Source organism: Lissotriton helveticus, chromosome 8 (genome assembly GCF_964261635.1).
Source record: "Lissotriton helveticus chromosome 8, aLisHel1.1, whole genome shotgun sequence".
Taxonomy (NCBI): Eukaryota; Metazoa; Chordata; class Amphibia; order Caudata; family Salamandridae; genus Lissotriton; species Lissotriton helveticus.
The window spans coordinates 1,518,071,657-1,518,143,745 of record NC_136069.1 but is presented as its reverse complement, the minus strand read 5'-3'; positions in this window follow the sequence as shown (position 1 = coordinate 1,518,143,745).

The window sequence follows — 72,089 nt, the reverse complement described above, 5'->3', positions numbered from 1 at the left end:
CTGTTTGAGGTACTGACTTCCAAAGACCAGAAACCATCAGGCATAACAAAGTGGGGTCTCATCCATGATGGGTAATGAATGGGTCTAAGAGTGGCCTTGACTGCTGTCTATTAAATGTGACATGCACCCTTCATGGTCACCGTTTTCCAGATCCCTGTTTACAAATGGAATTAAAACTAAGGGCTCAATTCACAGAACTAACTGACGACAAAATCCTAAACTTACTACTTTTGGTATTCACAGAAGGCATTTAGTAGTCTTAAGTTAGGATTTTGTCTTAAATTAGGATTTTGTCTTAAATTAGGATTTTGTCCTAAATTAGGATTTTGACTTAAATTAGGATTTTGTCCTAAATTAGGATTGTGTCTGAAGTTAGGATTTTGTCTTAAATTAGGATTTTGCCCTAAATTAGGATTGTGTCCTAAATTATGATTTTGTCTTAAATTAAGATTTTGTCCTAAATTAGGATTTTGTCCTAAGTTAGTATTTGGTCCTAAATTAGGATTGTGTCCTTTTTTCCGAAGTTAGGATTTTGTTGTCAAATAAATGATCGAGAAGCTATAGACAGCATGCTTTACTATGAAAGCCTTTAACATCCCAAAGCATGCTATTTAATAAGTCTGGATTTTAAAGCACAGCAAATCCTCTGTGAGGGTCTCAAGGCCTCGCAGAGAAAGCAGTGAATAATGAGGCAAAAGCAGGAGAAAGCACTCAGAGAAATGGGGAGGAGGATAGAGACAGCAGTATAGAACTAAGCAAAAGCAGGAAAAAGCACTCAGTAAAATGGAGGAGAGGAAAGAGAAAACAGTAAAAAACGAGGCAAAATCAGGAGAGCGGACTTAAAATGGGGGGATAGGAAGGAGAAAGCAGTACAAAAATAAGACAAAAGCAGGAGATGGCACCCAGAAAATACAAGGGGAAAGGAAGAAGAAAGCAGTAAAAAACTAGAGAAAAAACAGGTGAAAGCACTCAAACAACAGGGGGGGAAAGGGAGGAGAAACCAGTAAAGAACGAGGCAGGAGAAGGCACTCAGAAAAACGGGGGTAAGGAAGGAAAAAGCAGTAAAAAACAAGGGAAATCAGGAGAAAGCACTCAGAAAAGTAGGGAGGAAGAATAGCGGTCGAGCAGAATTGGAGAGTTGGGTCTGGGTCCTTGGACATCTGCATCAGCTCGGCCACTTAATGCTGGGGCAGACCTTCATTGGTCAATGCAGCCAGCTGCGTGGGCTAAAAAGCTATAGTAATCTTTCAGTAGCTTCAGAAGGAATATATTTATTGTTGCAGAAGCATACTTAGTTGTCTTTATGTAGAATAGTCGTTGGTAATGGGTAATATAGTGCATTCGATTATTATGAGGACAATGAACCAAGCCCACACAAGCATTTGAAGTCTAATGGCAGGATCTTAAATAGAACTTGTTCTCCTATTAGCAATTGACCTTTTTTTCTATCAAATAGGAATGAAAACATCTGTCTTGTTAAATCTATTTCGTAATGTTCAATCAGTTCTGATTCATATCCCTATCACAACTTTTCATAATAAAGTCAGCTATTCATCCCTACGTGTAGTAAGCATTAATTGCATCATTTTTATTTGAGATTTTGCATCACACATACAATGCCCTTAATGAAATTCCATTAAAAGAAATCAATCTACAGCAGATGGAAACACGACCAAAAGCAGAAAACAGTTCACTTACTTTTCCAGTTTGTGTTAGCTTTAGTTCACCCAATGTAGGATTCAACCAGATTTTAATGTATTTTATTGGAGCTTAATTGTAAAAGCAAGATACCAGCATCAAGGACACCATCTACTGCACAGAAGCATTAACAAGGCAAACAGCTCACAGAAGTTTACTTTATTTTCTGCTTTACATATTCCTGCTTGCTCCGCATTAACAGATGATGGATGGTTTTGTCAGGTTCAGCATCAATCCTGTTTATTGTGGTGTGTTTGCTTTGACAACAGCAATCTGTTATGATAGGTTAGTTCTCAATGCACTGAGAACTAATGCTCATTTGTTCTCTTTGCAACACGCGAGAATTCCCTTCTTCTCGTGCATGTGCACATAACCTATCAAAGCATGGCTCTTTTTTGTCAAACATTTAAGTAATAAATGTGTTTCATTCGTTTGTGTAATATTATTAAATAGTGAACACTCTTCCCACAACACTAAATTTTCTTAGTGATTCTACCTTTCATTTCTGAGGTGCATCTTTCCCTTTAACTCTAATTGAGATGAGAATGTGTTTTTTTCTGCGTGCTCTTCTCTGTCATGTTCGCCTAGATCACACAAACTGGGGTTTTGCTGATCAAAGAGACATTTTCAGCATATAGTTCTTGTTTGCAATGTCAAGAGGGGCACGTGCATCTTACCACAGAAAGCCAGTGAACCTGCACAAGGTAGACTACAATATAATATTGCAACGTATAGACACCAGTATTCTTTTACAGCCAAGAGGTGTAACTTTAAAAAAGTCAATTGACTTCAATGAAATCGTAAGCTAAAAATGTATTTCTCCACTACAGTTGGAGGTTTTGTTAGTGCCCAAAGTTCAGTTTTACTAGGAATAACCCCCATGTAATCTGAACCACCATTACATTCATAACCATAGATATTTTAGAAAGAGAAAGTAATCACTAACACTAAACCATCAACATTTCTCCTCAGAACCCCATTTAACACTCTCTAGCCAAGCAACACACTAATGTCCACTCCTTTCTATGTCTACAGATCATAAACTCAACTTTAAACTAGTATTTTTGGGGGGTAATCCCTGAAATTGATCCATATTCACTATTTACTAATGAGACATAATGTTGACCCGGTAGTACCGTACTAATAAAGGCATATGACAGGTCTCCATTTGCTCTCCAAGACATTTAAAAAGACCAATCCGGTTGAAAAGTACACCAGTAGCAATCAGCTCATAGAAGACTTACAATGGGGTAACTGCCCTGGTAACCTCTCTTTCCTCAGAACTATGGATATAAATTGTATTCATTTGGAGGAAAGAAACTCCTGCCTCCTGATCATCTTTGATTTATCAGGATCCTTTCGAGACACTGACCACAACACCCTCCGCAAAAAATCCAAGCAACACAATGAGTATTCATTGAACAGTACTACAATGATTTCCATCATATCTATCAAACAGGCCACACTTTGGAAATGCATTCTCCAACCCTATTAAAATTAAATATGGAGTCGCTAAAGGCTCCTTCCTTACCCTCTTCCCACCCCCTTCTTTGTAATCTCTATTTGGAGCCACTAGATCATGTCTCAGAAAACCATGAAATCTCATTTCTCCAAGATGCAGATGGTACCCAGTGATATATTAAGACTGTATACTCAAACGTCTCCAAGGCCATAACCTCTTTTGATAAGGTAATTCAAATTCAAAACTGGAGGATAAATATAAACTTAACGCTAAGCCCACAGACAATAGAATTTCTCTTTCTTTCTCTTAACAAATACCCTGGATCTACCCACAGACTGGACAAATCAATTCAGAAACCTAGACTAGTCTACAACATGATCCTCCTGTGAACTCCTATGGCTTTAAACTTGAGAAGGTAGTCAATTCTGATATTTACATCAAAATGATAGCCAGAAATGAAAGATAAGATGTGAACTCAAAGTAATTCTCAACTCCACCCCTCATATGTTGGCATGATGGCCCATCCTGCCAACCCCTAGACACCTGTCTGATAGGAATACAAAAAGGCCAACTACCAACTACACCTAGTCACAGAATGCAGAGGACAAGAAAATGGCAACTTTCTAAATGTGTACTTTTCACAATTGTGACTTAAATACAACTTTACCCTTAAAGAGGTTTTTTTAGATACTCTTCTTTAGAGACCAAACATTACATTCTGACCTGCTCCCAAGCAAATGTTGTCACATATTAAATGTGATAAGGTAACCCAATGTTATCCTATGGAAGAGTGAGGCATTGCAGTAGTGAAATATGAATGTAAGAGAATTTTACTACCAGGACTTGTAAAACTTAAAAGTACATGTTCAACTTTTTGAATAAAATTATTTGTGTCCAATAGGCTGTTTAGGACCTACCCTAGGGGTGACATATATTATTTTAGGTTTTGGGCAGGCAAAAGGTTTATTTTACCAAGAAAATTAGTACTTCAAAACTACACACAGGCTGCAATGGCAGGTGTGAAACCTATTTTATAGAGCTACTTAAGTGGGTGGCACAGTAAGTGCTCCTGGCCCACAAGTAGCATTTAATTTAGAGGCGCTAGTGATTTGTAACTAAATTAAATGTGCTGATTGGATGTCAGACAGTTTTACCATGTTTAAATGAGAGAGCACAAGCACTTTGGTATTGATTAGATGTGGTAAAGTGCACAGAGTCCTAACAGCCAACAAAAATGGCTTTCACCCAAATAGAAGGTAAGGCAAAAACGTTAGGGGGTGACCCTGCAGAGAGGACCAAGTGTAACAATCCATAGATCCAGGTTCAATGAAAAGGAATTATGGATGAGCCTTGAGAACTGGGTAGAGGTACATAGTCTTCAGGTTGACCTAAGGATTGGACTGTGATAAAAAATATACACATATGATGCAAAGAATTCAGAGGGCTAAAATCACTTTCATGGCCAAAGCCTGCACCTGTACTCCACGTTTACTAGATCAGAAGTGCAGCCTCATCTAGAAGCCTTATTATGAAAGAGCTGCAGTGGGAGAAGCTACAAATAGATAAAAGGTTGTTTATTTAATTCTAAAATGTATTAATTTGCACCCTGCACAATACAAAATAACTCAGTTAAGTTTGAGACACTTCCTATCAGTGAGGAAGTACAACAATCTCAAAAAGGTCAAGAAGGATTATTTTGTACGTAGATTAAAGGCAGGTTGACATTAAACCCACAGATAATTGGAGAGCTAAATATTAGGGAAGAGAAAGTGGACCTAGAAGTGGAGGTCAATGCAAAAAGAATCAGGACACAGTCATTTTTAAGTCAGCAGCCAGACTCCGGTAAGTGATAACCCAGGATTATTTAAGCCTAACCCTCCCAGACCCAAACAGTTCCTTTTTTGTGGCAAAAAAGCGACATCATAGTCTGGTAAGCTACTAGTATCATTTGGAGCAAAGAGAAAGCAAATTGATTTTACACTCAAAAAAGAATCTCATTGAAAAGGATTAATGGGGTCCAACTAGGAGCATTTGAGACACTTTGGTAGTGGTACTAACAAGAGTGTTCAGGGGTAGGCGGTGTCTATGGAAGCTACACTGACTTCATGAGGGGCAATTCCTAGATATCCTACTAGATACATATGTAGGGATCTATAATTTGATTGTTACAGAACACATCACGAGTACTTGTTTTGCGGAAGCACACCCTCCTTTTGTTGAATTAAAACTAAAGGATCCGATAAATCATCGAAATGCAGCATATAGGTAAGTCAGCAGCCTTTTTTTTTTCTTTTTTTTTTCTAAGTCAGCAGCCCTTTACAGAAGAATTCATTTTATGGACTCATAGGGCCCGATTCACAGAAAGTAGTAAGTTCACTCTGTGAATACCAAATAGTAGTAAGTTTAGGATTTAGTCTTAAGTTCATTCTGTGAATCGGGCCCATGGTGCCTGAGAAGAATTATGTGCAGGGAAAAGCCTCAAAGCATCAGGTTTTCAAAAGGCTGAACAGCTATAAAAGAGGGGGTTTTGAGGTAACAGTTTGAAGCGTATTTAGAGAACAAGGTGCTGCAAAGAAAAAGTCACTGTGTCCAAGATTTTCAAACTTTCTGTGTCAGGTTTGTGTTACTTTTCTAACTCGAACCTGATGCAAAGTGTTCATTAGGGATTTATTATCTAATGCAGATACTGAATTACATTGAGAAGTAACCCTAAGTAATGTAAAGCTGTGCAATGCTGCGACTTGTATTACTTTGTGTCAAGGAGATGTCCAATGGATATTGGTTAGGTGTTCCAATGTGACCTCCCATGGGTTTTGATGCAAATCCCTATCTACAAACAATTGTAGACAAGGATTTGCACAAAAACTTTACACGCAGCGGGAGAAATTTTTTCATTTCTTCCCATTTTTTTAACTTTGCATGTATGCTGTATTGTACAGCACACATACAAAGTGGGAAAAGTCCTAAAGAATAGGTTTTGTACTGGAAGTCATCCCTTCTAGTACAAAACCAATGTTCCATGCAACAAAACCACCCTTAGTATATGTGGTGCTGTTCTGCTGTCTCCCTTTCACGCAACGCAGTGAAGAGAAGCAACTTTACTTGCTGCACTGCTTGGATTCTTGTTAAATCTGAGCCTGTGCTTCTTTTTAGGAGTATCTTGAACAGGACTGGATTATCCATGTGCCAAGGAGATATAAGGATTTTCTGAGCTTGTGTCAATAATTCTCACAGGAAAAAGCAGGGAGGTCTACTTAGAGAAGCCCTGAGTGTGAACAGTGTGACTGCCAAACCTCTAGATAAACTTCAGGTGGATAGTCAGGAAATTCATGTGTCAGATCTGTGAAATTTTGGTTTGTAGGTATGTGACCAAAGGTTTTGTGAGGTAATTTGGTGATTTAAGTGTGGTGCACCTTTGTTCAGGGTCTACATGTTAATCTTAAAGGAACCAGTGATGCTTTTAAACAAAAAAATCCGTTTTTGAAATCTTCAGGTGGAGTAGGCATTGAACCCCTGGACCACAGCCTACTTCTCCTAAGGCTTTCCCTTACCAAATCAGTTACCACCTCCTTTGAGATGCCAGTAACTGGTCAATGGTTTGTGAAAATGAGGGACATTCACTGATACACAAGCATACCAATCACAATTGCAAAGAACGCCAACAACATTCCCTTTCCAAGTGTGATTCGTAATCCATTTCTAAACCCATTTACAGATTAGAAAATCAGGAAATGGATTAAGTGAATCAAAAATTGGTTCCCTTAAGCAGCAGCTAACCATTGATTTACAAATTAAAGGGTTTGCAACTATTAATTCTATTTAATGTTTACTTGAAACCTTTGGTCACCCTAATTAAATCATACAACATGACCACAGTAAACTACGCGGACGACACGCAGCTTCTTCTCTCCTGGGAGGGCGAAGATTCCATCCCCTTAGAAGCTTTCCACAACTGTCTAAGAGACACCGCGAGCTGGCTGCACAGAAACTCCCTCCAGTTTAACTCCTCGAAAACCGAGGTTCTGTTTTGCCCTGCGAGCCGTATATCGCGCCCTCTGCCTGCTGAGTTTTGGCCCCCGGAAAACTCTAATAACCCGCCACCGGTCACCAGTGTCCGCAACTTGGGCGTCATGCTTAACCACCAACTAAGCATGGAAACGCAGGTTTCAAGAACAGTCGCTACCTGCTCAGGCCTTATACGCTCACTGCGCAAAGTCCTGCCTCTATTACCATCTTCTGCCCGAGCATTGATAGTCAGGTGTACTATTCTTAGTCGCCTAGACTATTGTAATGCGCTGCTGTTTGAATCTCCTGCGACACTATTGGACAGACTCCAACGAGTTCAGTCGGCAGCAGCCAAACTGGCCCTTGGCTGGACCAGGAGATCCTCGGCCACTGCAGCACTGGCCGAGCTGCACTGGCTGCCGCTGAAGCAACGCATTGCCTTTAAAGCCCTCTGCCTGGTCTTTAAGGCACTACACGGTGCCGGACCCAGGCCTCTCCAACGTCTGTTCTCGTGGTATACTCCCACCAGAACACTTAGGTCGACAACTGCCTGCCTTGTGAAAGTGCCCAGATGTAAGAAGGCCAGGACTGGGGGAAGATCGTTCAGAGTAGCTGCTGCCAAGTTGTGGAACAGTCTGCCTGTCGATATTCGCCAAATCCCTCACCTCCTTCCCTTCAGAAAACAAATTAAAACCTGGCTCTTTCCCCCGCCCCTTTAAATTCCTAACCATTGTTCAACTCCCGTCTAAGAACCTTTAGGAGTAGCCAACAGCGCCAGGATACCTGCCAGGTGACAGTCGCGCTCTATAAATATTTTAAATAAATAAATAAAATAATTAAAACATTTAGCACATCTGACCACAAGTTATCTCGATTACCATAGATGTACATTTTTAAGTTAAAAAAGAAATAAAGAAATGAAGAAATGAAGCTGAGTGGACAAGATATGTTGATAGTGTGAATATGGTTATGGAATGTTTCTATATAGCAAACACAAGGAGATGATGGGCAGATCTTTGAAACTTTTCAGACACTCAATCCCAGTAACAGATCTGTGTTTAATTCATCATTGTTCTTTAGCTCACTTCGCCACCTCAGTTCAGACCCAGCTACATGCAAATCAGTCTTGACACTGTGCATCATTGGAACAGTCCAGCCCGAACAGCCAAGCCAGGTCTTCCCTGAAACAAAACAATCATCCTAGGACCGGTTTCGGGTAACACCCCTCAATAGACAGGCTAGCTTGAATCTAGTGGGAAAATGAGCAAGGGACCATCATCTGGGCATACCCTGTCAACTTAGGGCGAACAAAGCAAACACAAGGAGATGATGGATGGAGCGCTGAATCTTTTCAGAGGTGGGATGCAATGTCTTCGCCTAGTTATAATTTGACAAAGTGAATAAGATATATGATAGTTTCCCGGCAAAAGCCAGAGATATTGACTGCATAAGGGCTTGGTTTGATTATTTATAGAAGAATGCAGGGTTGATGAGCTGTGGACCTATTGAGTAGGAGATCTCTGTGTTAGTCTCTTCAGTAACGTCAGGCTCTCCGAAGGACCCAGCTTCCCCGTCCATTGTGGAAAGAGGCAGAGAAGTGGCTAACCCAGTACTGGGTGAACTGTTGAATTGCTCCCTGTTGTCAGGTCAGGTTCCCGTTCGCAGGAAGCACGCAGTGGTTGTTCCACTGTTAAAAAAACATTATTTTTTAGGAAACAACTTAAAATGTGTTAAGGGTGCTCAAGCATTTGAAAGCGATAAGCAGACCTGCTTCCTGTGCTTCCAGGGACACCTCACTTAGGGTAGCCATTCACTTTATAATTATTATTATTATTTTACATGAAACAAAATACCCGTGTAAAGCTTTGACATGTGTGATAGCAATCCACCATCTATTGGCTTTAGCATGTGGCTTTGACAGTAAATCAGTCAGTCCTACTGCCTTTGTCTAAGTTTTCATAATAAACATATCAGATCCATTGCATCTGAAACAACTGTTCTAAACTAATCAAAAAAGCAAACAGACTCAAGATACTTTATTGAGCATAAGCTGTACCACAAGGCTAAACAAGCACTTGTTTTCATTGAAAACTCAACTGTTCTGTCCACTCAAAAGCTTGCAGAGAAGAATATCAACATGCTGATTGAGCCTCCCTCAGTACTTCTTTCAAAGCACACTTTATAGTGATCACACAAGGTGTGCAAACAGCTGCACTGTCAAGCCAGACCTAAAAATTGAAACTACAAATTTCAGAATGAGAAGTGATGTTGCATTCCAATGCAAAGCTTTCCTACTGTGTTACATATGATACAGAGTTGGTACTTAGTTGCAAAATGGTAGCTCATGCCATGGAACATGTGGTTCAGTGGAAATAACAGTTAGCTGATTCCTCCTTGTTAACATGCCAGCCTTACGGTCGTCATCCCCCAAACTTGCTGCCTTCTCCCCTCCTGTTTTGCTGAATTTGTTTTTATTGGCTTTAGGATTTTGTGCACTTTACCACTGCTACCCAGTGCTAAATAATTTGTGCTCACTTCCTAAAAGACGGTAAAATTGGTGTAAGCTTAGGGGGATATTTAATTTACTTTTAAGGCCCTAGTAAAGTGGGATACCATATACCCAGGGCTGGTAAATTAAATGCTCCTAGTGGGCATGCAGCACTTATTGTACTACCCTTTTAAGTAGCTCCTCGAAACATGTCTCAGGGCCGCCATTGCAGCCTGTATGCAGTGTTAATCTTCAATTCGACCTGGCAAAATAAAACCCTTTCCATGCCTAAAAACTGTGTTTCTATTACATATGTCACTCCTAAGGTAGACCGTAAACAGCCCATAGGGCACAATGCATTTTATTTAAAAAGTTGGATATGTACGTTTAAGTTTTACATTTCCTGGTTGTGAAAAACTCTCAAATTCATTTTTCATTACTGTGAGGTCTACCTTTCCCAAAGGATAACATTGGGTTACTCAATTACATTTAATAGGTGATAACCTTTGTTTGGGAGCAGATAGAAATATCATGCTTGGTGTCTAAAGAATTATAATTTAAACCCCTCTTTAATGGTAAAGTTGGATTTTAAGCCACAATTCTGAAAATGCCAGTTTTAGAAAGTTGGTCTTTTCTTGTCCTTACCATTTCGTGCCTGCAGCCTGTTTCCTGGGTCACATGACTGGGTGTAGTTAGCAGCAGGCCTTTGTGTAATCCTTCCAGACAGCCACACAATAGAGGGAGGGAGTACTCGCAGGATGGGCCATCCTAGTAGGATGGGCCATCCTAGTAGAATGGTGGGGGGGGGCAGAACTGTGTCTAGCCCCACTTGCACGTCAAAAATACTCACCCAGATTACACACAAAGAACTTCACACTAGCCTGTTGTGGCTGCAGACAGCCATTGACCAATACAGGGAGGTAAGAAATTGCAGACACTTCTATGGGGTCAAAACTCTAGACGTTTCTTCTGCTTCAAAGATGGCACCAATTATAAAACCAGGATGTACCAGAACATGAGAGTAACCATCAAGAAAATTATGGGTTACTCAAAAACAAGGTCATCCAGTGGCTGAATGTAAATAGACCGATCCCTAACCACCTGAGAAGCAAAATTCTAATGGTGCATAGAGTTCCCTGGATAGGTCCATCACGTAAAACTATCCCTGGTGACTGTATCGTAGTATCATTTGAAGACCCATATACAGCCCAACACATATGCTCGTGGAACACATGTGGCGAGAATTCATCCATTGTAGCTAGACCATTAACATTCTTCTATCCTCCTCGTCCTAATTCATACTACGGGGGGGATTGGACATTGGTGGATATCCGGCTAGTGGAGGGGTGAGAGATGGATGGCAAGGTCCAAATAGAAGGTGGCTTGGGGCTCCAACCTTTAATAGGTTTGGCTGCCTGGAAGAGGTAGATTGACTCCCCATACCCCTGGGATCAACTCTTGATGCTAAGGATATTCTGCCGTCATTGATCATTGATTCTTTGTCTCCCGACAGTAACTTAGTCAGGAGCAGTCCATTTGTAGGAATAGAAACGTATATAGATAGGCCAATGACTAGTAATTTAGATTCTATTCCAGTCGAACTAAACTCTTCTGGCCAATCAATCGTGGATGCTCCGGCTACGCATGGGGTGTAACCCTACCAACAAGGCAGCCCATGCTCCAAGCACCTTGCCACAGACCTACGCAACTATACAGTCACCAGTCTTCCTATTTGGCCATAGGAATAATGTTGCCAGTGATCATGAACCGCAGGAATTTAATTTTGCAAGGGTGGAGGATAAACAAATTCTATTGGGGGAAGATGTTGAGGATCCATTGTCGCTTTCCGTGGCGAGAAGCCCTAGCCCCGCTCCCAATCCCCTTGTGTCTGTTTCCATACCAGGGCCGAGGGACGTGGGTAGGCCAGTGTTGAGGGTTCTCAGCTGGAATATAGCAGGACTTGCACGTAACATCGACATTCCTGACTGGAACTCCTTTGTTGAATCCTTTGGGATTTGCCTTCTGCAGGAAACCTGGTGCTTGGAACCAAGGCACAGGGTGGGTTATACTACCTACTTTGTGCCTGCGTCCCGACCACCTGGCAGCAAAGGCCGCCCGTCGGATGGCCTCTTAATTTGGGTTAGTATTTCGCTGGGGCTAACTACCAGGCACATACCCACAAAATCACCTGATTTACAGAGAGTGTCAATTAAATGCCATGGGGGAAAAAAGCTAGAAGTCTTTAACATCTATCTAAGGGGAGCAAGGGGTGGTGTTTCCATGCTACCACCCACAGGTATTGTGGAGGAGCTCGGATCCTTAAATGCCGACTCCCTTGTTCTTCTGGCTGGGGACTTTAACTGTTGCTTCGAACCACTTGCCAGTGAGGATATTCTAGACATCTGGGAAGAAGATGCTAGGAGAGGCATTCCAGCGCTCTTTCTCCCACCCATCAAAAAATGGACTCAGAGCGCTATAGATCTTAATGCCCTATGTTTGGAATTCGGTCTTAGGGCAACTAACGGTAGATCCAAGTCTGACTCCCAAGGGGCACATACATACAACAGGGTGGGCCATACCTCACGGATCGACTACATATTGTTGAACCATAGCCTTTGGGCACATTTCCAAGATATGGAGGTCCTGCCAAATACTGATAGCGACCACAACCCAATAGCCCTGATCCTGACCCCCCCCTGGAAGGGTAGGACCCCAATTTCACCATCACATACATGGAAATCAACGCATGAAGTACGCCCCTCGAACTGTGGTAGGCGGCTAAAATGGAAAAAAGTTGCTGCGGATGAGGGAAGGATGACACTAGCTAAATCCATTATGTCTACTGTGAAGCTGCGGTTGGACTCCCCGGATCTCAGTAGTTCTGATGCCCCGAAACTTTTTATAGAAACAACCAAAGCACTAGGTGAACTGTTCACTATCCATCCAGTAGGTGCAAGGGATAAGAAAAGAGGCGCACCTAAGTGCGGCGCGAGTTGGTTTTCCCCTGCCTGTCGCTCTGCAAAATGTGAACTCATCAGAGCAGTGAAATCCAAAGTTGTTGGTCACATCAGCCTTGCTAGGAAAGGCTACAAAAAAGCACTAGTCACGGCTAGGGTCGACCACGAAACTAAATTCTGGAATGATCTAATGGCGGCCAGCTCCAAGAAAGACTCGAAGGGCTTCTGGGAATTGATGAGAGTAAGGGATAAACCCGCTGATTCCCTATTGACATGTAATATAACTGAGGAGGCGTGGTTCATCCATTTTTCCCAGCTTTACTCTTTATCTGGGGTCCTCCAGTAAGCTCGCTGGATCTGCCGCACTCTGAATGCCCTGATTATCAAAATGAGGATAATTTATTTTTTGCCAAGGAAGTAGAGGGGGCGATTATGTGCCTGGTCCCGAATAAGGCTGCGGGACCCGACGGTATTCCAGGTGACCTACTTCGGGCTAATCCAGAAGAGTGGAGCAGACTCATTGCCTTACTTCTGAATGCTGCCTTGTTGGGTGGGCGCTTGCCCGACTCATGGAGGGGCGCGGAGGTCGTCCCAATTTTTAAAAAAAGGAGCCGGGATGACCCCGCAAACTACCGCCCAATCAGCTTGCTGGACTTCACGCAGAAGGTAGCTGGCAAGGTAGTCCTAGGAAGCGTTTTGCTGTGGGTCGAGGAAAAACAAATACTCTCGGACTACCAGGCTGGTTTCAGATCCGGAACGGGACCATTGAACAGACATTCCGGCTATTAATGATCTACTGGAAAGTGGTTGTGCTGGGCAAGGGCAGTCTGTATCTTGCATTCATAGATTTATGGACTGCCTTTGACCTGGTCCCGCGTGTCCAATTGTGGAGTGTCCTCGATGCACTGGGAATTCCCCGATATCTACTAAACTTGCTCCTAGAGCTACACGAGAACAACTTTGCACAGATCAGGTGGGGTTACCAGGGTCAAAAAACATCACGTATCCCTGTAAATAGGGGTGTCCGCCAGGGTTGTGTGCTAGCCCCCACTCTGTTTTCATTATATGTTAACGGAGTGGTGGAGCATCTTCTCAAACAATCAGCAGATGCACCTTCCCTGGCTGGTAGGAAAATCCCCACCCTCCTATTTGCGGATGACACCCTCCTGATCTCAAAAACACCAGTAGGCTTGCAATGCCTACTCACCAGCTTTAAGAACTTTTGTGATTCTAGGGGTCTTGCTATTAATGTAGGTAAAACTAAGTTCCCGGTCTTAAACCCTCCAAGGAAAACTGTTATCCCGCCTTCCTTGGACTCTGTCCCACTAGAGAGGGTAAAAGAGTTCGATTACTTAGGTATTCGCTTATGCGATTCCATGAGTTGGAAACCTCACCATCAAAAGATATTGTTATTGTTGACTCACAAGAGGGTGGTAGGGGCACTTTTGAAAGAACAACGTACTTCTTCACTTAAACCCATTGGTCCTGTATTAGACATCTACAGGGCAAGGGGGGTGAGTGCAGCTTTGTATGGGACTGAATTGTGGGGTGTCCAGAAAGTAGACTTTCTGACCCGTTCGGAAAATAAATTCCACAAAGACCTTATGGGCTTACCGCATAGTACACCATCTCTTCCACTCCTTTTAGATGCGGGTACCCGCCCAATAATTGATCAGGCGAGGTTGCGCCCCCTTCTCCTATGGGCACGAATTTGGAGGGTACCAGAACTGTCTAGTTATGCCAAAGGCCTAAGGGAACTACTCTCAACATCTGGCTGGCATAAGGTCCGTTGGCTAAAAGAAGTTAAGCGCCTTCTTTATGACCTAGGCCTTGAGGATGCCTGGGCAAATAGAACTGCCCCGCCTAAACTGATGCTAAAAAAGCTATACTGGTCATGGGTGACGGATGGCAGAAACTGCAACTCTAAATTGTGCAGAACCACTGTAGAATTTCTGATGGTCAAGGAGGTCCCCTTTCGTGAACCTTATCTAGATATGATTTTTAAATCTCGGGATAGGGCACTATATTTTAAGTTCAGGGTGGGCTCACTGCCAGTGGGGAAATTGACTGCTAGCTGGAAAATACCGGCGCAAACAACAATATATTGCCCTTTCTGTGTAAATAGGCACGAGTCAGTCCCTCATTTACTGTTTGAATGCCCAGTCTATGCAGTCCCTCGCCGCGTTTTGCTGAAGCCACTCTGCAGGACCCTTGGCACTACATCTCATCTGGAGGCCATACGAATTTTAAGATCAGATCCCCGCCCTTTGTTTGCCTGTTGCCTGGCCAAATTCCTTGGTTGGGCGTGGCGGGTTAGATCTTCCAGGCTATTGAGTCTCCCATAAATATTTACTGTATTTGTGCCAATGTTTTTGTATGGTTTTAATCAATGGCTAATTATGTATGCTCTTAAACAAGGAACAAGTGTTTTTTTAATGTAATGAGATTTTATTGCTTTTGTTTTGTTTTGTAATGCTTTTTAAGATATGTTAATATATCGAAATAAAGCTTGTTTTGACTACTACTACTGCTTAAACCTACTCTGCACTTCTGGGCCTGTGAAAGGACTCTCAGATGACCAGGTTAAGTGTCTTGATATGGTTTGATCCTATTAGAACTTTGTTTCCATCACACTACTAGCTGCATATTTATTTTTAAATATTTGCTTAGCTCATTTATATGTACTTAAATGTTGCTGTGTTTTGGAATAAAACAACATCCTACAGCCTTTCCTTTCACACCAGTAGGATTGTCAAATAGTGCAAATTACAAAATCCTCAAAATTTGCAGTAAGAAAACGAAAAGTAACCACAAGTCTTCACGTAAAAATCATAATTGGCAACTTTTCAGAGGACTAGACTGACATTTGAACTCTGTTTTGTAACACAGCAAATATGGGGAAATATTTTAATTTCTTTATTAAGTAATCTTTAATATTATTTCAGCTGTGGAAACCTAATATGCACAACATTATCATTTGTGTTCCATGTAGTTTTATTAAAAAAACTGTATGTCTGGGCAAATTTTGTGGTCATTTTAATGGAAAATGCACTATTTGTGAATAAGAGTGTGCTACCACATCACTCTTGCCACTCTCCTGTTGAATGAGAGTGGCTCATTTGCAATACAGTTTATTTGTGTGATGCTTGGATTTTTCAGAATACCTATGAATTCAGTGATGTAACATTGATGGCAGCTTCCACAGTCTGAAAATTACTCCAGCACAACTGTCCTTGTTGCAGTGTCTTACAGTCCTCGTCACAACATGACACACTATGGGGCAGATTTATGATAACTGGCGCATCCACAGGGATGCGCCAGTTAGTTTGCGCCGCTGCTCCGCCACCCATGGTGCGCCGCATTTACAATGCGGCGCACCATGGGGCAAAAACGGCACAGATGCGTGACGAATCTGTGCCGTAAAGGTGGCGCATTGCTGGAGTTGCGTCGCAAGCGCGACGCAGCTCCAGCAAGGCTCGGGGGTGCCCCATCTTTACAATGCTGCGTCAAGACCTACGCCTGCTTCAGGCAGGCGCAGGGTTTTGATGCAGCATTGGCCTGAAAGTGACTGAGTGAAATCTTATAGATTTCACTCAGCCACTTTTGCGAGGCGCACCTGCCCCGGAACGCCCACCCTGCGCCGGAACGCCCACAAGTGGCGCAGGGCTTTACAACGTGACGCATCTGCCTAGATGCGTCACGTTGTAAATGGGTCGGAGGGATGCGCCACATTTACGCCGCAGTTGCGTGACGCAAACGTGGCGCATTCCCAACATAAATCTGCCCCTATATGTTTCCCCAAGTAACATGTGATGGGGTCTTGGTGTCTCAAACCTTTACTATCCTTACTATAGTTTAAAATACCAGCACCCGCATCCTTCCATTCAAATTAGTCTTCCATTCTATTACAATACTTGCTGGGCTGGAAATCTCTTCCCAGGAGATGGGATTTTATTTTAACCTTCTAAGTCCCACCTGATTAACATTTATCTCTGCTTTCTCACACATCTGAAACTTGATTTATAAAGCAAGCTTCAAACTAGTTTTCTGCACTCTTCAGACATCTGCCTAAAAGGGACGATGCTGCTGTGTGATTATTTGTCACTGCCAAGTAGCCCATTTGTCACATGCGACATCTTTAGCTAGGCCTAACGTTTTAACCAAATTCACATTGCATTCAGGGACTAGTCATACTGCTTCTATTGGTGAAGGTATTGGCTGAAAAACCCCAGCAAACAAGGTGCTGATGACGACGAACAAGCCAGGGATATCTGATGTGTCACCTTTGATATCAGGCTACATGACAACAATGAATAGTATGTTGTTGTAGTATTTGTAAAACGTTTGTGTCATCCTTTCACCACTCTAATAGGGACACCACTAGACTTCCCACATGTACTTGCCTGGATTTCAAGACCGTCACCATCTGTGACTTCAAACTTAACCCCTTGCATGCTGGTGACGAACCCCAGCCGTCACGCTCCGCGGTGCTCGTGTGCTGATGACGGCTGGGGTTCGTCACGGCCCCACCCTGTTCGTTTGTTTACCGCACAGCGGCGGAAACGGGCCAGCAGCGAAGGGGTTAAATAGGTCAAGCCATGGTATCCGCTTACATTTACAGAGTTGTCATTTAGTGACTAGATACAAGGGTGGCTCCTCCACATGGGTGTCAGATCATCTTCCCACTGCTAACTCGCAGTGCAAGAAGCAGAAACGTTAAATGGTATAAATACCATTTTACGTTTCTGCTTCTCGGACTGCGAGAAAGCGGAAGAAGTCAGGGAGGAGTTGTTAGCCCAATGTTATGGGTGCTGACTTTTTGATCGGCCCCAGGGCCGACCATAACAGTCATAGCACTCTCTGTTTTCCCCATGCAGGCTGTTGTGCAGCCTGAATGAAGAAAATGGCCTCCCCATAGACGCTTGTAAGGATGGCATCCTAGCCAATCACAATACTGCCATTGCAGAATTGTGATTGGCTTAGGGGAGGAGAGGGAGGCTGGCTGCTTCTGCTTCCTGTGAGCACTGAGCAGGAGACGTGACACGGGATTCCGGGCCCGGAGACGAAGGTACGTTTTTTTTAAATGTCTTTTTAAAAATTAAATTAACCCCCCTTCCCTGCGTGACCTTTTCCCCGCGCGACCCCCCCTGTGTCCCCACCTGGCAGTCATGCCAGCCGCGGCTGACTAGGTGTGTGGTTCAGTGCTATATCATCAAGGAAAGGAGGCAAAACCATAGTTTTGTATTTTTCTAAGTAGTAGGCGATTTTCCTATTTTTTTGGTTTCTACTTATGTAAAGTTTGTAATGGGAACAGGTGCGAAACCCACCGGTGAACCTGGAAGGCTATACCTTTCTGAAAAGTAGATACGATTTAGAATTCAGCAAAGGGTCATCTGTATAGATGGCCCAGAGTTTGCCCAAAGAAATTAATTGTTGAAAGGAAAAAGAATAATGAAAATAAGTAAGATAATACAGGTGAGAAAGTTTCCATCTAATATATGTTGCCCTAATAGCCTTTTTCCAAAAGTAGTATAGCATTACATCCAGCACACTCTTCTGCTTGCAGAGATTTATAGCGTTGTCCAAAAACATGCAATACCCAGAGCCAATAACTGAGCAGCAGCTCAAAATGATTTTTTACTGGGTACAGTGTATGTATTAATTCATATGATAAAATATAATGAATTTTAAAAAAGTATGGGAAACTGTATGCATTTTTTTTAATGAATCCATGATATTGAGATTATAAATAGTAGTTGTTTTCACAATTTTGAATTTGGGGTTAACGTTATTATCGTGATTAAGAGGGCATTTTACAAAATGTGTTCTTTTTTGCAAATTGGTGTAGGTTTGGTTGGAGAGAAATTCAATTGATAATAACAAATGATCTACTTTTCTGTATTTTCACACTTCTACTGAAAAAACAGTTTCCCACTTGTGTGGCTGGGCCTATCACCTAGGACATGAAAAACACCAAAGTGCAAAATGAAGGCATCACATTTTTGGTTTGAAAATTGACCCATTATGATTATACCAGTAGCTTTGGTGTTTGGATCTCAGCCTGCTACCTACTACACCCAGATATTTCTGACAACTAGACACTCAGAGGAGTCCATAGTGGTTTGACCTGCTTAGATCTCACTACATTATCTTCACCAGAATGCCCGGCCAGCCTTCGCTTACATCATGCATTACTCTCACATTTCTGTGAAGGAAAAAATCCTAATCTGGGAGGATCCATAAAATTCATACCACCCGTGTTTGAATATGGACATCTCTGGGGGTCACCACAAACTTTTTGCCTTCCTTCTCGTCTTTTCCTTACCTTGTTTTTGTTGGCTCAGGGACTCTGGGCACTTTACCACTGCTAACCAGTGCTAAGGTGCTTGTGCTCCTTCCCCTAAAACATGGTAACATTGGTGTATACACAATTGAAATATTTAGTTTTCTTGTAAGTCCCTTGTAAAGTGGTATACCACTTACGCAGGGTCTACAACCTAAATGCTACTAGTGGGCCTGCAGCACTGATTGTACTACCCACACAAGTAGCCTTTTATATCTGTCTCAGACCTGCCATTGCAGGGCCTATGTGTGCAGTTTACTGCCACTTTGGCTTGCCATTTAAACCTACTTGCCAAGCCTTAAACTCCCCTTTTGTCACACATAGGGCACCCCTAATGTAGACCCTAGGTAGCCCAGAGGGCAGGATGCTGTGTAAAGAAAAGTAATACATGTACGTTTAGGTTTTGCATGTCCTGGTAGTGACAAACATCCAAATAAACTTTTCACAACTGTGAGGCCGACTCCTCTCCCAGGTGAACATTGGGAATTCCTCAATACACTTTTAAGCTGTAATTCCTCGTTAGAAAGGAGTAGAATGATGTTTTATATTTTTGGAATGGTAATGCAAATTCCTCTAACTGGTAAAGAATGCTGGTCAATGTCAAACGTTCACCCCAGTACAGAGATCTGGGCCTAAATCCATAATTTTTTGCCCCATGCCATTCCATTCCAGTTTAGACCCAGCCATATGCAAATCAGTCTTGACCCTGTTCCCCATGGGAACAGTCCAGCCTGAACTGCCAGGCAGGTCCTCCCTGGACCGGAAACTATCCTGGGACTGGTTTCAGGGCATCACCCCACATCAGCCAGACTAGCTTCACTCCAGTGACATGGAGAGCATGGGACCCACATCTGTCCCACTCAGGGTGACAAATGCAAAAAAATCAATTAATGGACAGAATGCTGATTAATGTCAAACATTCACCCCAGAACGGAGATCTGAGCCTAAATCCATCATTTTGTTTTGCTCCCCATGGCTTTCCAGTTTAGACCCAGCCATATGCAAATCAGTCTTGACCCTGTTCCCCATGGGAACAGTCCAGTCTGAACTGCCAGGCCAGGTGCATACCACTTCCACATATTACGTCTAAGCTCTATAACTCTTTTTATTCTTTAAAAATGCATAACTCCGGTTCTACTTATTGGATTTTTATTGTTTTGATCTTGTGTTACTCTTAAAAATATTATCTTTTTTCTAACCATTTGTGGACTATTTTTGTGCTGTTTCCATTGGTTACTGTGTGTGTGTGTGTGTTGCACAACTACTTTACACATGGCCTCTTTAAATAAACCTGACTACTCTGTGCCAAGCTACCAGAGGGTGAGCTCAGGCTATCTTTTAGTGTGTATCTAGCTTACCCTTACTAGAATGGAGGCCCCTTGGACAGGGTGCATACCTCTGCCAACTACAGACCCCATTACCTGCACCCCATGATACCACACTTCTAAAAATATAAATAGTATCCCACTTGTGTGGTTGGGTCCATTGCCGATGATAGAGAAAGCCTTCGAATGCAAATTGGAAGCATCATTTTTCCATTGAAAATTTACCAAGTTTGGTGGTGTGCAGCTATGGTATTTGGGCCAGGGATCAGTTGCCACCCATAGAAACTTACCGGATGCAATAAGTTCTGAACACACGATACACACCCAGGGGAATCCATGATACTGTGTCTTATGTGAACTGCACAATATCTTCTTATTCAGTAAGCCCTGCAAATTCAGACTTGATAAAATTAAGCTTTTCTCTGCAGGAAAGTTATGGAATCTCAAGCGAGCACAATTCCCCCTTCCAGTGTTCCCACGCTTCTCTGATAAAAACAGTACCTACTTGTGTAGGTACAGTACTTTTGCCTGTGACAGCAAACAGACACAATTTGGAATGTGTGAAGTATTTTTGTTGTCAGTGATGTAATGGTTACAGTTTTGGTCTGTTTCACTGACATGTGTTAGGTCCACCCATACATGGGAGGCAATGTTGTAATCAAAAGAGAAGTGAGGGAACTCAAAGTGGTAAGACTTTGACCATTAGCTAGAAGGCCCTGGTTTTCTGGTCAATACTCTGAAATTTTCAGTCCATTCTGGATAAAAACAATGTGCTGAGATCCACACAATCCATAAAACTCCCCTGGACTCCCTTGGGTCTCTAGATAGCAGAAATGCCAAGGTTTAGTAGGGACCCTGGGTTCCAGCTTACCCGGATCCAGAATGGTGCAGCCATTCACCATGGCAAGTGAGAAGAAATTGGGATATACCTCCCTTTCTGCCAGCCCATACTTCAAAACTGTGACTAAAGGAAAACACCTATCCTCCAGGAGAATGAGGATGCTCAATGGCTTAGGGATGTAGAATACTGTTGGCACAATGGTGGTGTAGGTGTTGCCTGCCACAAGGACTGGCCAGTCACAACGTATTCTTTTATTTTAACGTATCCCCATCATCCAGTGGGCCTTCTACACCCTGCCTCAAGCCAGATTAGGGGTAAACTCTCCAATGTTCCCTCCAAAGCATGTATATATATATATATATATATATATATATATATATATATATATATATATATATATATATATATATACATATATATCTATATATATATATGCAGGTTCACAGCGTGTAGCCACAACAGCTACGCAAATGCACTCTCCTTGACAACGACGAAAAAGTAATCAATCCCAATCCTTTATGTGCATTTCAAAAGTATTTATTCTCTTAATTGCAGCATCGTGAAAATGAACACGGAAAAACCCAACGCGTTTCAGCGATAACTTCGCCTTGGTCACGGGTAGTTACAATGTCAATCTTCCAAACAATAAATAAAGTTTCACGTGAAAATGTGCCCAAAATAAACAAAGGACTCAAGACCCTAATATCGCGGCCATCTTAGAGTGTAGTAATAACACCATTGTACCCATTGCACCTGCTTGTACAATCAAAACACTTGATAACTAAAGACAATCCTGTCATATAAATCAGGCATTATAAGCGGTTTAAACATTTCATGACGGAATACCATTTGTAATTTTATCAAACGGAAAATGTGGCTTGTAACACCATACATCAACTGTCACCACAATAACCATGAGTGTATGTTCCCAAAGGTTCACAGAATTAGCAGGCTCAAGTGAGTTGATCTATTCACATGTATGGTCATATGCATTGTCTGTAAATAGTGACCTCCCATGTGGGAAATTCTGGTCTTAAATCCACACATGTGTGGTTATTTGTGCAGTTCATTATTTGAAAGAATCTCAAGTGAGAAATTATAGTCACAAGTCCACACGATCTTCGATACTCAACACCCCTGTGAGGTTTCTTTTCTTTTCATTCTGCTTCCATACTTGAAATGTAAAAAAGTGGGCCAATCAGAGCTCTTATATCTCATATATCATCATATAAGCCCTATCAGGGTTATGAGTCTTCAAAATTAGTGTATATAAAAGTGAAACAATTAACAATAATTAAAATTAAAATCAGCAGAAAAGCACTTAGTCGATTTCAGGTACCATCAAATGCATAAGATAATCCAGTGTTAATTATACATTTTGTTACATAGGCAAGCCTTACATCATATTCACACCCTCGAGTTATTATTCCCCCAAATGCCATTTCATCTCTTCTTCAGAGTTCAATCCTCTCGGCATCAGGGTGTCTAATTCGAGTATGTACCTATTCTCCATCTGTCTGAGTTTGCGGATTTTGTCCCCCCCTCTTTTCATAGCAGGAAGTTTGTCAATCACAAAAAACCTCAATAGGTTTCTGTTGCTCTTATGGAGCTCCTCGAAGTGACGAGCAACTGGGGAGGTTTGATCTTTGTTATCAATTGATCTCATATGCTCCAGGACACGTTTCTGAGCTGGGAACATTGTACTACCCACATATTTCCTGGAGCAAGGACACATCAGTACATACACACAGTATTCAGACAGACATGTGAGATGTTTGTTGATGGTTTTCTCTACAGCTTCTATTGGGAAAAAGACTTTCTTGGTGTTCTTGCTGTACCTGCACGCCTTGCACTTCATACAGGTATAAAAGCCCTGAATATCCGTGCTTTTCACTGGAATAGTACTCACGTCATTCCTGCTCAGTTTATCTTTCAGAGAATGAGCCTTCCTATAAGTCATGTTGGGATTATCACCCAAAACATCAGTTAGAGTAGGCTCAGTTTTCAGGACATTCCAGTGACGTTTAAGACTCCTTTGTATCTGCCAAGATCTTGTATGGTAAGTAGATATAAATCTAATCACCTCACTTTTCACAATGGATTTCGGGGTTTCTTTGGCAATCAACAAAGAGGAGTGACTGATTGCACTGGCTTTATTCAGTGCTGTCTCTATGACTGAGGATTGGTATCCCCTTTCAAAGAAACGTTCCTTCATACAGTCACTTTCAATCTTGAAATCATCATCTGTACTACAGTTCCTCTGAGCCCGGAGGAACTCACCAAACGGAATACTCTTTATTAGGGCTTTAGGGTGTGCACTCTCCGCGTGCAGAAGAGTATTGCCGGCAGTTTCTTTGCGGTATAGACTGGTTCATAGTCTACCCTCCCGTACCTTCACCAGTAAGTCAAGATACACCATAGTTTCTGCATGGATCTGACCATCCAAAACGATATTCAAATCATTTTTGTTCAAATCCTCAATGAAACTCTCAGCCTGTCTCTGCGAACCTTCCCAAATAATGAACAAATCTTCGATATACCGCAGCCATAATTTGACATGGCCACGATACATCGGATGTGTCCTTTCTACTTGCTGCTCCCAACCTGCCATGAAGAGATTGGCAAAGCTGGGAGCAAAACAAGTTCCCATCGCCGTACCTTGCCTCTGTCGGTAATGTTTCTCATTGAAAACAAAAAAATTGTTTTCCAAACAAAATTTTATCATCTGCATGATCATTTCCGTATGACAGAAATATGAAATTGATCTCGAGCTCAGGAATTTCCGACACGCCTCCATACCATCCTCATGCTTAATCGACGTGTAGAGACTGCATACGTCAAGTGAAATGAGGATGTAATCATCATGCCATGCAAAATTCGTCAGTTTGCTAATGAAATCCCTACTATCTTTAAGATAAGAAGGAACACTCTCAACAAAGGGTCTCAAGAAGAAATCAATGTATCTCGACGTGTTCTCTAAAAGAGAACCAATCGAAGATACTATTGGCCTGCCCGGGGGTTTGACGGAATTCTTGTGCAATTTAGGCAGTAAATATAAAATTGCTATTTTAGGATGACGATTTAACAAAAAAGAGTATTCCTCCCACTCAATAATACCATCTGACCGCCAATTGTTTAACATCTCATGGTAAGTGTTATTGCTCTTTTCAATTAACTGGAGCGAAGATACTTCATAGCAATCTTTCATATTTAGTTGTTTCATACCCTCTTCGATATAGTCTTCCACATTCATTAAAACCACATTGCCCCCCTTGTCCGATTGGCGAATGACAATTGAAGAATCACATTCCAATGATTTAACAGCAAGCCTCTCTTGTTTGCTTAAATTGTCATTGGACCAATGTTTTCTCTTTGCCAAGTTTTTAAAATCATTAATGACAAGGGTTTCAAAAGTGTCAATGCCACATGCAGGCAATGTGGGATTGAATGTGGATTTTGGCTTGAAAGGATTTGGGCAATTCAGATCTATTTTGTAGCCCATAGCTATAGCATCATTTGGTGTATTCGCTGGTGTCCCCATCTCCAAATCTTGCATAGCAATTAGAGTGGCCACCTCATCAATTGTCTCACGTGCAGGTTCAATATTTGACACACTCACGGCAGTGTTCTTAACCTTGAGTTTGTTCCATTTCTGTAACCTAAGCTTTCTAGTAAATTTAAAAAGATCTATCCGTTCCTGGGAGTAATTAAAGTTAGCTGAAGGACAAAAGGAGAGACCATATTGCAAAACATCATTCTCTGTTTCAGATAGTATATGAGAGGATAAGTTTACCACATTGCGTCGATTCGAACCCCGTGTTTCCACTCCCACTGGGGTTGTTGTGTTTCCACTTGTTCCAGCCACCCCTCCTGATTGGCTGTTTGTTTGCGGTGTACTTCCTCCACGATTTCCTCTTCCTTTGCCTCTTCCTCTGTTTCCTCTTACTTGTCCCCGTCCTCTGTCTATTTGCCAACTTTGTGGTTGATTCGTCTGATTCATCATCTTGAATTCCTCCTAAAAATTTGGAACCTTACTCAGATTTTTGGTTGCATTTCTTATTGTCAACGCCTGACCATCCTCAGATGCATCACTTTCTATTGCTTCTTCCTCCGATATTGCTGCCGCCGCACTTACTGTGTCAATACTCGCTTGCACACCTTTTCTTTTTATGTTGTCATATTTGCGGCTGAAAGTGAAAATCCGACCTTCTTGGTAGTCAATTTTGTCTCTAAGAAACTTTCTTTCTTTTTTAGCAACAATGTCATCCTCATGTTTGGTCATTTTTTTATTTATTTCTTCCATTTTCTTTGTGAAGTTCTCATTCGTATCTTCTTTAGTTAGCTCTTCCTTAAGCTCAGAGATCATTTTTAACAGCGCCATTCTATCTCTCCATGCGCGTTTAATTAGAATAGATAACATACGGTTGGAGCAATCCATCAGATTTGCTGCCCACTCTTCCGCCAGCTCTATATCAGGTTCCTCGTGTGAAGGGGCAATTAAAATCCTTAAACCTCTGGGAATCCTCTTTTCTTCTTGATATTTTTCCAGAGTATTTGCCTCCCACCACCGTGAGATTTCTTTGCGTATCAATTTCTCCAATCTCTGATATTTGTTCACGGTTACTTTCACAGGAAAAGCAGAGTCAATATTGGCTGCTCTATTAACGGTTTGCACAAACATCGATTGTGCCCTTAATCTTCTTCGTGCTTCTGCATCATCATCCATTGTTGATAGTCACGTGGGGTTCCCCCCTCCTGCATGCAACGCTCAACCAATTTGGAAATAGCACTGTGTATTTGAATTAAATTTGGGAAAATGTCAAGGACCCACGCCACCACAAATCAGCATGTACCTCTACTGAAAATGGGGCGCGGGAGAGTCGTGTGATTTTTTTTTTTTATAGATGCCAAATCGGATAGTTCAGATTAATATTTTGGTGAGCCACAGCAGCCTTGTAAAAGTTCAACACAGGCGTGTATGCATCGTTTTTTCAAGATATAGTATAGCGCTCTTGCACATCAGTCTCGGACAACAAACAATTAATTCAAGACTCACCCTCCAAGTTGCTTCGACCGCTTCAAGAATGCAAGCATCCATACGCGGTTCCTTAGCTTCCAAAACAGAAGGGCGGTCCCGTTTCCGACACTCGTCCGGCAAAAGCGCTTTTCAGAAATATTGTGTTCGCTCACCAAAATCTGGCTCAATCCAACGCGGTCGACCGGCAACACTTTTATTTATTTTTTTTTATTTATTTTTTTTAAACCTTTTTTATTAGCATTGTGCATCACATAGTCATGACAGTAACAGCAGCAAGAATCCAATACAGTATCAATTACGGTACATTCAGCGGTTAAATATCATCTTCACAAGGTGAGGGACATCATAGATATATTCCTTCAATGTTTCGGAGCCAGATGCCACTGCGTCTATATCATCCCTTCAACCAACACAACTAAGCAAGTAGCAGGGGGGGTTCACCTCCCCTCCGCATTCGGGCATTGCCTCCGGCAAGGAGGAGAGCAGTCCTTAGTACCACCAGCCCATGGTCTCCCCATCCCCAACCAGTGTCCCGGCTATGTCACCTGGTGTATCAGTATGTTATCTGTGTGCCAAGTGTGCGTGGCCCCGCTTAGCACCTCAGGGGGCCGTCCATGGGAGGACAATCAAGAGCGGAGCTCAGCGGGTCAAGGCCCGTTCTATTGTGTGGAATGCAATATGGCGGGTGTGGTGTATAGTGCCTACGAGTGCTCACAGGCCCGGGACCGGCTCGTCATCTCCAGAGGAGTCGCTGTGGGTCGCTTGAGACAACCAGTAGACCTGTAAGGGGGACCAAAAGTCGCTGGGTTTACAGCGGGCAGGTAACAGGTCTGCATAAACGCCGTGTTGGTCCTGGCAATACGTGAGATCGTCCAGCCACTCCTTAAATTTTGGTGCCCTGCCCCTCCCCCACTTGCAAGCAATCCTCCGTTTAGCAAGAAGGAGCGCCAGATCGACAAACTTGCAGTCCGACTTGGGTACGTTTTTGGTATATCCTAGCAGCATCACCACCGGATCGATGGCAAGGGGACCATCAATCATCACCTGGAGCGCAGCATGTACCTGCACCCAATATTCCTGTATTACGCCACATTCCCACGCCGAATGGAGGAAACCCGCGCCCTCTGCGCGGCATCTCGCACATCTGTCGTCTTCCGAGAGTCTAAATCGTAGTTTCCTGACTGGGGTATAATAATACCTCTGTATGAACTTGTAGTGGATAATTTTCAGTCTACAACTAGAGGAAACTCTGGCAGTAACCGAGCAACAGTATCTCCACTGTTCATCTGTAAGTGCAGCGGGTAGGTCAGAGTCCCATGCAGTTCGTGCCTTGGACAGAACAAGGGGGCGTTGCTCCCGAATGGCTGTATACAGTTTTGACACCAAGTGTCTGCCGTCCGACACGAGCATGACGTGTAGTGGCAAGACCGTGCCCGGTTCCTCCGGGTAGCCAGGAATTATCTCCTTCATACCCTGACGGAGTCGGATGTAATAGAACACCTCCATCGGCGTCGGGGGAGTAGCCCGGAAAATCTGTTCTTTTGAGCGGAACCGTTTCTCCTGAAACAACTCACCCCAGGTATGAAGTTGGACGCGGTTGCACATGGAATGAAATCCATTTTCCGTGAGGAGCGATAGCTTCGGATGGCACGAAAGGGGCAGCGCCGGTGAGTAGAGCATGGGGGCTTCCAGTAATTTGGTTATTCTACGCCACGCGTCCATGGTGCAGGTAACAGTGGTGGCAGGCGTCTCTACGTCGCCAACCAAGCCCAACAGCATGCCCCTGAGCGGCAGCGGATGTACGATCCACTCCTCAGCTGCAACCTGAGGCATAAAGGGAGCGGGGTTAATCCAGTAGTAAGCATGTTGAGCCTGCGCACTGAGGTAATACACCTCCAAGTCTGGTACGTCGAATCCGCCCTTGTCATACGGCTGCGTCAACACCTTCCAGCTGAGGCGCGGTTGTTTTCCGCCCCAGAAAAGGCGAAGCAGTTCAGACCGGAGTCTTTTAAAGAAATAGGCTCCCGGGTGATAAGGTATATTTTGAAAGAGGTACAGGAAACGTGGAAGGACGACCATTTTTATCAAGGAAGCTCTACCTGCCATCGACAGTGGGAGGGCTAACCAGCGAGTTACATTGTCGGCCAATTTGGAGATGGCCACTCCATAGTTCAGTCGGATCGTGTCCTCCTTATTGAGTGACACTACTATTCCCAAGTATTTCAAGTCAGCACTACACCACTCCAGCGGGTAATCAAGCGGGAACTGGGCTACTGAGGGCGTGAGGGGGAAGAATTGCGACTTATTCCAATTGATGTGCACACCAGAGATGCCACCAAACAATACAAATTCTCTCAAAAGTGGGTTGAGGTGTTCTTGTGGGTGTCGCACATACAAAGTAACGTCGTCCGCGTAGAGGGATATGCCGATCTGTCTTTGGTTACAATTAAAGGCGCTGGCCTTATGTAATTGCCGGATCCTGCAAGCCAGGGGCTCGATTGCCAGGGCAAAAAGCAGGGGCGACAAGGGGCAGCCCTGCCTAGTCCCCCTCGTGATCGGCATCTGCGCTGACAGTACTCCATTGACGACGACCCTAGCAACTGGAGAGGTATAAAGTAATGTCACCCAGGCAATGAAGATCCGGGGGAAGCCCATTCTACCTAAGATTGCCATTAGGTAGCCCCATTCGACAGAATCAAACGCCTTGGTGGCATCCAGAAACACAGCAGCGACCGGCAGGTCCGGCGATATGGTAGGTATGAGGGAGAACAGGGTGCGGAGGTTATGAGACGTGGCTCTCCCTGGGACAAATCCAGATTGGTCCGGCAGCACCAGGGTAGTCATAAGTAGGGATAGTCTAGTTGCAAGTACCTTCGCTAGTATCTTTGCATCGCAGTTCAGCAGCGATAAGGGCCTGTAGGCGTCGGTATCTTTCGGGTCTTTCCCTGGCTTGAGCAGCGAAATGATCGCCACCTCCCTCATAGAACCCGGCAGTATCCCCTCCTCTAGCGACTCCTCAAACACCTCCTTCAGTACTGGCGCCATTGTGTCGATGTAGCATTTATAAAATTCGGCCGGTAGGCCGTCTAGCCCTGCAGCCTTGCCGTTACTGAGGGACATGATCGCTTCCCGGATTTCATCGATCTCAAAAGGACATCCCAGGAACGCCCTATCGCCCTCGCTCAACCAACACAGTGCAATGTCGTCCAGGAAACTACCGAGGTCCACCTCCCCAGTCTGCTGTGTGGTATACAACCGTTCATAGTGCCGCAGGAAGGCGTCCTGTATCCCCTTAGAGTCCTGGTAGGTCTTGCCTGCACCATCAGAGATTTCTAATACGTGCGTGGCAAACCGTTGATGCCTTGTGAGTGCCGCCAGAACTTTTCCCGGCCTATCCCCCTCGCAATAGCGCCTAGCCGTCCAATATTTGCCGCGGAATTTGGCTTCCCTGGCTGCTTCCTCCTCATAAGTCGACAGCTTGGCCCTGAATGCTATCGCTAGATCAGGGCAAGGATTACTGACCATCTCTGCTTCTAATGCCTTAAGTTCTGCTTCAATGCCCGTAAGTGTGCGCACAATTGCCCTCAACACGCCACAGCTCTTAGATATTGTAACACCTCGCACAGTCACTTTGAAAGCTTCCCAGATCGTTTCAACCTTATCAACAGTCCCCTTGTTCCTAGGGAAGAAGGCCTCAATCTCCTCCCCGAGTTCCTGTTTGAAGACCGGGTCAAGGAGGGCCGAGGGGAAGAGTCGCCACGGCGGGCGTATTCTTGCATAGCCAGGCAGATCCAGGACAGTCAAGACGGGGCAGTGGTCCGAGTATGTACGAGGCAGATGTCTCACCGTAACGACCCCCCCAGCTAGACCCCGTGAAATGAAACAGTAATCGATCCTGGCCCATGAGCGCGCGTGTGTGGTGAAGTGGGTGCCCTCTCGAGCTGCCGGGTGTGAGTGTCTCCAGCTGTCTAATAATCCCGCTTCCGTCAGTATGCCCTGCAGCGCGTCCCTAGCTTTCGTGTTGTACTGTCCGCTACCGTCTGATCTGTCCGCCCCCGGGTGTAAGGAGAGATTGAAGTCCCCCCCCAGACTACGTGTGTGACCTCGACTTCCAGTGCATGACCCCATAGCGTCAAGAAGAACCCCGGTGTGTCGATGTTGGGTGCGTAGCAGTTTATGAGCATTATCACATCAGTGCCCAGTCTCCCCCAAAGGATCACGTATCTCCCCTCGCTATCCATCCGAACACCCAGCTTCTGGAACGCCAGTGTTTTATTAATCAAAATGGCCGTGCCCCTGGAATAGGTGGAATAGGAGGAAAACTCTCTCACAGTCGCCCATCTACTCGCAAACTGGGGGACACATCGCGGATTCAGGTGAGTCTCCTGGAGCAGAGCTATCTGCACCTGGTGCCTATCTAAATATCCTAGTACATTCCTGCATTTCCGTGGGTTATTAAGGCCTCGAACATTCCAGGACAGTATAGATACAGTATTCAAGGCGTGATCACCCGTGCTTATTATCACATCCCTGTAACCAATAAACGCAGAGTGCCTCGGCACTCCGTGGTGCCGCATCATGTACCAATTACCTCATCGTACAGTACTGTCGGTTCTTCCGATCATTCATTCTGATACAACCCGTACATCCAGTCTTAACACACATGTCATGACCACCATCCGCACAATGCCTGTCTCTCACTACAACTCCCACCCCAACAAGTGAACACTCCTCATTCCTCCACACACAGCAACACAAACCCCATCCCACTAGTCCTCCCCCAACCCACTGAAGCAACCCAAACTTGCCAGTACAATGACCCCTCCCCCCACCCCAAACCCCGTACTCAATACCCATAGAAAAACCATGTGGGGAATCCCCTCCTGGGGGCATCAGAGGTACACATCCACGCACCCCATCACTCCCCTCCCATCCCGCATATACCATATGGGGAAGACAGAGAAGAAGGGGTGGTGCCTGGCATGCATCAGTCCTGCAGATTTAAACCTAGAGAAAAAAAAAAAAAACAACAGCGCCGGACCCACAGTCCCTTAATGATAGAAGACAACAATAATTTCAATGGTACCACCCATACGCCAGCTGCCGCTCGCAAAGTCACCTGTGGTGCCACCAGTTCGTGCATCCCAAGCATCAGTCAATTAGCGGAGCAGTTTACACCATCATGATCAGTAGTCTGCTGGAGGTCCACGGTGCAGGAGGGCAGTTACCTATGTCTCCCCGTGAAGGAGAATACCACCACAGAGCTTTCAGGGCAGAAATTCCAATTAAATCGCCGGCAGTGCCCCGGACCTGTACCAACAGTGTGTTAGGGCGCAAGTGGCCAGGTCATCACGAGGGTACCCTTATGAGTCATCTTGTTCAGCAGGATTCCTTCCCGCTACATCTTCTTCCTCGTTCCGCCTGTCTCTTCTATCAGTGCGAAGTCTCTTAACATAATCCTCAGCGTGCTGTGGGTTCGTAAAGAAGTGTTGTTTGCCCTGATGGGTCACCCGTAGCCGTGCCGGGTACAAGAGTGCGTAGTCGACCTGCATGTCCCTCAATTTTTTTTTCACATCCAGGAATTTCCTCCTTTGGTCTTGTACCATGGGCGTGAAATCTGGGTATAGGGAGAACTGTACACCATCACAGGACAAATTCCGGAGTGTTCGAGCAGTGCGCAGTGCCACGTCCCGATCTCGGTAGTTAAGTAACCGGGCAATGATAGGCCGCGGTTGCGCCCCCGGCTTGGGGATCGGGCCTAAAGAGCGGTGTGCCCGTTCCACGATGAATTGGCTCGAGAAGGCCTCCTTGCCTACCGCAGTTAGCAGTATACGTTCAACATAGTCCTCCATGCGGCCAGTGTTGGTGGACTCCGGAACCCCCGTGACGCGGATGTTATTGCGTCTACTCCTCGCCTCCAACTCCTCATTCTTCGCCGCTATCACTCTGAGGACATTATCCATGCGGGTGAGGTGCGATTCGTGCGTCGCTGCAGTATCCTCCGTAGTGGAAATGCGTCGCTCCGCCTCCGTCAGCCGTTCTTCGTGTACCTCCACTTTTTGCGCAACGCCATCCATCCTGGAGGACAGTCGATCCACCTTATCCACTACAGTGGCGAAGCCCTGTCGCATCTCCTCTATGATCAGGCGCAATTCAGGCGACATGAGCGCAGGAGGTGCCTCGGCGCTTGTTGGTCCTGAGGAGCTCCCGGCACCTGTCGTGTCACGTGTCGGTTTCTTTGCAGGCGCGGGTTCGAAGGACAATTTGGGTTGTTTGGCATCGTTTTTGCCCATGGTGCCCCGTCTGCGGGCGCCCAGTGGTCCCAGTGAGTGGAGGACCCACTCGCTCCCAAATCAAAGCACACGCTGCTGTCGCCCCCAATGTGCCCGCCCAGAGACAGGAGCAGCAGCGATGGACCAGCAGTGTTTAATATGTCTCTCGTGTATCCCCTCACACCAGCCCTGTAAAGCAGGGTCACTCGGGAGCACCCACGCTGGCAGTCGGGTCGCCACCTCCCGGGGCTCAGCACAGCAGTCCACGGCAGCGGGAGCACCCTGGATTATGAAGGGCAGTGGGGCGAGGCGAGTGTGGATGCGCCCACGCCGCAGTCGCAACAGGGACACCGCCGATATGAGCCTGCGATCTCCGATGTCGCCCCAGGCCTCAGTGTGTGGGTGCAGCGTCGGCTCTGACGCGTCCCGGGGGGGTCCGCCGGGTGACGAGCAGTGCGATCAAATAAGTCTGCAGCAGCCCTCGTAGGGTCTAGGGAAACACTCACCCCTCAGTCCGCCGCCGCAGTAAGGGCGCTGGTGTGACGAGGATCCCCTCCCCTCCGTGCAGTGTCCTTAGGGGGGGGTGAGACTCACCTCCGCTAGCCTCCGGTGATCGCCCAACAGGCCGCCCGCCTCACCGGCCGAGTTACGCGACTTCGAGGCCTAGCCGCCTCGTGGGAAGCCGCGGTCTCAAGTGGCACAGCACCCAGTTCTGGTCAGCAGCTCTCCGCAGCAGCGCACCCCAGGGCCCTTTCACAGCGCCATAGCTCGGGTTCCGGACCTCGGATCTCCTCCGGATTTGGACAGGTCCTGTAGCTCGGGTATATCTGGCCTCGGTGCAAGTTTCAGGTGTCAATCTGCAGGGAAAGCGGATCAATGGAGGATGATTCTGGCCAGGCAGCCAGAGCCTCACAGAAGTGCGGCCATTAGCTTGTGCGCCCTCTAGCGCCCCCTTCCACCGGCAACACTTCATATACAGTTCCACCTCCTTCACAAAAGTGCCGGGACACCAGGACAACGGTGCAAAACCAGGGGCAAAGGTTACCCTGTATTAAATGCAGGTTCACAGCGTGTAGCCACAACAGCTATGCAAATGCACTCTCCTTGACAACGACGAAAAAGTAATCAATCCCAATCCTTTATGTGCATTTCAAAAGTATTTATTCTCTTAATTGCAGCATCGTGAAAATGAACACGGAAAAACCCAACGCGTTTCAGCGATAACTTCGCCTTGGTCACGGGTAGTTACAATGTCAATCTTCCAAACAATAAATAAAGTTTCACGTGAAAATGTGCCCAAAATAAACAAAGGACTCAAGACCCTAATATCGCGGCCATCTTAGAGTGTAGTAATAACACCATTGTACCCATTGCACCCGCTTGTACAATCAAAACACTTGATAACTAAAGACAATCCTGTCATACAAATCAGGCATTATAAGCGGTTTAAACATTTCATGACGGAATACCATTTGTAATTTTATCAAACGGAAAATGTGGCTTGTAACATCATACATCAACTGTCACCACAATAACCATGAGTGTATGTTCCCAAAGGTTCACAGAATTAGCAGGCTCAAGTGAGTTGATCTATTCACATGTATGGTCATATGCATTGTCTGTAAATAGTGACCTCCCATGTGGGAAATTCTGGTCTTAAATCCACACATGTGTGGTTATTTGTGCAGTTCACAGCACTGAATAAAGTCAGTGCAATCAGTCACTCCTCTTTGTTGATTGCCAAAGAAACCCCGAAATCCATTGTGAAAAGTGAGGTGATTAGATTTATATCTACTTACCATACAAGATCTTGGCAGATACAAAGGAGTCTTAAACGTCACTGGAATGTCCTGAAAACTGAGCCTACTCTAACTGATGTTTTGGGTGATAATCCCAACATGGCTTATAGGAAGGCTCATTCTCTGAAAGATAAACTGAGCAGGAATGACGTGAGTACTATTCCAGTGAAAAGCACGGATATTCAGGGCTTTTATACCTGTATGAAGTGCAAGGCGTGCAGGTACAGCAAGAACACCAAGAAAGTCTTTTTCCCAATAGAAGCTGGAGAGAAAACCATCAACAAACATCTCACATGTCTGTCTGAATACTGTGTGTATGTACTGATGTGTCCTTGCTCCAGGAAATATGTGGGTAGTACAATGTTCCCAGCTAAGAAACGTGTCCTGGAGCATATGAGATCAATTGATAACAAAGATCAAACCTCCCCAGTTGCTCGTCACTTCGAGGAGCTCCATAAGAGCAACAGAAACCTATTGAGGTTTTTTGTGATTGACAAACTTCCTGCTATGAAAAGAGGGGGGGACAAAATCCGCAAACTCAGACAGATGGAGAATAGGTACATACTCAAATTAGACACCCTGATGCCGAGAGGATTGAACTCTGAAGAAGAGATGAAATGGCATTTGGGGGAATAATAACTCGAGGGTGTGAATATGATGTAAGGCTTGCCTATGTAACGAAATGTAGAATTAACACTGGATTATCTTATGCATTTGATGGTACCTGAAGTCGACTAAGTGCTTTTCTGCTGATTTTAATTTTAATTATTGTTCATTGTTTCACTTTTATATGCACTAGTTTTGAAGACTCATAACCCTGATAGGGCTTATATGATGATATATGAGATATAAGAGCTCTGATTGGCCTACTTTTTTACATTTCAGGTATGGAAGCAGAATGAAAAGAAAAGAAACCTCACAGGGGTGTTGAGTATCGAAGATCGTGTGGACTTGTGACTATAATTTCTCACTTGAGATTCTTTCAAATAATGAACTGCACAAATAACCACACATGTGTGGATTTAAGACCAGAATTTCCCACATGGGAGGTCACTATTTACAGACAATGCATATGACCATACATGTGAATAGATCAACTCACTTGAGCCTGCTAATTCTGTGAACCTTTGGGAACATGCACTCATGGTTATTGTGGTGACAGTTGATGTATGGTGTTACAAGCCACATTTTCCGTTTGATAAAATTACAAATGGTATTCCGTCATGAAATGTTTAAACCGCTTATAATGCCTGATTTATATGACAGGATTGTCTTTAGTTATCAAGTGTTTTGATTGTACAAGCGGGTGCAATGGGTACAATGGTGTTATTACTACACTCTAAGATGGCCGCGATATTAGGGTCTTGAGTCCTTTATTTATTTTGGGCACATTTTCACGTGAAACTTTATTTATTGTTTGGAAGATTGACATTGTAACTACCCGTGACCAAGGCGAAGTTATCGCTGAAACGCGTTGGGTTTTTCCGTGTTCATTTTCACGATGCTGCAATTAAGAGAATAAATACTTTTGAAATGCACATAAAGGATTGGGATTGATTACTTTTTCGTCGTTGTCAAGGAGAGTGCATTTGCGTAGCTGTGGTGGCTACACGCTGTGAACCTGCATTTAATACAGGGTAACCTTTGCCCCTGGTTTTGCACCGTTGTCCTGGTGTCCCGGCACTTTTGTGAAGGAGGTGGAACTGTCTATATATATATATATATACAATGTACAAATATGGTGGATATATTTTTCTTAAAATCCATAATGGGATTTAACCCGGAACTATTTAAGAATATTAAGGGATTTATCCCAAATATCAAAAAAACGTGGACATCCAACAATTGTAAATATGCACTGTATATACGTGTACATACCGTAATAATGTTATGTGTAAGTCCATCAACTGTGTTTACCCTAAGGTGGTGATAATTTAAATGAACCAATCACTAATGAGCACTGTGCACTTTAAATAAGCCAAAAAAACAAGGTTACGCTGTCATGTGATCAAGGCTTTTCAGCCGAAACGTTATGGCGACAGCTGAATAAACTAAACTAACCAGCATCCAAGTGTGGTCCGTGTCTGTTTCCAGCGCGATCAGATCTGAGGTGATTGTGGCAGGAGAACGGAGGTTTTTACATATATATATATATATATATATATATACACACACTACCAGCCCGTCCAGACGTTGTCCGGGTATGAAATAAAATGTGTGCAATGTGTGTATTTGGCAAGGGCAATTTATTTTAAAATCTCACGGTAGACAACATTTTTTGTTTCATTTGAATCTGGACGGAGAATAAGGAGAGGCTGCAGTAATTGTCCCCGCAGACACGCTCAGTCGCGTGTGCCCCCGCTTGAGGCCCAGCGGCGAACGTATAATAATTAGAATTGTGTGAGCCTTGAAAGTTTTTCCCCGCTCTTATTATTTGTTTAGGACCCACACCGACGGTCTTCGGCCCAAGTGTTTTTGATACGCACCCAGGGCAAGGCCCACACTGCATTCGGCCCTTTCAGACACACCCAGTCCAAGGCACACACTACATTCGGCCCTTTCAGACGCACCCAGGCCAAGGCACACACTGCATTCGTCCCCAGTATGTATGAGACAACGAGCAGTCCCCAAGGGAGTCGAGCGAACGGTTACTTACCACGCCTCCAGGTGAACGCAGACGCCCGTTGAAGGCATGCGCCCAGGTGCGCGATTGGTATCCTATTTTTAGAATGTGTGGCGATTGGTGGCTGCCGATTGCCGCGCACATTGTGTACGACCCTTGCTCCCATGCAATCCGCAATTGCCTTGGCCACTGTCGTTTGTGACGCCCATTGATGCATCACATCAGTTCTTGATATTTGCCAATTGAAAGGGAGAGACATTTTCACCTTTCCACTAGGAAAATAATTTAATAGGCGGAAAATGGGACAGAAAGCCTCCCTCACAAGAGGAACAATTATTAAAAGCACTACAACGACCAGAGAGCTTTGCACAGAAGCCACACCCACTGAGGTAACAAGTTAAAAGTGCAAATTACAAGAGTGCATTCATTTCCCTTGCCTGAGCCACTGAAGAAAGGATTTTGGTATCCTGAAACGCGTCTGGCAAATATCAAGAACTGATGTGATCTGTATCTTCAAGTTCGTCTGCTGGCAAGTGATGGAAAGAATAAAAGCGAGTGAAGTAATTTCTTGTGGCTTGTCTTCATGGGGCTAATCTGCACTTGAATTATGTTTATGGCTTTTGCCCAGCCACGAGGACAAGCCCATCGCCTGAAGGCGGGTCCATGCAGGCTCCAGAATACAGCCTGCAGCTTGGAAAGAGGGTGAGCAGCGCGCTGCAGAACGACGCTGCTTGGAACTTGTTTTTCATCATTGTAAAGCAGGGCAGATGAAAGGGAGAGACATTTTCACCTTTCCACTAGGAAAATAATTTAATAGGCGAAAAATGGGACAGAAAGCCTCCCTCACAAGAGGAACAATTATTAAAAGCACTACAACGACCAGAGAGCTTTGCACAGAAGCAACACCCACTGAGGTAACAAGTTAAAAGTGCAAATTACAAGAGTGCATTCATTTCCCTTGCCTGTGCCACTGAAGAAAGGATTTTGGTATCCTGAAACGCGTCTGGCAAATATCAAGAACTGATGTGATCTGTACCTTCAAGTTCGTCTGCTGGCAAGTGATGGAAAGAATAAAAGCGAGTGAAGTAATTTCTTGTGGCTTGTCTTCATGGGGATAATCTGCACTTGAATTATATATATATATATATATATATACTTACTTTACTTTGATAACTTTATTTCGGTCAACGACCATAAAAGTGCAATAAAATATGTACAAGCATGATAATAAAACATAAATACTTCAGAATTAAAAAGTTATTAAACTTTGGTTATCAAAGGAATAACAAAACAGTAGTCCATTAGTCCATTATTGCTTGTGGATAAATACAGTTCTTCTCCGCCACATGCCAAATAAAAACCGAGAGACAGCAAAAACAATGGGAGGGGCAGTGTCATAAGTTAAGACTCTACAAGCATGTACGCAGTGTCTAAAACCCAAGTTTTTGCACAATGGGACAATCCAGCACTTCCGAATTTCACTCTAAGCTGGGCAAAAAAAGAGGATATGTATGATGTCTTCCCTGGCGTGATTACAGGCAGGGCAGTTAGCCTTCATCATTTTTGCCCATCTGGATGTGAATGCCCCGACCGGTAAGGAGCCGTGCCTCATTTGAATGTATAGTTTTCTTGCCAGTGGAGGCTGCACCAAGTCCAAAAACGCCTCCATCCTGTATTCAACTTTTGTTATGAGGAACTCAGAGGACAATCTGCCCAGGGAAGTAGAACAGTGTAGCAGTTTGAGGTTGCGCGATTTTACAGCTGCCACCAATACAGTCCTTTGCATCCTCGTACAACTGTCCTCCGGTGTATCCCAAAGTTGGGGGAGACCGATTTGATAGAGAAGAGTCTTAACATGTACCAACCAAGGTATATTCTTGTTTTTAAGCTGCCCCCAAATAGTATTGAATTCTTCTCTAAACGTTTCAAGCTCCGGCACAGACCAGAGCCTTCTCCAATAGAGCAGAGGTCGAGCTGCCACCAGGTCAGTAATAGGTTCCAGTCCCAGGTCCAAGCGTAATGGTAACAGAGGGGTACTTTGCGGAAGACCAAACAAATGTCGCATGAAAGACTGCTCAACTTTCATTAAATTAAATGCGTTAGTATGTCCCCAGAGCTCAGCAGCATATAGGGCTGCAGACCTAACTTGTGTTTTGTATATCTCTAGGGCAGGGGTAACTGGTTTATAGGTTGTGGCACTATGGAATCTACCTACGCCACCCATAATCTGTGCAAGTCTCAAGGAAGATCTAGAGACTTGATGATCCCATGTAAAGTGTCCAGTCAAAGTCACCCCCAGATATATAAAGGTCTTAACTCGCTCGAGAGGGGTTCCGTTCAATGTAGGGTTTGGGCGAGTGCGCCTCGGGGGGTTGAAGATCATAAACTTGGTTTTCTCCAAGTTGATCTCCAAACCCCGCAAAGCGCAGAACGAAACAAACCCGTCCTGAACCCGCTGGATGCCCGATGATGTCCGCCAAAACAACAAGGTGTCGTCCGCGAACATTAGAGCGGGCACCATACCAGTAGCCAGGCGTGAAGCATCATTGTCCCTGACACAATTAAGTCTGTCTATCAGGCCATTGACATACAAGCTAAAGAGAGTGGGGGCCAGTACGCAACCCATGCGCACTCCCCGGGTAACAGGGAAGCGATCGGATAATTCCCCGTTTTTCCCACACCTCACCTGGGCGTAATTCCCAGTATGAAGTCCGATTAGGGCATCTAATAAGTAAGGAGGGAGACCAAGTTCCTCCAACACCGTCCAGAGCCTCTCCCTAGGGACCAGATCGAATGCGGCCCGCAGGTCCACAAAGACAAGATAGAGGCTGCCACCCTCTACTCTTGCAGTTTTCCAGTATAGGACCTGGAGTCGAAAGATCTGGTCCAGAGTAGAGACCCCTGATCTAAAACCGGCTTGGAGGGTGGTCAAAGTTTTGTTATCCTCCATCCAGCCCAATAGTCTCTCCAGCAGGATTCGGCCCATCAGCTTCTGAGTCGTGTCAAGTAGACTAATTGGTCTGTAATTTGATGGGGCGAGCGGACAGCCCTTTTTAAAAATTGGAACAATCTCTGCACCCAGCCTGGTCTCAGGTACTGGGGAGCCCTGTAAAACAGCATTGAACAGGACCATCAGATATGGGGCCCAGATTTTTGGCTGAGAGCGAAAGAGATCTCCAGGGAGCTTATCCAGGCCCGGGGCCTTATTCGGGAGCAGTTTCTCAATTGCCAATTAAACTTCCCTGAGTGTAATATTGTCTGAACCATGGGTGGGAGCTGCAGCAGGGGCATCCTGTCTTAGTACTATGAAATGGGATCCGGGTCCAGGACCCAAGACCTCCGGCAGTCTACACTCGTGCAGTAAATATATATATATATATATACACTGAAAAAAACATAGGTTTCAGGCATATTATAGTTAGTTGGACATTTCACTCCTACAAAACATCTCAAATTATGTCACTGACCATGTCATGAATGATGTAATATGTGACGTTATCAGCAGTGCATTGCGGGGGCGCGAGTTATTGTTAGCTGAACTAACTATAACGGGGAATTTCTATGGTTTTGTATGAGTGAAATGTCCAACTAACTATAACATCCCTGAAACCCATGGTTTTTTCAGTGAATTTCTAAGGTTTTTTAAATGCTAATTTCTAACTATAACATGCCTGAAACCTATGGTTTTTGTCCGTGAATTTCATTGGTTTTTTAACTGCTAATTTCTAACTATAACGTGCCTGAAACCAATGTTTTTTTCAGTAAATTTCAATGGTTTTTTAAATTCTAATTTCTAACTATGCCTACAAAGTTAGGACATGTGAAGAAAGAGGAAGAAAAGCGCAGCAAGAAGCAAGACAAATGCAGAAAGAGGCAACAGAAGTCCAGAAAGACGAGGAAAAGTACAGGAAGAAGCAAGAGAGGTGCAGAAAGAACCAACAGAGGAGCAGAAAGTCCTCCTTTGCCCCCAACCTTTTAGTGACGGATACTGGTGGTAACTGACTCTGACTAACCGGGACCGGAGCCAGTGCTATGCTAAAAGACACTTAGAATACAGTGAAAACACCTACATACACTAGGGAACACTATGTGTTGGGGAGTTTGACTTGACACCGGGATTTTGGGTGCAAACCTCTGTACACTATCAGACCAGCGAAAGGCACTATGGGAGAGGTAGTCCTGTGGGGTTTCAAGCATGTGCTTGAAGACTGACATTTAAGTCGTAATTCCACAGTTTGAGTGTATTGAACCCATTGTGAGGCTGCTTTTACCCTGTCTCCGTGCCTTTTAACTTTGGTGTTCGGGATCGTGACATCTGCAGCATGGTAGGTGTTAAAACTAATCACTCAGCACAAGGTTAAAGGTCTTCAACCGGAGGTTGTATTATGAACTCGTGATGAGCACTCCGTGAATATTTGAACATTTAAGTGCGGCAGCATGTTCTTTTAACGTATTCAACATATTTTATGTTTCACAATTTTGTAACACAGGATGAGAAATTTGGTGGCGCACTTTATATGCTAGCAATGTACCAATTACAGCAGGTGAAATTCATTTTGAGCATATTTAACCACTCCCCTATTTAACTTAGAATAATGGGGCTCTGTGCCAACTATTTAAATGCACTGTGTAATTTAGACAACTGAATATGTTTCAACTTTAACATTGCTGATACTCAGCCCTAGGATGCATGTATTTAGTTGCTGCATAAGGCTTATATCATGAATGCATTTTTTAGAGTATGTCTTTTATGTTTACCTATGACGTAATTGGGAATGGCTTTATATTATGCTTTTGTTAATGGTGCCAAACAGATTGATAAAGACTTCCAGTAAGCCGAAAAACGTCTCTCTTACCTCTGGGATCGATGGTGACCCAAGAAAATAAATAGATGCCGAATCCTGACTACCTCGAGTCCGTGCCTTCTTCTGTGGGAGATTCTTGTGATGATTCTGTGGAGGCTGGATGGTGTACAAATATATATATATATTCACTGAAAAAAAACATAAGTTTCATGCACATTATATTTAGTTGGACATTTCACTCGTACAAAACATCTCAAATGGTGACATCATCAGTGATGTCATTGACCATGTCATGAATGATGTAATATGTGACGTCATCAGCAGTGCATTGCGGGGGCGCGAGTTATAGTTAGCTGAACTAACTATAACGGGGGAATTTCTATGGTTTTGTATGAGTGAAATTTCCAACTAACTATAACGTCCCTGAAACCTATGGTTTTTTCAATGAATTTCTAAGGTTTTTTAAATGCTAATTTCTAACTATAACGTGCCTGAAACCTATGGCTTTTGTCAGTGAATTTCAATGGTTTTTTAACTGCTAATTTCTAACTATAACGTGCCTAAAAACAATGTTTTTTTCGGTGAATTTCAATGTTTTTTTAAATGCTAATTTCTAACTATGCCTACATAGTTAGGACATGTGAAGAAAGAGGAAGAAAAGCGCAGCAAGAAGCAAGACAAATGCAAAAAGAGGCAACAGAAGTCCAGAAAGACGAGGAAAAGTACAGGAAGAAGCAAGAGAGGTGCAGAAAGAACCAACAGAGGAGCAGAAAGTCCTCCTGTGCCCCCAACATTTTCGTGACGTATACTGGTGGTAACTGACTCTTTCTAACCGGGACCGGAGCCAGTGCTATGCTAAAAGACACTTAGAATACAGTAAAAACACCTACATACACTAGGAAACACTATGTGTTGGGGTACCCCTGTAATGAGCATGAACTCCTCTGTATTTGCCATGAGTTAGTGTCTGGGTCATTGCATGAGTACATGGGTAGTGACTGGATGATTAGAGTGCTAAAAGGACAGTGCATAGTGATTTTATAACTGCTTGGGTTTTGGCGGAGTGATTGGATAAGTACCTGATGCTGGATGGGTGATTGGAGGAGTGCATGGGTAGTGACAGAGGGATTTCTGGAGTGCATTGGTACAACCTGGGTAATTGTAGGAGTGAATCAGTACTGTGTATGTTGTTAGGGGTCTGCATGGGTAGTGCACAGGGGATTGTAGCAGTGCATGTGTTAGTGCCCAGGTCACTCCATGAGTACATGGGTACTGACTGGAAGATTAGAGTACTGCAAGGAAAGTGCATGGTGAATTTAGAAGTACCTGGGTTTTGGCAGAGTGATTGGATAAGTGTATGGCGCTCGCTGGGTGTTTGGAGGAGTGCATGGGTAGTGACAGGGCAATGGCTGGACTGCATGGGTACTGCTCAGGGTATTGTAGCAGTGTATGAGTTAGTGCATGGGTCATTGCATGAGGGCATGGGTAGTGACTGGATGATTAGCATGCTGCAAGGAGAGTACATGGTAAATATATAAGTGCTTGGGTTTTGGTGGAGTGATTGCATAAATACATACATGGCACACCAGGCCCGCCCCCTCCCTTTACCACTGTGCAAACACGCCCATTGGCGGGTTTTAATTTGGGGAATTAATTCCCCTTGAATCCTGAGGGTCCCTGGGGGCCAACTAGACCACCATGTACCTCCAGTAAGCATCACAAAGCTGTGTTGCAGAGAGGTGGTCCGAGGTCACGCCTCTTTTTACACCTCTCTGCAACGCAACTCTATGGTGCCTACTGGACGTACCTGGTGGGCTAGTTGGCCCCCAGGGACCCTAAGGATTCAAGGGGACTTAATCCCCCAACTTAAAATGCACCACAGGGCGCGTTCGCACACTTGATACATCAGGCCCCGCCCCCTCCCTGCACCATTGTGCAAAAGGGCCCACCTGGTGCGGTATAAATTGCGGGATTAAGTCCCCTTGAGTCTTTACGGTTCCCTAGGTGCAACTAGCCCGCCAGCTACCTCCAGTAAGCACCACAGAGCTGCGGTGCAGAGTGGTGTAAAAATGGGGCGTGGCCTCTGCAACGCAGCTCCCTGGCACATACTGGAGGTACCCGGTGGGCTAGTTGGCTCCCAGGGACCCTCAGTATTCAAGAAAGGGGGGGCCCCTTCTGTGGCCAATTTCTGCCCCAGGGGCCCATGCCCCCACATTCCCGCCAGCTCCCCGCCTCCTGCGGGAGCCGACATTGCTTTAGGGGTGGGCAGAACTAATGGAGATTCATGGAGGGTATTCTACCTTTACTACGCGGTCATTACTTCATATTACCATTACTACGCATATTTTAGTTTGCAGAAGCCATTACTTAGCATCAAGTTACTACGCATAATGGAGTTACTGTTCACAGGGGTATTTTTAGGGGTCAAGGTGGATTAGGGTTTTGGGGTTTAGGGTGTATTTTTAGGGTTCATGGTGATTTTAAGGTTTTGGGTTGCTGGGGTATTTTTGGGGTTCAGGGTGTGTTTAGGTTTTGAGGTGCTGGGGTAATTTTAGGGGTCAGGGTTGGTTAGGGTTTTGGGGTGTAGAGGGTAATTTTAGGGTTCAGGGTGCATTTAGGTTTAGGGGTACTGGGGTATTTTTAGGGGTCATGGTGGGTTAGCGTTTTGAGATGCATGGGGTATTTTTAGGGTTCAGGGTGAGTTATCGTTTTGAGATGCATGGGGTATTTTTAGGGGTCAGGGTGGAATAGGGTTTTGGGGTGTAAGGGGTATATTTAGGGTTCACGGTGCGCTTAATGTTTTGGGGTGCTGGAGTATTTTAGGGGTTCAGGGTGTGTTTAGGTTTTGGGGTGCATGGGGTATTTTGAGTGTTCAGGGTGCGTATAAGCTTTTGGGGTGTAGGGGTTATTTTTAGGGTTCAGGGTGAATTTAGGTTTTCGGGTGCTGGGATATTTTTAGGGGTCAGGGTGAGATAGGGTTTTGGGGTCTAGGGGGTCTTTTTAGGGTTCAGGGTGTGTTTAAGGTTTTGGGGTGCTGGGGTATTTTTGAGTTCAGGGTGCGTTTAGGTTTTGGGTTACAGGGGTATATTTCGTGGTCAGGGTGAGTTAGGGTTTAGGGGTGCATGGGGTATTTTTAGGGTTCAGGGTGCATTTAAGGTTTTGGGGTGCTGGGGTATTTATGGGCTTCAGGGTGTGTTTAAGTTTTGGGGTGCTGGGGTATTTTTAGGGGTCAGGGTGCGTGTCAGGGGATAGGTTACTATTGCGATTCATTTTTTGTTTTAAAGTGCCAATAACATGTTGTAACAGTATGTGTAATAATTAACTGCGAAGTAAATGCATTTTTAATGTATTTGTATATATATTTGCAAAGTAAAAGTATGCACACTAAAATCATGCGTAGTAATGGTATTTGCGAAGTAAAATCAGAGCAAAACGCACCACGCAACGCTCCAGAGGGTGCTGCTTCCTTCTAACACCAGAGTAGATTTTCTTCTCGAGCCACATCTTTCTCAATGTGAACAGTCAAGACCTGCAGTGATCACCTGTGTTGAGAAATCTTGCTGGGAGGTATTCTAGTGCAAAAAAATCACAATAGGTGACACAATTTCCCTCCCGCGCTCACCAACCTAACGTTGATGAGCTGCCCATGAGAAAAATTAAACTTCTTGGCGTTTGCTCGGGTTTTGCCAGAATTCCATGTTTGAGGCGGAACTCGGAGTGGGCAAAACACCAAACTCTGCAGACGGAGCCAAAGTATTCTCACACCCCTAATATCTATACCTTCAAGGTACAGAGATGTGGAGCGAAGAATAGTAAATCTGTGCTTACAGATATACACCTGCCATTTTGAAATTGGAATCTATTTCCTAGCTGGATAATTTTGCAGGACAGTGATCTCATACTCAACATTCGACTTAAAACCTCACACTAGAATATAGCACTCATCTGTGGTAGCCTGGATCCCTCGAACACCCACAAGGAGTGTTTGGGATTTTTCTTGTGCTTCATCCGCCGGTTCTGGAACCAAGTCTTCACCTGCCAACCAAAGCAATGAGATGAAACTTTCTGCCTGCAGTCTCTATGGAGAAACTTTGTCCTACCCTAAATGCACCTTCCACGCTCCCATGCCCCACTCTCACCTGCTGGTACGTGAGGTTGAGGTCCTTCGCCAGCTGCTGGGCCTGGGGGACATTCATGTAGTGCTGGCTCTGGAACCGCTGGTGTAGTGCCATCAGCTGCTCCTGGGTGAAGTAAGTGTGCATCCTAGCCTTCTTCTCTGGACCACTGGCCTTGTCTGGGGACAGCTGGATAGACAACTCCACTTTCAGACCGGTGTGGGAGTCTGGGGGAGGACAGAGGGTACCATCTGTGCACCCTACCTTTACTACGCGGTCATCACTTTGTATTACCATTACTACGCATATTTTAGATTACAGAAGCCATTACTTAGCATGCATTTACTACGCATGTTCCATTACTTAGCATGCACTTACTATGCATAATGGAGTTACTGTGCACAGGGGTATTTTTAGGGGTCAGGGTGGGTTAGGGTTTTGGGGTGTAGGGTGTATTTTTAGGGTTTGTGGTGCTTTTAAAGTTTAGGGTTGCTGGGGTATTTTTGGGATTCAGGGTGCGTTTAGGTTTTGAGGTGCTGGGGTAATTTTAGGTGTCAGGGTTGGTTAGGGTTTTGGGGTGTTGGGGTAATTTTAGGGTTCAGGGTGCCTTTAGGTTTAAGGGTACTAGGGTATTTTTAGGGGTCATGATGGGTTAGCGTTTTGAGATGCATGGGGTATTTTTAGGGTTCAGGGTGAGTTTAAGGTTTTGGGGTGCTGGGGTATTTTTGGGGTTCAGGGTGTCTTTAGGTTTTGGAGTGCTGGGATATTTTTAGGGGTCAAGGTGCGTATAAGGTTTTGCGTTGTAGTAGTTATTTTTAGGGTTCAGGGTGCGAATAAGGTTTTGGTTGTAGGGGTTATTTTTAGGGTTCAGGGTGCGTATAAGGTTTTGGTTGTAGGGGTTATTTTTAGGGTTAAAGGTGCATTTAGGTTTTGCAGTCCCTATGGAAAAACTTTACCCTACCCTAAATGCACCTTCCACCCTCCTATGCCCCACTCTCACCTGCTGGTACGTGAGGTTGAGGTCCTTCGCCAGCTGCAGTGCCTGGGGGACATTCATGTAGTGCTGGCTCTGGAACCGCTGGTGTAGTGCCATCAGCTGCTCCTGGGTGAAGTAAGTGTGCATCCTAGCCTTCTTCTCTGGACCACTGGCCTTGTCTGGGGACAGCTGGATGGACAACTCCACTTTCAGACCGGTGTGGGAGTCTGGAGGAGGACAGAGGGTACCATCTGTGCACGACAGAGGACAGCACTTGCCTGTAACAAGATGGAGGAATGGAGAGGAAATTGTCAAACCTCCCTGTTCTACCACTCAATACGTAAACAACCACATTGCACAATTTTGTTTAGAATAAAATGCAGATTTTCATGCGCAAGTTACTGTAGGTCATTTGTAGCTCTCAGGCGCTTGATGTTGAGGGAGAATTTGAGCACCACTTATGTGCTTTCTGCACGTGTAGTCCATGACAGTGGAGTACTGCATAGATCTCTGGGTAATCCGAAGACCAGAGTGTTTCATCCATCAAGGATCTCACTCGCCCCAAGGTGAGGCTTGAAAACCCCAGGGTTTCATTATGAATTCCCTCATGGTTCAGGCACAGAAACAATTCAGTTTGTTCTCATCCTAGTGATGATGACAATCCGGGTATCAAATAGACCGTCCTCTAGGCACTGTGTAAACATGGTCAACCACATTGTTTTACTGGGGGCGTCAAAGATTGGTTTAATACCCCCCCCTTGCCCCTGCAGTCTTGATCACCCCATAGTGCCTGCAAGGGCTCCCACAATGAAGGCCCTTACTGTAACACAGAGAACTGTTGACCTATGACCTCCAAGTGTCGACGGACTCTTTCCCCTTCACTGCCCAGTGCCCACTTCCACCAGACTGAGAACCTTGCACAACTCGGCAAAACAAACCTACTCCAGAGCCTCCACTTCACCCATCACAACAAGCTATCCCTCATTAGAGTTATTATCCTCTCCAGACTAGGGCATGCATGCCAATGTCTTGTACACATATCTCCCAATTGACTGGGCACCCCCAAACTTTAAAAAATCCAGAGCGGCCTGCAACCGCGCAAACCCACCAACCCTGCAGAAATATCCAGCGTGTGCTTTACACCAATCTCAAACCTGGTTCTGTTCATCGCTTAGAAAAGGCAGAAGTGCAACATGAACACAGAAAGAGGTTATAAAGGGAAAGTTTTAGAATCACATCTTGCTGATGGAACACACCTTTACACATGTGTGAGAGAGAGAAGGGACGGGGCTGGTTGAACTCATGGCGACTCATCTGTAGTGCTACGAGGCCAGGGATTAATTAAAGGGTCTTATTTCGGCTGCCTTACAGAATAATCTACGGGTGATGATCATTCCAAAGAATTCAAGGATTGGATTGGCCTAGATTCCGTAGCTGCCCATCATCCTTTTAATGATTATCTCGGTGCGGGCCAATGATTGAATGGCATTGACAATATTTATTTCTGAAAATGAAGTGTCTCTGTATTTAACCAGGCACTAAGGGGACGTGAAGCCTGCACTTTTAAGCACTAAACACTGACCCGGTGGCACCCTTAAGTCTATTAGTGCACTTTGCTGTTTGTAGGTGGTTTTCAGTGTGAGTGCAAGTATTTATGTTTAGCGATATCTATGAGTGAGTATCCACGTGAATAAAGTAGCTAAATGTTAGACCCTTTGGGGCTGTAGGGTTCCTTCATGAAGAAAAAGACCCATTCTCTTGCTAAAGGGAAGATTATGAATCATTTTGCTTCCCCCTTATGGCAATACTGTGAACTTCAACCATAAACGCCATTGCCTACTCTCAAGGCCAGCTCAGTGCCATTAAATCCTTGCTTTTAGAATTGAATATAGGGAGAAGGATTCTAGAAGGGGGTCTATGGGAAGTATAAAGGGGTTATTGGATAGGACGGGAGACATAAAAGAATGGAAGGAAGATAAATAAAGATAGGAATGCTACGAAATCATGCGTTTGGTTGAAGAAAAACCTTTTGATCGTGTGCAACAGTTTTGGAAACTTTGTTTCAAATGTAGTAAGTAAACCCTAAATTAAACAAGATGTGCATGAAATGCATGCGGGCTTGAATAGGAAAATGAGCAAAGAGCACCGACAGAGGGAATTTAAAATGTCTGGAACTAGACACTGGAATAAAGGCCACGGACTCAAAGTTCACACTAAAGAGAAGGTTCGATCTCTGAAATATTGAAGAAAGGGTGCTTTAGAATGAGTCACGGGACACACAAGAATGGGCTCCAGAAAGAGCTGTGGGGCACGTGCCCTGCACGAGGCACGCAGAAGTGGGTTTGGGGGGCAGCTGAGCACTGCGAGTTCTGCCCCCCGGGCAGATTGTGAGGTGGTGGGGCCAGACGGGCGCGCCAATTTTGTGGCCTTGGGTTACATTGGGACTAACCCAAATGTAGCCGAAATTTGAAAGATAGCCCAATGCTATTTAGGGGTTGTGCACACCTGCCCAGCCACCATTTTAGGTTCTGGTGACCTGGTGGCTGGAAGCGCGGTAGTACAAGTTGTTTGTCAGTGGCGGTTAGCTTTGGCTGAGGCCTGTTGTTTGCGTTTGGTTTGTGCAGTTACAATTATGTCTGGGGAAGATTTCTGGTTCTTGAGGCCATTCGCCTACTTAGCGTGGCGGGCTGTATGGATTTGGTGGTGGGCCCCCCCGGGCGGGGCGTGCCCCGTGAGGCGGGCGTCGGCTGGCACGGCGGCTGCCGTGATGGCTTGCTTGCCACCACGCAAGATGTCCAGAAAGCAGATGAGAGGAGTGTGGCCCTGGGCGACTTTGGGTCGGGCCCCGGGGAGATGGGTGAGCGGGCAGCTGGCGGGAAGAAGTCTTGGCGGGGAAGCGCTGCGTGCGTCTCCCCGCTGCTGTCAATGGGTGTATCCGACCACTCAGGTACATCAGGAGCGGTCGCGGTAGGGCGGGAGGCAGGAACGGGGCCCGAGAATGTGGTCGGAGAGGCCCGGGCCCCTTTCGCGGCACGGCAGTAGTGCAGGTGGCTGGGGGGTAATCATCTCAGCGGGGCAGCACTGTGTGCGTCTTCCCGCCGCTGGCGCTGGATATTGCTGACTGCTCCGGGAGATCGGGAGCGGTCGAGGTGGGGCAGTGGGTGGGGCCCGGAAATATTGACGACGAGGCCCGGGCCCGCTCGTATAGAAGGACGGAGGCAGTCAGGAGTGGGTGTACGGGGAGGCAGGAGAGCCCCTCCCTGCCTCAAGCACACACGGCCAGGGGCCACCCAGGAGGGAAGAGGGGGGGCCCCTTCTAGGCCTGCGGGTAAGAAAGATGTGAGTTTGGCTGCCCAGGGGCATAGGTGGATGGGGGTGGTGTGGGAGGAGGTGACACTGGAGGGGAATGCAGTGGGCCTGGCGCAGGTGGAGTGGGGGGTCTCTGGAGGCGAATGAGGCTGGGGGAGTGGGGGCTGGAGGTCAGAGATAGGGGGCATGCCCCCATTATTGCTGGAGTCAGAGGGCAGCGAGAGGGACTGGGGGCCTGGATGTGTTCGAATCATGGGTGGAAGGAGTTAAGGATGCCCAGGGGGTGGGGGATGTACAGGGGATTGGGAGGGGGAGGGTTCCATGTCCCCGGGAAGGGAGGGGGTGCAGCAGATAGGAGGAGCGGGGAAGTGGCCAGCAAGGGGGCTTGGGGTGTGGAGGGGGTTCCTCTGATGCATGGGGGACTGGACAGGGGGTATGGAGTGGAGCGAGGAAGAGGAGGATGGGGAGGGGAGTTGAACTTTAGCATGGACGGTAGGGCGTGGGCGGCCAGCACTTTGGGGGTGGGTGTGCAGAGGGGGTCAGGCGGGGAGAAGATAGTGGGGCCCAGCACACCAGTCCTTCCATTTGTTTTTCAGGAGGCGTAGCAACGCGGGGCTCCAAACTTGGCAGGGCTGGGGACGGCCAACTGGCACCAAGGTGAAGGGAGGGCTGAACCTCAGGCGATGTGCCCGGTACTGGCGGAGGATCCCGTCGAGACTGGCAGAAGTAGGCCCACAGCGGGCTCGCCGGCCACTACACCCACAGGGCCGCCACGGCTTGTGGACCAACATCGGAAGAGGAGCGATGCGAAAGTTGTGTTTAATGTTGCTAAAAGAGTGCAGTCTGCGCCGCCGGCCGGAAGGGCTAGTTGTTCTAGGGATGTTGAATTGATTTATGATGTTGATAGCATGGAGGAAGGGGAGTTGAGAGATGAACAGGGTGAGGGGGGCCGAGTAATGCTGTCGCTAGTGTGTTACAGGTGTCACGGCGCCCGGCGGAGCCTACGGGTCCGACATCGTGCTGGGAGGAGAGGTCGGCCCCCCTAGAGGGGAGGAGTGGAGAGCGACGTGCAGCTTCCTTGGCTCCAGGTAAAAAGGCAGCCGGTGCAGCCACTCTTATGGTATTGGTGGGAGTGGGGGGCGGGGGACAGGTTACAGAAGGGGATGTATGTGGCTGACATTGGGGTTGGACCTGATGAAGTGATGAAAGGGGGTCTGGGGTCTGCGGGTAAGGTGTCTGGGGACAAAGACGGCACGGGTGCGGGGCCCTCGGGGAAAGGGGACGCTGTGAGCAAGGGGCACGGGGACGCAGGGAGCACGGTGTCCGGGGCTGCGCAGCGGGAGGCGACATGACGGGGGAGTTTACCATACTTGGGGGTCACGAAGACATTGGAGGCGCATCTGATGTTGACTACTAAGGAGCGTATATGGAAAGGGGAGTATGTGGAGATACTGAAACTCCTGCACAGGGAAGTGAGGGAGAAGGAAGGGTCAAGGGAGGAGGAGTATGAGCTCCAGAAGCCAAAGGTGCCTCTCACAATGGAAAACTAGACGGCGGCTTTCCTCATTCATGCCAGCGTGTATTGCGAGAAGTTCCCTGAGCGGTCAGTAGCCATGTTTAAGTATATGGATGTTATTAGGAAGGCCCAGATTACTGGGGGGGATATGCGTGTGCCCAATATGATAAGGAATTCAGGGCCGGCATGGCAGGGGACCCCGAAGCCAAATGGGGCGAGCTGGACACAGATTTATGACAGCATACAATAAGACTAGCTGGGTCGGGGAGACCATATTCACGGCCAGCGGGCTGCCCATTGTTTATCAGCCTTTTCAGGGCTGCCCCACCCGAGGTGGGGTGGGGGCCGTGGGTAGGGGACAGTCAGGATTCTGACCTGTTGGGACTACAATGAAGGGTTGTGCACTTGAGAGTATTGCAGGTTCTGACATGAGTGTTCGGGCTGTGGGAAGAGTGGGCATGCCCTGGTTAAATGCTGAGGAGCTCAGGGTCAGCACCAGGGGAGCCAGCAGGGACAGGCTGGTGGGTTTCGGCCCGCGAATCAGCAACAGCCGGTGGGTGGTAGAGGGGCCAAGGGGCCTGAGCCGAAGGGCTTGTACACCAGTGAGAGTCGACAGATTGGTGGCAGCCCTACAAGGTTATCCAGACAAAGGGGCTGCAGACCGTTTGCGGGTGGGGTTTCTGGAAGGATTTAGATTAGGGTACGACGGATCAAGGTTGAGGAGGTGGGCCAACAATTTGAAGTCAGAGAAGGAGCACCCTCAGGTGGTGCAAAAAAAGTTGGACAGGGAAGTCAGTAAGGGCCGCATGGTCGGACCCTTTGAAAATTGGGGTAGTGCCAAAAAAGGAGAAGGGGCAGTTTTGCCTCATAAAACATTTGTCGTGGTTCTGTAAATGATTTTATTGATGAGCTGGAGACCACAGTGTCATATTCCTCAGTTAATGCAGCCATGTCCCTTGTGGTGACTGTGGGCGCAATGGCAATGATGGCAAAGTGCGACATCAAGTCGGCTTTCCGGCTGCTTCCAGTCCACCCGGACTATTGGGGCTTACTGGGGATCGAGTTTAACGGCCGCTGGTACATGGACAAAGCACTGCCGATGGGCTGCTCAATGTCTTGCGCACAGTTCGAATGTTTCAGTACGTTCCTACAATGGTTGTTCACGGAACGGACAGGTCACCAAGGTGTAACGCACTACCTGGATGCCTTTTTCTTTGTGGGCACCCCAGGCTCCACGGACTGCCAGGATGCGCTGGACAGGTTCCAAGAGATCATGGGTGATTTGGATGTGCCGTTGGCACCGGAGAAGACAGTGGGGCCATGTAAGGCGCTGTCATTCTCAGGAATTGAACTGGACTCGGGCGATGGAAGCCCGTTTACCAGCGGATAAACAGCAGCATATGTTGGAGCTGCTGGAAAATATGTCACAGTGTTGGACATACAGGTGCCGTTGGGTCACCTACATTTTGCATGCAGAGTGGTGCAAGGGGACTGACTTTCTGTAGGCGACTGGGCAGGGCATTGGCGGGGTGAAAGCCACCGCATCATCATGTGCGGCTGTCAGCAGGACTGCGGGAGGACCTGACGTTGTGGCAGTTCTTTTTGAGGAACTTCAATGGGGTCCCAATGATACGGGGTGACAACATGGTCTGGGATGTGCAGATCTTTTCGGACGCAGCTGGGAGTGAGGGTTTTGGACTGTTCTGGCAGGGCAAATGTTGTGCGGAAAAGTGGCCCCCCGAATGAGCGGGGGCGGTCAGAGCATTGCTTTCCTGGAATTTTTCCCACTGGTGGTGGCGATCTCGCTTTGGGGGGACTTCCTGGCCAACAGAAGGATGACTTTCAGGATAGACAATATGGCAGTGGTGGAAGTGGTGAATAAGCAGTCTTCTAGGGACGTGCAAGTACTGAAGTTGCTGAGAGTGTTTGTGCTGGGCTGCTTGAGGAATGATATTGCTTTTCGCGCAGTGCATTTGGCAGGGGTAGACAATGACATAGCCGATGCTTTGTCTCGTTCGCAGTGGGGGACATTCCATGGGTTAGCCAAGGACGTGGACCAGAACCCGACCAGCATGCCGCTGCATTTGTGGTGCACAGGCAACACAGGATGTTGCACCTGGTTTTAGGGTCCCTGGCGCACTCGACAAAAGTGACTTACACAACGGCATGGGAGGAGTTTGTGGCTTCAGGTGCGAGGCGGCGGTTATTGGCGGCGAGGCGGCAGGAAGATGTGATACAGTTTATCTTGTCTTTGATTGAGAAAGGGCTCACACATGTCACAATAGCGGGTAAATTGGCAGGGATCGCTTTCATGGGTAAGCTACTGTGGGGTTATGCGCCACCAGCAGGGGAACTCGGTTTGCAAATGTTGGAAGGGTGGACCCGGGAGTGCGGGTGGGCGAATCGGGTCAGGAACCCTTTGACGTGGGATCTGCTAGAGCGAGTGCTGCAGATATTGCCACGGGTATGCAGGGTCGATTGGGAGTTGTGCCTGTTTTCCACCCTGATGTCATGGATGTTCGTAGGGGCTTCGCAGGTGTCGGAGTTGTTGGGTTCATAAAGGCGACGGTTTGTTATGGTCGGAGGTTTCCCTCCGGGGTAACAGGGTATGCCTGTGGCTGCGAAAATCGAAAACGGACCAGAGGAGTGGGAGACAATGGGTATCTTTGCAGGCAGTCGATTCGGTATTGATCTGCCCTTTTGGGTGGGGGTTGAGATTGAAGGCCTTAGCGGCAGGTACGGCGGGGTTGGTGTTTCAGCACGGGGATGACGGGTGGCTAAAATTTCGCAGCTCTTGGCCATATTGAGGAAGGCCTTGTCCCTACTGGGCTTGGATGGCAAACTTTATGGCACTCATTCTTTCCGGATTGGCGTGGCGTCGGAGGCAAACAATCAGGGTTGGGGGCGAGGGGACATTACTGGGTAGGCGGTCGTCAGACTGTTATCAGCGTTATGTGCACAGCGCCCCCAGCAAAGTGTAGCATGTTTGTGCATCCTTTGCCTGTGTTCATTCATGTTTCTTGTTTCAGGTTCAGTCTGGGTCCCCTCGCCAGGGAAATGTCCATATGGATCGTGGGCCTTTCGTTTGTAAAATGGGCCCAGGTTCAGGCCCGTTCCAACTACTTTGGTTTAACAAAGAAAAGGGGGGGAATGCTCTGAAGAGAGCTGTTGGGTGCACTAAACAGGATGTTGGTGGCTGGTAGGTGCCCGGCTGTCCTGGTTATTCACTTGGGGGAGAACAACATGGTTAAGGAGACGGGTTTGGCACTGATGAGGTGCATGAAGCGGGATTTGGAGGTGATATACAGCAGTGGGCAGGGTGCTCAGTGGTATGGACGGAGTTTATCCCACGTCGGGTATGGAGGGGGAATGGTGCCCAGCCACCATTTTAGGTTCTGGTGACCTAGAGGCTGGGAGCGCAGTGGTACAGGTTTTTTGTCCCCGCCCACCCTCCCTGGGCTTAGGCGTTTTGAGGGAGGCTGTCAGGGTAGGTTTTTTCAGGCAGGGGCCTTGTTGGAACAGGTGCATAGGGGTTGTATTGTTGGGGATTTGTCGCTTGGATCAGGTGCTGGCAGGGTTGTTTGAAAGTTGACCAAGTTTGGCTGGAATTTGTAGTTTCTGGTTAAGTTTGGGGAGTTTGTGAACAGGAGCAGGGAAAGGTTAAGCAGGTTGGAAGTTTACATTAGAGGTTTGTTAGTTACAATTGCAGGAAGGCAGGTAGGATTGTAGGTCATGGGAGGGTAGGAGTTATAAATACTATATTTTAAGATTGTGTAATATTTATTGTTATTGAAAGTTATTTATTGTATGTTGCAGGGTGGGGGTTTATGATGTGGGTATCGTAGGGGTGGGGGGAGGAAAGACAAGGGGTCAGGTAATTTGATGTATAGAGAGGTTTTAGTTAGGTAAGGCAATTGTGGAGAAGTGTGGCTCAGGGGTTAGAGGCAGCAGACTTGGAAGCTGAGATCGGTCCTGGACCAGGGTTCAATTCCCCGCCTCGGTGGGTCTTGGGCTAAAAACTCCACGGACTCGATAATTCTCGCCCCGGTGCCTCCTCGACTCACGGGTTCACACTCTGCGACTCTGGGCAATAGCTTGCTTAATCTCCACAACGGCCCCTCGCGGCGGGATGCCTGACTTTCACCTTGTGGATACCCTGCTATCTCACAGGGGAATACCAGGAAGGGTTCCCTAAGCAAGCACCGGGAAACCCACTGCGGGTAGCTGTGCGCTATATAAGCTCAACTACATTTACATTTACATGTGCCAGTGGTAATTAAATTGTGATGTGCACCTGTTTCAATAATGCGGCCTTTTACACACAGAAATGGTTGTCGGTGTGGCCTGCCCCCCTTCCCTCCCAATGCTTTCTGTGCAGTTTACATGCCCCTTAATATCCTAGAACCTTCTGCTGCTTTATTTACGTTCTGCGTTTTGTTTACACTGTTCCACAGTAGCTGGAAGAGGCGAGGGGAGAAATCAGACATGCAGGGGTGGGGCAAGGTTCAAGGCAGCATGTCCTGTGGGGAGGGTAGGGTGGTGAGCAGGACCGACTGGTGGGGGGTCGGCGTGGGAAATACAAAGTCAATCCCCAAAATATATACCTTAACAGGGCGCACTACGTGAAAGAACATGATCACATCTGAGCGCTTCGGCGCATCTTTTGGAGAAGTAAACACTATATAAATACATTTTAGAATACAATGCAAAATTTGAGCAAGCACAAATAGAAAGGAATAACTCTATCCCAAATGTACTTACTCCCCAGGCACAGCATGGTGTTCAGCTGCAGGCTTTTACAAAGAGGAGAAACGAACTTGTAGCGAAATAAAAGGCGCTCATTTTTTATTCCAAAATCTTGCAAATAAAGTCTGTTTTTGCAAATTTCAGGGATTGAGATTAAAGCAAGCGACTTTCACTCAATGAATATGCCTCCTCCCTTCCCCCACCCCGCCTGTTCTAAAGTAGAGCGTCCCTCTTTATAATCTGGACATTTTAACATACGAGCACCTCTTCCCGGTGTGCAGATAACACCCCTACCCGCTTCGTTGTCTTTCTGTGGTTGGAGGCAAGCTGTTGCCTGGGGGTGCCCGGGGTCACAGCAATCATTTCAACAGATTGGGAGGCCAACGTGATATGCAGGAGGCCTCCAGACCACAGAACTATGTATCCTTGTTTGGGAATGTATTTGGGTGTCCGATGACAGCTAAGGTCAGTTTACTGAAGCATTGCTTCTCGGTAGTGCAGCGTTGTCTCGGCTGTCACTGTATGGCATTTTGTGGCATTTAAGTTGCTTACATGCATGTGGCTGTGGGCCGTCCAGCTCTATCGTGAGGCTGCGCAGGAGCATGGTGGAGCTTGTGTGGAAATGTGGCTTTCCCCTTAAGTGGTTGATTTCGGTCCGTGGGCCCAGGGCTCGTGGTTGGGCGGGAGCATAGCTGTCCAGTTGAGGAGTTAATCGGTTTATTTGATGTGTTTCTTTGCCACAAGGGGAACTTTGAAGCTGGGAATCCAGGATCGAGTCTCGGTGCCTGCTCAAGTATTCTGTACCTGAATCTTGTTGGTTTTTCTCCCCGTGCCCCTAAAGGAAAATGAAGCATGTGTTTGAGTTTTTTTGCTGAGGCTGTGCTAATAATTAATATAAGCCCTGGGGGTGGCATTCCCTGGGGCTTTGGGGGGCCTTCGAGGACCCCCACACATGTAAAAATTAGCCCCGGAGGTGGTGGTCCCCGAGGCTGTGGGTGGGGGCTACATTCCCACCGCAACTCTTAAATCAAACCCTGGGGAGGTGGTGGTCTCCAGGGCAGTGTGGAGGTGACCTGGCCCATGTGGGGACATCAATACAACGAAGCGCTGGGGCCCGCGCTTTGTTTTTTAAAAATGTTCTCGCCTGGACTCACGCACCCAGCGTGAATTTGGTCAATTAAAAAAAATGCTTTTTTGGGCCCCCGGGGGTTCTACCGAGTCACGAGATGGCTCCCAACACTTTCTGGTTTGGAGTGTTGACAGCCAATTAGAATAAAGCTCGTGGTCGTGAGGGTCCGCGGATCCACCGCCCCTCTAGATATCAAAACTTTTAATTTTTTTGATTTTCTCAGCAACTACTAAACAGATTTACACCATTTAAAAAAAGGGCACATTCTGAACCAAGCACTTCCTTTTTGCCAAATTTGGTGTAATTCCATTCAGCAGTTCGAGTTGTAACCGTGTCTGAAGTTTCCTATGGGAAATTCATTTTCCAACCTCTTTTTTTTTTATTTCTCAGGAACTACTGAACGGATTTACACCATTTAACAAAAATAGTTCTTTCTGAAACAAAGGCTACCTTTTTGCCAAATTTGGTGTAATTATGTTCAACAGTTCGGGCTGGAGGTGTGTCTAAAGTTTCCAATGGAAAATACCATTCAGAAAACATGTTTTGGGACCCCCTTTTTTCTCTGCCTCCACTTACCGAATCACCCCCAAACTTTCAGGATAGGAGCTGACCGTAACGCCCCACTAGTTTTGAAAAGATAAAAAAACGCTTTTCCTATGGAAACTAGGTCCTAACTATAACTATCTACTGGTGACCGCCAGTAGTTGATATATATATATATATATATATATATATATATATATATATATATATATATATATATATATATATATATATATATATATTCACTTAAAAAAACATAGGTTTCAGGCCTTATATAGATAGGAATTAGCATTTAAAAAAACCATTGAAATTGCTCCTATATAGTTAGTTGCACTAACTATATTTCGCGCACCCGCAATCTACTGCTGATGATGTCACATATTACATCATTCATGACATGGTCAGTGACATCACTGATGACATCACTGATGACATCTCAAATGACATCACTGATGACATCTCATTTGACATTACTGATGACATCACTGATGACATCATCCAATGACTGTGTGTTTCTGTAAAGTTTAAATATGTTTTACATATTGAAGAATGAGTGGATGTATAAGTGTCTGGATGAAGGATTTAGTAGGTGCATGACTGACTGTATGAGTGAGTGATTAAATGTGTCTTACTAAATGCATTGGTTATTGACTAAACTGTCTGAATGTGTGCATCAGTATGTCTGTTGTTGTGTAAGCTGCTGCATGTGTTGATCAGTAGCTATATGAGTGGCTATATGGGTTATTGATTGGTTGCCCAAGTATTTGAATGGGAGACTGAGTGTGTGTGTGGGTGGCTGGGAGGTGTGTGACTCTGTGCATAGATGTGTGAGCAGTTGATTCACTAGGTGTATGAGTTCAAGAGTGCATGTGGAAACAGCTATATGGGCGGTTGACTGTGTGCATGGGTGTGTTGGTGAGTGAATGGATATCTCAGTGCTACATGTCCAAGTAAGTACATATGTAAAACACAGTGCATGTGATGTGAGAGTTGGCATATATAAATGACTATACATGAGAGCCAGTGAATGTGCGAGTGGCTCTATGGATCATTGTGTACTTGTATCAGTGATTGTATAAGAGAGTAAGTATGTGTTAGTATATGTTTGAATAAGTAAGGTGTTGTGTGTATAACTGTATAGTTGAGGAAATGGAAGTGTGATTGATTCTTTGCATGACTGACTAGGTGTGTGAGTAACTCCATGGATGAGTGGCAGTGTGTGAGTGTCTGTATAGGTGTATGAGTGCATATGATAGTGTTGCATTGATGAGTGACTGTATGTATGAGTGATTCTATGGGTGAATGAGTGAATGTGTGTGTAGACCTAGGAATCAGTGAGTGCGTATGTAGTAACTGGTATTGGTGTGTCAATGGTTTCAAGAATGGTAGTCTGTATTTAACACTGGGTGTATCAAAGGTTATATTAGAGTGTGAGGAGGTGCATCGTATTATCACATGAATGATATCATCAGTGATGTGATCAGTGATGTCAAATGAGATGTCATCAGTGATGTCATCAGTGATGTCACTGACCATGTCATCAATGATGTAATTTGTGACATCATCAGCAGTGGATTGCGGGTGCGCAAAATATAGTTAGTACAACTAACTTCGGTATGATTCGGTATTTAAGAACTGGCAATGGGGATGTAGGTATGTTTACCGAATTAATTACCGATTCGGTAAAATTAGTTAATTACCGATTCAATAATTACCGAATCTGTATTTGCCATTGATTCCTATGGGCCTTGAAGCCCATAGGAATCAATGGCAAATACCGATTCGGTAATTACCGAATCAGTAAATACCGAATCCTGCCAGGGGAATAGGGTGTCACTTTGACACCCTGTAGCACCCCTGTTTTTGGCTTGTGTGCAATGTGACACACATAAATGCCCTTAGGGAATGTATGTGTGCCACATGGCACAGGTGTACATGCACAGATATGCATGTACACAGGAATTCCTTATTTACCACCCAATTGTATTGAGTGGTAAATAACGAATTCTTAGATGCCTCTAGCACTATCAACAGTGCTACCTACATTAGAATTGACAGATTTGGTATTTTTACCAAGTCTGTATTTACCGATTCGGTAATTTTACCGATTCGGTAAATACAGAATCGGTAAAAATACCAAATCTGTAAATAAATGCCTCCTACATAGGAAAACAAGGGGAGTTTGGTCCTGGAACTTGTAGTCAGTTGGACCATTTATAATTGGGAAAAAAGAACAATTTACAGACTACAAATTATTTTGAACCCACTATTTAAGGGAAAACATACCAAGTGATACTCCTGGGTAGTTAGGGTATATATCATTCGTACCCTTTTAGTTTATTTTTTCAGGTGTGAACGTCTCATATGAAAAGGACACTTTAAGTTCTCTCACAATTAGCAATTTTTCATCATATATACAAATATACAATACATTTAGACAATACAACACTTACATATACAAACTTTCTTTGCAATATATACAGACTATTATTTCTCAAAAAGGACAAGAGTCAAGCTTTCGACTCACAAAATGATTCAACTACAAACAAATGCAACCAGTTTTTTCAAGCAATTAATACACCATAAATTAATTCTGTGGTCTATTAAGCAACTAATAGCTAATCTTTTTCTGTGTGCCGACGCGTTTCGAACTCAATGTATTCAATTGTCGAGTTCTCCTCAGGGCTCGGTCTCTTGGATTTTTCTAGAAATGTATAAAACAAAGTGTTTTTACTTGTTAATCCAAAAACCGTCTGCTTTTCAGCTAAATACTCTAGTGTCACCATTTTTACCTTTGTCCCAGCAGCCGCCGGTCCGCAGGTACTTTGTTTACTTTCAACAGGGGTTATTTGGACCTGTGGATGAGTGAGGACAAGATGTAACTTATTCCTCAGTTTGCATATAAACAGGAATGCACGTACTTTAACTCGGCATACCTCAAGGTGTGGGCAGGGATCTTGTGAGGACCCTCAGAGTTGTTTTTCTCTGTTCTTCACGATATTTTTGGCTGCCTAGAAATGACAGTGCATGACTTGAAAATTTGTGTCCGATAAAATAGACTAGAGAAGGAGTTCAAAACTGGAAGAGGCATACCTGGCGTTCTCGCCGGTTTCAAATTTGGGCAGCAGCGTCTCTCTGTTTATTCTGCGTATCAGCCTGAAAATGACAGTACAGTACTGAACAATTGTGTCCAATTTAATTTGGTCTTACAAAGGCGTTCCCCACTCGGCGAGGCGTACCTGTCGTTCACGCCGATTTCGACTTGGGCTACAGCGTCTCTATGTGTTCTACGTATATTTCAAAAACCAATCTTCATTCGGGATACCGGCTATTCTCCTGTGTGTGTAAAAATTTAATTTAGACTCTGGACAGCGAGGTGAGGTCATTGCTTAAAGCTCATCTTGGATGACACTTACTTCCGGCTCCTGTGGCAGGGGAGCCATACCGAATTGATTCAGTTCCATGCATGGCTAAATGCCAAACATTTGGATATAAAATTTTCAATGGAACAGAGCGATAGGCAAATGACTTTTTTAGATGTGGAGATCACATGTATTGAAGGACGGTTAATTTCTTCCTTGTACAGGAAAAAGACTGATAAGAACACTATGTTACATCATCAAAGTGCCCACCCGAGAAACCTTAAGTCCAATCTACCTTATGGTCAAATGCTCCGCATCAGGAGGAATTGCACAGTGCCTGCAGACTATGAAAGACATGCGGGCCGATTCTGCGAGGAATTAACAGAGAGAGGTTACCCAAAAAAGCTGTTGAGGCATTCGTTCAAGAGGGCACGGTATACACCTCGAGAATGTCTGCTCCAGACTAGAATAAAACCTGAGTTGGACCGACTGGTCTGTGTAACAACCTTTGGGCCCGATACCAACAAATTGAGACAGGTGGTCTTAAAAAACTGGCACCTTTTGGAAAATTTGGATTGCCCTTTTCCACGTCCGCTTTTTGCATACCGCAAAAATAGAAGCATCGGGCAACAATTAGTGAGGGCAGATATTGCACTACCTAAGCCCAAAAGTGACTTGTTGTCGAAATGGGGGATGAAACCAGTGGAGGGACACCACAAATGTGGTTCTTGTGTGGCATGTGGAAACACGTTGGAAAGGAAGGAATTCCAACATGGAAGTGTTAGATGGAAACATTTGCATTTTTCTAACTGTAGAACACGCAATGTCGTGTATGTCATAGTGTGTCCATGCCAAAAGCTCTATATTGGCAAGACAACACAGCAAGTGAACACACGAATGACGCAGCATAAATCAAGGTTAAAAAATAAAACTTTAACCGCCCCAATGGTTGAACATTTCATCGAGGAGAACCACACTGAAAACGATTTTAAGTGGTCTGTCTTGTATGTCCTGCAACAAATTAGGCCCATGGATCCAGATGAAATACTGTTGCAAAAGGAGGCATACTTAATACTTAAATTCAACAGTGCGTTGCAAGGTATGAATTCGCTATCAGAAATTGCAAGGTTGTGATATACCAGATGCGATAAATCAATACTGAATTTATAATGTGGGGCTAAAAAGAATATCTGAAAGATGAACATTGATATACACACCAAAAATTCATCATGCCAATGAATTTCCCCACTTCAATCAGCCTTTACACTACTAGAAACCCCCTTAAAGATGGCCGCCACAGAATGCTGGAGTTGCCATCGAGTAACGCTCACGTTTAAAAAGCCCTTGTAAGATGGCCGCCGCATCCACAGACTCACTAAGGAAGTCGCCGGATTGCCGCGGTTGGAAGTAAGTGTCATCCAAGATGCAGCTTTAAGCAATGACCTCACCTCGCTGTCCAGAGTCTAAATTACATTTTTACACACCCAGGAGAATAGCGGGTATCCCGAATGAAGATTGGTTTTTGAAATATACAAAGAACACATAGAGACGCTGTAGCCCAAGTCGAAATCGGCGTGAACGCCAGGTATGCCTCGCCGAGTGGGGAACGCCTTTGTAAGACCAAATTAAATTGGACACAATTGTTCAGTACTGTATTGTCATTTTCAGGCTGACACGCAGAATAAACAGAGAGACGCTGCAGCCCAAATTTGAAACCGGCGAGAACGCCAGGTATGCCTCTTCCAGTTTTGAACTCCTTCTCTAGTCTATTTTATCGGACACAAATTTTCAAGTAATGCACTGTCATTTCTAGGCAGCCAAAAATATCGTGAAGAACAGAGAAAAACAACTCTGAGGGTCCTCACAAGATCCCTGCCCACACCATGAGGTATGCCGAGTTAAAGTACGTGCATTCCTGTTTATATGCAAACTGAGGAATAAATTACATCTTGTCCTCACTCATCCACAGGTCCAAATAACCCCAGTTGAAAGTAAACAAAGTACCTGCGGACCGGCGGCAGCTGGGACAAAGGTAAAAATGGTGACACTAGAGTATTTAGCTGAAAAGCAGACGGTTTTTGGATTAACAAGTAAAAACACTTTGTTTTATACATTTCTAGAAAAATCCAAGAGACCGAGCCTGAGGAGAACTCGACAATTGAATACATCGAGTTCGAAACGAGTCGGCACACAGAAAAAGATTAGCTATTAGTTGCTTAATAGACCACAGAATTAATTTATGGTGTATTAATTGCTTGAAAAAAACTGGTTGCATTTGTTTGTAGTTGAATCATTTTGTGAGTCGAAAGCTTGACTCTTGTCCTTTTTGAGAAATAATAGTCTGTATATATTGCAAAGAAAGTTTGTATATGTAAGTGTTGTATTGTCTAAATGTATTGTATATTTGTATATATGATGAAAAATTGCTAATTGTGAGAGAACGTAAAGTGTCCTTTTCATATGAGACATTCACACCTGAAAAAAGAAACTAAAAGGGTACGAATGATATATACCCTAACTACCCAGGAGTATCACTTGGTATGTTTTCCCTTAAATAGTGGGTTCAAAATAATTTGTAGTCGGTAAATTGTTCTTTTTTCCCAATTATAAATGGTCCAACTGACTACAAGTACCAGGACCAAACTCCCCTTGCTTTCCAAAGTATAGAGCGGGCAACCCCCGCGAGAGTTCGAAGGGCATATGATTCAGTCTCCCTTTTTGTGAATTCTTAAATAAGATAAGGAAGGATATTTCATCCTTCGAAAGTGATGTCTGAGAGGGACACCCTATCGTTCAGTGAAGACCGCATACAAAGCTTGATAGCTTCCGCTGCTTTCTCTAATGTCACCCTGAGCTCCACTGCCCAACAGCAGAATGAGTCAGACAAATTAATCAGACTGAGTAAAAAACATATTAGGACCGAACTCCACGGTCACTTCTTGCTAAAACATCTTAGAGGTGGGACAATACCCTGGGGATTACAGGTGAAGAATGTTCCTGTAATCTTCACTGAGGACGTTGAGTACAGGAAGGGATTCAGTTGCATCAACACGAAATGCAGCAGGGACCTCATGGTCCACACTATTGAAACCGCACAGAGACTGAGTTCTAAGGAGCTAGAAGAAATAGTGACGCTAACTGAGGCGATCAAGGATAGTCCGACAATATCTGACGCAAAAGCTCTACTTGAAAAAATAGAGAAGGAGATCTTAACTTTTAAGGATAACGCGCTTAATAACAAAATTGCACAGTACGAAAAAGATTCAAAGGCTTTCACACTCGAAAAGGCGTATCCTTTCCTTAAGGACGAGTACTACACACAATCAGATTCAAGGGAGGCACTGTATAATTATCACGGAAGATCTCGCAATAGATTCAAAACTTTCTCTGAAACATCTTCTTCAGCTGAATCATCCGGATCTGACAGTCGCGGGAACCAAAATAAAAAACAGGTGTCTTTTTTAGAAAAAGGCCAACAGGCAAAAACAAGGTACAAAGTACCATGGGAGATGCGGACAAGGAGAAACTTTTACAAGTCGTAAATGAAACCACTACAGTGGTTAATTTATCCCCCAAAATACTAACGAGAGATGACGAGTCCGTTTTAAACTTGGAACTAAAATTTGTTCCACGCCAGCCCACAGATTTCACTCAAATGAAACTCGAAACCATCGAATTTTGTCGGAAAATTAGACTGAGGGCCTTTTTTGCTAACCAGCCGCCAATGATCGAGAAAGACACCACTGGGCTACGCAACAAATCAAACTTTATACCTACCCAAAAAATTCCCAAACAGGTGTACGCCTTGGAACAGACTTTGTTATCTTCTATAGATAAACTAGAGAAGAATAATAAAAAATGTATCCAACAAAACATAAGCAAAGGACAAAGAAGTGCATTAAAAGATTTAAGGGAAGATCAGTCAATAGTCATAAAGCAGGCTGATAAAGGTGGCGCAGTAGTCCTTTGGCCAAGGGACAAATATCTCAAAGAAGCTGGATTACAGGTTAACAATAATGCGTGGTACAGAATTTTGAAGGAAGACCCTGTTAAAAACATTCAGGGCACAATAGCTGATATTGTTAAAGTTGGGATAGATAACGGCTATGTGGGAGCAAAAGAAGGCGATTTTTTAATTAAAAAATTCCCTAGGACTCCTGTCCTCTACTTTCTCCCAAAGATTCATAAAAATCTGAACGAACCGCCTGGATGACCGATCGTTTCTGGGTGTGACTCTTGCCTGGAACCACTGGCTAAATATGTGGATTTCTTTTTGAAACCCTTTATAAGTACAGTTAAATCATACATAAAAGACACCATGGACTTTTTGGTCAAAGTGGAAGGTACAGAATTTGATCCCACGTCACAACTGTTAGTCACCATGGATGTGACGTCACTGTATACCCAGATCCCCCAGGACGAAGCACTGGAGGTAATAGAACTATACCTGGAAGCCCGCGAAAGACCACATCGGGTTCCTACTAGTTTTATTCTTAAACTAGCTGAAATAGCTTTAAGGAAGAACTACTTTCGATTTAACAAGCAGTTCTTCATGCAGACGAAAGGGACGGCCATGGGATGCCCTTATGCTCCAGAGATGGCCATCCTGTACATGGCCGAGTATGAAAGAAAGTTCATTGACAATGATAACCCATACAGTGAGAATATCAAACAATGGTTTCGTTATATCGACGATTTGTGGCTCCTGTGGCAGGGGAGCCACACCGAATTGATTCAGTTCCATGCATGGCTAAATGCCAAACATTTGGATATAAAATTTTCAATGGAACAGAGCGATAGGCGAATGACTTTTTTAGATGTGGAGATCACATGTATTGAAGGACGGTTAATTTCTTCCTTGTACAGGAAAAAGACTGATAAGAACACTATGTTACATCATCAAAGTGCCCACCCGAGAAACCTTAAGTCCAATCTACCTTATGGTCAAATGCTCCGCATCAGGAGGAATTGCACAGTGCCTGCAGACTATGAAAGACATGCGAGCCGATTCTGCGAGGAATTAACAGAGAGAGTTTACCCAAAAAAGCTATTGAGGCATTCGTTCAAGAGGGCACGGTATACACCTCGAGAATGTCTGCTCCAGACTAGAATAAAACCTGAGTTGGACCGACTGGTCTGTGTAACAACCTTTGGGCCCGATACCAACAAATTGAGACAGGTGGTCTTAAAAAACTGGCACCTTTTGGAAAATTTGGATTGCCCTTTTCCACGTCCGCTTTTTGCATACCGCAAAAATAGAAGCATCGGGCAACAATTAGTGAGGGCAGATATTGCACTACCTAAGCCCAAAAGTGACTTGTTGTCGAAATGGGGGATGAAACCAGTGGAGGGACACCACAAATGTGGTTCTTGTGTGGCATGTGGAAACACGTTGGAAGGGAAGGAATTCCAACATGGAAGTGTTAGATGGAAACATTTACATTTTTCTAACTGTAGAACACGCAATGTCGTGTATGTCATAATGTGTCCATTCCAAAAGCTCTGTATTGGCAAGACAACACAGCAAGTGAACACACGAATGACGCTGCATAAATCAAGGTTAAAAAATAAAACTTTAACCGCCCCAATGGTTGAACATTTCATCGAGAAGAACCACACTGAAAACGATTTTAAGTGGTCTGTCTTGTATGTCCTGCAACAAATTAGGCCCATGGATCCAGATGAAATCTTGTTGCAAAAGGAGGCATACTTAATACTTAAATTCAACAGTGCGTTGCAAGGTATGAATTCGCTATCCGAAATTGCAAGGTTGTGATATACCAGATGCGATAAATCAATACTGAATTTATAATATGGGGCTAAAAAGAATATCTGAAAGATGAACATTGATATACACACCAAAAATTCATCATGCCAATGAATTTCCCCACTTCAATCAGCCTTTACACTACTAGAAACCCCTTAAAGATGGCCGCCACAGAATGCTGGAGTTGCCATCGAGTAACGCTCACGTTTAAAAAGCCCTTGTACGATGGCCGCCGCATCCACAGACTCACTAAGGAAGTCGCCGGATTGCCGCGGTTGGAAGTAAGTGTCATCCAAGATGCAGCTTTAAGCAATGACCTCACCTCGCTGTCCAGAGTCTAAATTAAATTTTTACACACACAGGAGAATAGTGGGTATCCCGAATAAAGATTGGTTTTTGAAATATACGTAGAACACATAGAGACGCTGTAGCCCAAGTCGAAATCGGCGTGAACGCCAGGTATGCCTCGCTGAGTGGGGAACGCCTTTGTAAGACCAAATTAAATTGGACACAATTGTTCAGTACTGTATTGTCATTTTCAGGCTGACACACAGAATAAACAGAGAGACGCTGCAGCCCAAATTTGAAACCGGCGAGAACGCCAGGTATGCCTCTTCCAGTTTTGAACTCCTTCTCTAGTCTATTTTATCGGACACAAATTTTCAAGTAATGCACTGTCATTTCTAGGCAGCCAAAAATATCGTGAAGAACAGAGAAAAACAACTCTGAGGGTCCTCACAAGATCCCTGCCCACACCTTGAGGTATGCCGAGTTAAAGTACGTGCATTTCTGTTTATATGCAAACTGAGGAATAAGTTACATCTTGTCCTCACTCATCCACAGGTCCAAATAACCCCAGTTGAAAGTAAACAAAGTACCTGCGGACCGGCGGCTGGTGGGACAAAGGTAAAAATGGTGACACTAGAGTATTTAGCTGAAAAGCAGACGGTTTTTGGATTAACAAGTAAAAAAACTTTGTTTTATACATTTCTAGAAAAATCCAAGACACCGAGCCCTGAGGAGAACTCGACAATTGAATACATCGAGTTCGAAACACGTCGGCACACAGAAAAAGATTAGCTATTAGTTGCTTAATAGACCACAGAATTAATTTATGGTGTATTAATTGCTTGAAAAAAACTGGTTGCATTTGTTTGTAGTTGAATCATTTTGTGAGTCGAAAGCTTGACTCTTGTCCTTTTTGAGAAATAATAGTCTGTATATATTGCAAAGAAAGTTTGTATATGTAAGTGTTGTATTGTCTAAATGTATTGTATATTTGTATATATGATGAAAAATTGCTAATTGTGAGAGAACGTAAAGTGTCCTTTTCATATGAGACGTTCACACCTGAAAAAATAAACTAAAAGGGTACGAATGATATATACCCTAACTACCCAGGAGTATCACTTGGTATGTTTTCCCTTAAATAGTGGGTTCAAAATAATTTGTAGTCGGTAAATTGTTCTTTTTTCCCAATCCTACATAGGAAAAGGCATTTACCGGTCGGTAACAGCCAAATTCAGCCGTTACCGACCGGTAAATGTCTACCTACATTGCGTCCCAAATAATACCACTTCAATATTTAACAGTAGGTAAATGGGATGTATGTAATTTGTCTTTTGAAATTACCGAATCTGTATAATTCAGTCATTTTACCAAATCAGTATTTACCGATTCGGTAATTGCCATTGATTCCTATGAGCCTTGAGGCCGTATAGTATTCAGTGGTAACTAATGAATATTTAAGGGCCTGTGGCACTGTTTTCAAAACAAAGAAGTGTAAACAAAAGTGAACACAAAAGGGAAGAGGTGTGAGAAACAGAGACAAGGAAGTGTACTGGAGGAAGTGCAGTGCCAATAAATGAAGGTTTACTAACAGGTAAAAAATGGATAACAGAGTGAAGGAAGGAGAATAAGATCAAACCTAACAAAATAAAGAAAGAGGGAAACTGACTGAGGTAAAGCGGAGGAGTGGTAGAAAGAGAGAGCAAAGAAGATTAACTGTAAGGGAGACACATGTAGAGAGAGAGGGACCAAGGGACTGAGAAAGAGTAAGGCAGTTATTCTGTCACAATAAGAGAGTGATAACAAACTTATTTTTGATTCTCATACTTACCTTATAAATAATGAAAACTTAGACACTGATGTGAAAAAAGTTTTTTATTTCTTAAACTTACCTTCTAAGATATAAAAAAACGTAAAGGAATTATTTTTTAAAAATATAATATCTGTAAAACACAAGAAAGAAAGAAATTATAATGCATACAATGTATATTTCACAATACAAGAGAGAAGGAAAAAGATTAGAAGTTAAGAAAGATAGATGGCACATGCAGACGGACACATGCCACAAGTAGAGAGTAAGATGGTGCAGGCAGAGAGTGAGATAGAACAAGTAGAGGGTGAGATGGTGCAAGCAAAGGGTAGGATGACACACGCACATGCATATATTGTGCAGACAGAGGGTAAGAAGGCACACACACAGAGAAACATGGAACAAGCAAAGGAAGACATAGCACAGTCAAAAGAGAGATGGCGAATGAGTGTGAGACAAGGGGAGTGAGGACACAGAGGGAGTGAAGGAAAGAGTGAGAGAAGGGGACTGAGTGAGGGAGCAAAGAAAGACAAGTGATGGAGTGTGGGTGAGTTAAAGAGAGTGAGTGTAAGGGAAGGGCAGTGACACAGTGAAGGGAAGAGGAAGTAAGGCTAACAGAGAGAAGTGATGATGTCAGAGTTCAAAGGGAATGACAGAAGGAGTAAGTGAAGTGGAGTAAGGTGAGTGAGGGAAGGTTAATGAGTAAGGGAGCAAAAGAAGGAAAGAGAGGTGAAGGGGAGTAGATCAGATGAACTGAGAAAAGGTAAGTGAGGGAAACAAGAAAGGAGAAGGGGAGTGAAGGATAGGAATAAAGGGTACTGACAGAAGCAGCCTAACAAAACAAGGGTGAGGTGAGTGAGAGAAGGACAGTGAAGTTGAAGAAAGACAAATGATAAAGGGTGGATAATGTCGAGTGAGACAATGGGACTGAGTGATTGACTACACACAGGGAGTGAAGGAAGGAGTGATAGAAGGAGACTCAATGAGGGATCAAAAAACGGAAAATGAGGTAGTGTAGGTGAGGGAAAAGGAGTGACAGAATGAGGTGATGAAGAGAGTCACGCTAAGAGACAGAGAGCGATGGAAGGATAGACAAAAAGAGAAATAAAAAAGTTTTTGGGGTCAGTCGTACTTACCTTATAAATGAAATATCTGTGGAAATGAAAAAACAAATCAGTTATAATACCTTATTCACAATACAAGAGACAAAACAGGGGAGAAAGGAAAGAGGAGTTAGGGAAGGAAAATGAGGGACAGGGAAGGGGGAATTAGTGCAGGTGCATTAACAACAGTGAGTCTAAGAGAGAGGGAGTGATAGAAGAGTATAGAGAAAGTAAGAGGACACAGGGAGTTTTATGAAGGTGTGTTTGAAGTGCAGTTAGGTGAGTGACAGAAGGGGAATTAGTGAGTGAGCAAAGGAAGAAAAGAGAGGTGAAGGGGAGTGAAACAGAGGGACTGACTTAACATGAGTGGGTGAGAAGACTAAGAAGATGGGGAGTGAAGTACCGGGAATGAGGATAAGTAAGGGAAGCAAAATAAAGGGACAGGGGTGACGTAGGGTAAAAGAATGACAGTAAGTTTGGCGAAACAGAGGTGATAGAGGATGAATAAAGGTGAGTGAGCATGAGAGAAGAAGAGTAAAAGAGTGAGGAAATAGAGGGAGTGAAGGAAAGAGTGAGAGAAGGGGACTGAGTGAAGGAGCAAAAAAAAGTCAGTGACAAAATGTGGATGACTTAAAGGGAGTGAACATAAGAGAAAGGGAGTGAGAAACTGAAGGGATGAAAGCAGTGAGGTTAAAAGAGAGCAGTAAGGGAAGGATAGAGAGAAACAGAAATAAAAAAGTAATGAAAATGTATTTTTTATTAGTCGTACTTACCTTATAAATCTAATATCTGTAGAAGGGAGTAAAGAAATCAGTTATAATATATATTTCACAATACAAAATGCAAATGAACTTGTACAACATATTATATGGTTTATTTTTGCTGTTCTCAGAATATATTGATTTTCACTAAAAACAGTGAGTTCAATACTATTCATCATATCACAGCGGGCAAAAACAAAAACACAATAAAAATGATTGTGTTTAAAAAAAAACATAAAACTTAGAAAAACATTTCTTAAATGTTTTCTTCCAAACAGCAATTTCTAAGATACAGTATCTCATTATTATACTCTCAAACTAAAGTGATATAGAAACATATATTAACCACATTTACCCGAAATACCTATTCTTCATTTACATACCTTTCCACATGGCCAAATGGTATACAGAAAGTCCTCTTTTTGGAAATTACTTAATAGTATTTTTAAACTTCCATTTACCCGACTTTCGGAATGAAAAGTCCAACATCTATTTCATCATCTAACAATAATTATATTTACACCTCTGACTTACTCTTGATAAACATTTCCTATAATACTGATATCACTCACTATGTGATACACTTATACTACCTCTGTGACAACTACCAGTTTACTAATTATCTTGATCACTTTCAATCACAAACTAATTTTGAACAAAACACTTACTTTTATTAACTGCTCCAATCTTCATTGTCCAATTACTTTCACTAAAATTTGGGTTCTAAAAACACTAGGTAAGAATTTGTTAAGTCAAAAGGCAAACGTTGTTTGAAAATCAATTGAGTATCATTACAAACTTATGTAAAAACATATATTATCAACATTTACCCGAGAAACTCATTTTTCATTGATGTACTTTCCCACATGGCCAAATAGTACGTAAAAATTCCTTGTTTTGGAAAATACTTAATATTACTCTTGACCTTCCATTTCCCGAACTTCTGTATGAAAAGCTCCAACGTCTTTCGTAACACCTAACAATATTTATATCTCCACCCAAGGATGT